The sequence below is a fragment of the Bidens hawaiensis genome, unplaced genomic scaffold (assembly GCF_021521415.1).
Source record: "Bidens hawaiensis isolate Kalapana, Puna unplaced genomic scaffold, B.hawaiensis_p1.1 tig00057745_1, whole genome shotgun sequence".
NCBI lineage: Eukaryota > Viridiplantae > Streptophyta > Magnoliopsida > Asterales > Asteraceae > Bidens > Bidens hawaiensis.
In genome coordinates this window covers 24,736-86,812 of record NW_027506397.1, presented here as the reverse complement: position 1 = coordinate 86,812, position 62,077 = coordinate 24,736, and the positions used below count along the sequence as shown (strand labels likewise).

The following is a 62,077-nucleotide window of genomic DNA, read 5'->3' as shown; positions in this document are numbered from 1 at the left end:
ATCCGAAGTTCAGATCCGAAACTTCGGATATCCGGTTTTGAACACCCCTAGTGGTCATCCAAAAATATTGATTCCAAGAGTGAATAAGTTGTGATATTTAAATCTAATAATTTGTTAGTCTTCTTACAGGAAGGGGGCTTCCTATAACTACCATTCACACGTGATAATCAACATGATAAGTTGCAAGTATAAAGACAGAATCTCGAGAGTCAGATCAAAATCTTTTTATCGTTTGAAGCAGTCTTATTATAGCTGGAGGTATGGAATATTTATTGGGCCACATGTAAGGAGAATGTTCGATATGTCTCTATTGCAGTCATCATAGTGGAGATTGTGGATGTCGTTTTGCGCAGAGCCCGTTGCTTGGTATAGTTGTCTCCTCTGCTCTGTTGTCGAAGACTCGTAGTGGTTCTACGTGTGCCTGTTGTACATGTGGCGCTACTCTCTTGTGCTTAACTCCGGAACTGATGGTGGTCCAAGTGTACCTCCATCTATATGGCTATTTCGTTATGTTCCTGAGCTCATTAAACGAAATAAATGAATCATTTCCTTTCTCTTTCTTTTCATTTCCTTTCATCTTTTACAATTCGCTTTCAAATTGGAAGGAAACATGCCCTAAAATTCACTCTTTAACCCCCCCCCCCCCCCCTCTCTTCCAATTCTCTCCATAAAAAAAGTAACACATTCAATCTTTTCCTTCCCCCATTTCTTTTCTTTCTCTTCATTAGTGGAACTCAGTGGAACTCAGGAACACAACGTTTGAATTTATCTGCCCTAGGTGTGTTCCTTATTTTGGTGTTTCCCCCATTCACAACTTTGGCTTATTTGAGTTCGCGTTGGATCCAAGACCGCATCTCTTCAATATCTATATCAAATTATCAACAAATAAGCCATCACTATGTATGACTCAAACCAACACAGTTATGACTTGTTCTATAAGGCTGTGCGTATTGGGCGGGGAAAAAGGGCGATTTCCGACGAGAAGGGGCTACAACACTGCCCCCAGGCGATTTTTGAGGCAGAAGGTGGGTGGGGGGGGGGGTTGTCGCCCGATTCCACTGACTTTATATTATTATTATAATACTATGTGAGTGTAATATATATATATAATATATATATATATATATATATATAAACGGAGACATAAAAATCCTACGTGTCGCGATGTGGTCGCTCCCCCTTTTTTTGGAGTCACCAGATTTGCTTGATTTTTAATGGAGGCTTCTCATGCATTTAACCCGAATTCATGGGTATGGATCTTACCAAACCCAGATATTCCTTAAACGGGTTATTAAATCTCATTAAATTAAAAATTATTCTCATCAAATTATTTATGTAAAAATCCTATAAAATAGGATATAATAAAAAATAATATCTTATTAATTTTAAAAAAGATATATATTATTTAAATTAAAAAACCAGTTTGATAGTAAAATAAATAAACGGGTTTTGGGTCTCATCAAACCATAAGTATATTATTAACTTTCATAAATATTATTTATAATTAAAAAACCAATTTCATAGTAAAAAAAAATAAACAGGTCTTGGTCTCATCAAAACCATATAGCTTTTAAACCGGGTTATAACATTTCATTTATTTGTGAAACAATTTATCCCAAACCATAAGTATATTATTAACTTTCATATAATAAAAAATATAAATAAAATAAATAAATACTAGAACAAACAATATAAAACAACCCCCGTAGTACGTGGGATAAAAACTAGAATATATATATATATAGGGCTACAACACCACTACACCTCTAACATAAAACCCACAATTTGCTGACTAGGCGTCACATGACGCAAAACGCCTCATTTTGTAGCTCCTCTATTAAGCATAGCCTAAGTGAAGAAACAAATATGTGACGCAATCTGATTTTGTACCAGTCCAAACCATAAACATCTTAAGTTACCAAGTAGGGATAATGTTTTGATATAATATCCACATTTTACTATGTTTGAACTTGATGAATGTTTATATGTAACATCTAATTTAACAAATAAAAATCACATAACATTTGTTTAATTGGTATTTGGTGGTATAATAGGTGCTCCAGACTTTTAAAAATTGAGAGTTTAAATTCCGCTATAAACTTCATGTGGATTTAAAACAAAATATTAGTTTTTTTAATTAATACATATAAAAGTTAAATACAAATAAACTATTATTTATTACTAGTTACTAGTAGGATGAGATCGGGATGGTACCCGGTACTGATCTTGAAAATTGAAAATACTTGGTACCAGTGGCGGATCCATGAATTTTTCTTACAGGGTCGGAAACTTTTAGATCGGTACTCAGTTATATAAAAAAATCGGTTAATTCGACTGTTCAGGTCAGGTCAAATCTGTATATAACTTTTTATTCGACCGGTTTGACCGTTCCGGCCGAATCAAATTGGGCCAGGTCATAAAAAAAAGTTAACCAAACAAAATATAAGATAACCAATATATTTAATGTTGTTCTCTATGGGTTTTCATTTTTTGAAATTTAACCATTACATAATCTACTTTAACACTGATATACAAGTATTTAATTCTCAATGTAACAAATACAACTATCGCTTAAATTTTCATCACCCATTACGCAAATCAGACTTCACGTACTTCATCACCGAAAAACATCTTTCAACACTTACGGTTGTGACCGATAACACGAGAGCTAACTTTAATAAACGATACACCGGTGCAAAGGAAGGGTGTTTCTTTGTTTGAAACGTCAATAGAACAAGACTTGGTAAACCATTCAAGTGTTTAAATCATTTATCTCTTTTCAAATTATCGATATATGTTGCAAGTTCAACTGAGAGTCTTCTTTGATCATTTTCATCAAAATCTGATGGGTACATCTCGATTAATCGTAATATTTTTGGAATAAAAAACACCAGAAAGTTATCACAAGGAGTTAAAAAACTCAAAGAAACAAGTAAGTCGGATTGAGTATTGGGCTAAAAATGGGGTAAGGTTTTAAATTGAGTTTTGGGATTGAGTGTTGGGTATTGGTCTTTTGGACTAATTGGTAATTTGGTATTAAACTCAAATTTAATAGGAAAACTTGTTTATATAACATTTATGTAATTATATATGTAAAAATTTTATTTTATTTACAATGGTCGATCTCAAAATTTCATGGGGAACAATTTTAAAATCTTACAGGGGTCGGTTTCAAAGCCTCACAGGGGTTGGAGTCAAAATTTTATAAGGGTCGACTGAGAATTTTCGATATATAAATACTAAAAAAAATTTTAGGGGTCGACGAACACCCTTCTCATAAGAGTAAGTCCGCCACTGCTTGGTACATGTACGAAATGTTCGGTTCGGTACCGGTACGGTATTGGTACGATACCGACATTTAGTGCAAAATTAGAGAAATACCAGTACCATTACCGAAAACTCAAAACTTGGTACCGAATTCGGTACGATTTGTACCGGTACCGAAAACGTTCATCATTAGTTTCATTAATGAACAAAACCACCCCCATAGTTCAACTAATTAACAAAACGCACATTCTCTTATTACCTGCAACTGGAAGGCTTGGGCATAAATAGCAGCAACTCTCTCACACTGCCACCAGCAAACCACCACCGCACTCTCTCTTCTCCGTCCGATCGCCGCCGTCACCTCTCACAACTTCGACTAGATTCTCGCTCATCGTCATTAAGGTTCGATTGTTTATTTACTCGCCCAAACCCTAGCTTTTGTTTTCACTCATCTAATTTCGCGCAAATTAATATTATTTTGTTTATCTGGAAGAATTGACTGTTTTTTAATGATTAAATTTGTTCGATGCACGTTCGACTTAGTTTTTGTAGATATAAAGTATGTTTAGGCTAATTAACTATAGTGTGTGGTGGATGCATTAGAAAGAAATGTAATTCACATGAATTAGGGCTTGGTATTGTTTGCACAGAGTAGGCATCTTCATGCATAGCAAGTTTTAACTTATGTCGATTTTAGGTCGGTTAATGTTATTAAAGACGGATAGAGGACTAGGGGCCAAGAATTTGGTGAAGTGTTATTGCATTTATAGTGATGTTTGCACTTAGTCAGTAGGAAAAATACATTGTTTTTTCCTCGACCAATGGACACGTAAGCAGTCATGAATGCAGAATGATTGGATGCTACTTTTATTTGTGGGAGAGATGGAGAATGTTGTGTACTAAGAAAAAATCTGAAAGCAAAACGGGAAAACAGTTAATAGCAATTTTTTGTCGTTAAAGTATTATAGTTATTCGTATCTTTTAGTCGGTTGATAAAAGCCAGTGTTATAACATGGAGCTTTATATAGAAAGGGGGATATTGTGTGAATCGTATCTTGCTGTTTGGGTTATATATAAATGTGACTTTTTTTACTATTGTTGGCTAATTTAGATAGGTTTTGATCTGTGTTGCTTGAAAGGAATGCAATGCTGCTCTAGACGCCAATAAGAAGACGTCAGTTATATTTTCTTAATTATTATAGTTTTTTCTACTTCTTTTATATTATTGAGCCGTATTCTTTTGTCTATTTTTTTTAGTTCTCTTCGTTTGTCACTGAAAGTCCACTGTATCAACCATTGGTTGCACCCCCTTCAGTGAATTCATAGTTATCGAAGGCGCTAGTCGCACTTAAGGCGCATAGGCCTCCCTTGGGGCCTAGGCGCAAAGCGCAAAAAGAGCGAGGGCCCAAGAAAAAAAAAAGCGCACCGTAATTTTTTTAGAATATATTATGTATAAGAAAAATAATAATATTCTTTAATTTAAATAAACAAAAGCTATTATATAATGTTTAATATCATCAAAATTTCTAAAATATTAGTGTATTAGTGTAGAAAGTAGTACTAAATTGACATATTTTATTATATAAACTTACATAAGTTTTCTACATATTAATATAGATTAAATGGCATATAATAAATTTGTGTTCAGATGTAATTTAGATAAATATAATTGTGAGAATTTGGTATATAATAATCTTTGGAAATTAAAAAGTTTATAATTTCTCACAAAATAAGTAATAGAGCAAATTCGGTTATAATTATTTTAAAAATCTTTAGATTTGATTAATAAACCTAGGTTAGGCCCAAGAAGATAGTAACACTTGCCCAGACTAATTAATAATAAGTCGCTCCAGTAAATAGCCTTCACTGCCCTTCGTTTTCATCTTTTGCAGTCTAGCAAACCCTAGAAAGTAATTGCCTGAATCTACGCCTGAAACACCGCCGGAGTTAAAAGCCCAACTATCTTGCCTCACTCAAAAAATGCGCCTAGGCGCAAGAGGCGGTCGCCTTTAATAACTATGAGTGAATTTATTTTGTTCTTGATATATTAGCGGTTGATATTTAATTAACTTTTTTGCCAATTGGGACTTTGCTGTTCTCTTGTGTTTATGCAGTTTATTCACTGCACCATTTGCTGATTATGCTAGTACCTTATCAATTTAAGCATTATGTTAGCCTATTCGAACTTTTTACTGATTATGTTAGCTTATTAGTTTATTCACTGCATGATTTTGAGATGCGCATCGTTATTGCTTCACTTGTGGTTTTTCTCTATCTTATCTTATTTTGTTGATACAATATTTATTGGTTTTGTATGTTATTTACCTTTATCACTGTTGTCTTTCAGGATTGTGCTGATATACTGTGAATGCCGAAGAAAGTATTCTGATACAACATGGGTTTTGACAATGAGTGTATATTAAACATTCAGTCTCTTGCGGGAGAGTACTTTTGTCCTGTTTGTAGAACTCTCGTCTATCCACATGAAGCAATCCAGACACAATGCACACATCTTTATTGCAAACCTTGTTTGTCATATGTTGTAAGCAGTACTCAGGCCTGCCCTTACGATGGCTACTTAGTAACTGAAGCTGGTTCGAAGGTAAATTTTTTTATATTTTTTTATCTTTTCTATTATCTCAATGTTTTACTTATTTTTAATTATAAATAATATGCTATTCCTTTGTTCAGCCACTTGTGGAATCAAACAAGGCTCTAGCAGACACCATTGGGAAAACAACTGTACATTGTCTTTATCATAGGAGTGGCTGCGTGTGGCAAGGTCCTTTATCTGAGTGCACATCTCACTGTACTGCTTGTTCCTTTGGTAATTCTCCAGTTGTATGCAACCGATGTGGGATTCAAATTGTGCATCGTCAAGTGCAGGAACATGCTCAGACCTGTAATGTCAATGTAATGAGATTTTGTTTTGGTCATTAGCAAAAGCTTTATTCTCATGTTTGTTGTGATTAATAATAATGTGCACAATCGACAGGGTACAAATACTCAACCACAAGGGTCTGAGGCTGGTGTGGCGTCTACTGATCAAAGCAAAGTTTCTAATCAAGCAGTGACACCACCATCAGGTTCCCAGCCACAGACATCTCATACTGCTGTGGGACCCTCTGCCCAGAATTTGAATCAGCCAGCAACTTCAAATCCTTTCCCTCAAGCCATGCCTGCACCTGAACAACAATATTACCAACAGTATCAACAATATTACCAACAGTATCCTGGATATGATCCTTACCAGCAGGCTTATCAACAATACTATCCGTATCAACAGCAGCCAATTCAGCAAGTCCAGCAGCCCCCTCTTCAGCCCCAGTCTCAGCCACAAGTTCAGCAGCAAGTGAAAGCCCCAATGCCACCGGTGCAGCCTCAGGTTCAAAACCAACCTCAGCCACACCCTCAAGCTCAGTCACAAGTTCCAGCTAATGGACCGCCTCAACCTCTAGATCCTCAGGCTGCGGTGGTAGGCTCGAGTCAAAACCTGGGTCAGGTGAGTTCACAGCCTCAAGGTCACTCAGGCGGTCAGCCTGTAGCTCATGGTCACATACCTGTGCAGCCATACTCACAAGTCCAGCCACATTTGGTTCAAAGTCATGCACAGCCACCTATGCAAGTACCTCAATATCAGCAACCTGTTCCTCAGATGCAACATCCTCAACCGCCTCAAGTGCAACCATATCCTCAAACTCAACCACAACCACAAGCTTATCCACAACCACCAACACAATTCCATCCCCAGCCTCAGCCTCAATTGCAGCCGATTAATCTTCAACATCCTCCGGCAGGTCATCCACCACAGCCACAACAGCAAATCCAGCATGCCCCACCTCAACAGCATCCTATGCAAGGGCAGCCGCCATCTGGCTCTTTGCTGCCACAGTTTCCACCACCACCACACTACCTCCTCATATGCGTCCTCCACAACCTCCTCATATGTTGCCACCTCAGCAGCGTCCTGTTTCACATCAGGTTCAGCAACCAATTCCTCCACAATATTCGCAGCAGCCTCAAGGGTTCCCAGGTCAAATGCCTGGTCAACTCCAAGGTCAGCCACGCCATGCTGCTCCTTTTGCACATCAGCAGGTACGCCCACAGGTGCCACCTCAGCAAATGCAACAACCTTCTCCAGGATTTGCTCAACCGCAACAAGGGAATGCATTACCACATAGCATGCCACCTTATGTGGGAGGACCTGCTATGTTGAATCAGGGAGGACAGCAACAGCAGTATTCCCAGTCTTCTGGTTCAGTAAGTGTTGCACCTCCAGCCAGACCGCCACAGTTTGGTTTGAGCCAGCCTTATGTAAACCAGAGTAATGTAAATCAGCAACACAATGAGTATGCGCCACTTTCGGGTGGTGATCAGACACTTGAAAGAAGGGTAGAGCAACAAGAAGTTAAATCACCTTCTCTGAAGAAGTCTGAGCCAGTGATTAATGATTTTGGAGCTAAGTTCAATGAAGTAAAACCTGAAGCTGGCATGAAAGAAGAATTTAAACGTGAAGATGGCAATAGGAAAGATGAAACATTGATCAAGGATGCCGCTGTTTCTGAGTTGCATCAGGCACAAGGGGTTCCAGGTGATTCTGCTTCTTCACTAAGAGTTAAAGAAGAGAACAAAGATGGTGCCACTACTGATTCTGCAAAACAAGGGGATATAAGTATTAACTTTCATGGTTCTTCTCAGGCCGGTAATGGACCATTTAATTCCCAAACAACACCTCATGGTCAGATTGGTGAACAATCTACACACCCTCCCGTGCCTTATGGGTTTCCTGGGCAGCAACAAAGACCTGTTGCACCTATGTCATTGCAGTCAACTTCTAATGCTGAACAGACAATGGGGCACTCCCCAAGCCATTTAAGACCTCCTGGTTATGGTTACTTGCCTCATGGCCCGTATCCAAGTGAGCAATTTCAACCACCTGGTCCAAATCAACCTCGACCCTTCCACCCTGAAGTTCTGTCAGGTGGACCTAGTAGTGCTAACCCCAGGGGTTATGAACCACATGGTAAGAATTCCAGGGTGTCTGAAGGTGATCCTTTGGGACCACCTCTGCCACATGGTCATCATGGTCCAATGGAATCTCAATTTGACAGTAGACGACAAGATTCCTATTTACATGGGAATCTAGATAGGGGACCTTATCGGCCACGTTATGGGGTTGAATCAAATTTAATGAGGATGAATGGGGCCACACCACCAGGTTTTGACTTGTTATCCGCCCCTGTTTTTGGTGATGAAAAGTTTAGAACCTCCAACAACCTTCATATGCCACCAACCCGCCATCCTGAGGAGAGTTTCAAACAGTTCCCTGAGGGATCTCCAAAATTTGGGAGTCACTTGTCAAGGCCATCAAGGTTTTATGAAAAAGATCCTCACGGTTATGGTTATGATGCTGGACCAAGGTTGCCACCATATCATCCCAATGACTCTGGTGGAAGACCACTTCCTGGAACTATACATGATAACAGAGGGAGGTTTGAACATAACCACCAAAACCCTGATTTTTTCGGACCAATGCGTGGTTTTGGTCAGCATCATATGGATCGTTTACCACCTAGTAGTCCAAGAAGTTTATATGATGGCAGAAATATGGACAGGCCACCATTTGGTGAAAGATTTCCAATGGGGCCACCTGGTCACATGCATAGAGGGGAGTTTGAGGGCCCACGAAAGCCCATGAATGGTGAACCTTTTGGCCCGCGGGAGCCTGGTTTTGGCTCATTCCATGATTATGGTCGTTCAGGGGAGCCTAATGGGCCTGGGGGTTTCTCTCATCAGCCGCCTTTTCGAGAACCGTTCGACCCTAAGTCAACTCGCCCACGTTTGGATGAACCATTTTTTAGAAATAGTTATTCTCGTCAAGGATTTCCAAGTGATGGTGGATTTTATTCAGTAAGTATCTTGTAAACCTTTTTGAATATCATATCATTGTTCCTACTTCCTACAAATGTAAATGTATTGAGTTTTGACTTGGTTAGGGTGGGCCTGACTCATTTGACCCATCGATGAAGAGAAAGACACTTAGCATGGGCTGGTGTCGCATTTGTAAAGTTGACTGTGAAAGTGTGGAAGGTCTGGAAATGCATGGTCAAACCCGTGAGCACCAGAGGATGTCTATGGATATGGTTATTAGCATTAAGAAGAAAAATGCCAAGAGACAGAGGTATGTCTTATTTTGATTCCTTTATTAATAATATGATTCTTTTTGTGGCTTAAACTTACAACCTTTTTCCTGTATGGTAGAACATCTATGGATCGTGAGGAGACGAGCAAATTCAGAAATCCAGAGATTAATGCTCATCCTGATATGTCTTAGGTGATGATGATAGAATTGAGAATTAATCAAAGTAGTACCATCTTTGGCGCTTTTACATACAGCAACAGTGGTGAGTCACTATCAGATGCTCTTTTGGATGGTTTATGCTTGTTTTGTGTTTCAGGTTGCTGCTTTGTTGTTCAAGATGGTTTTTGGGAACTGTAAGTTTCTTGGAATTTAGGTTGGCTTGTTTTACTATCTTGAAGTTTGTTAGCTTTATGTTGAACTGGTGCTCTAGATAATGAGTTTTTTAGTATGATCAAGAACTTCTATGTCTGAAGTTCTGGTTACTTTTTCTAAGTTTTCGGTTTATGTTTTTTAGTTATATATCTATCTTGAGGTATTCATTACCTGTATTGATTGCTGCATGATCCATGGTTTTGAGACACTGTTTCTAACTTTCAACTAACTCACATTATATATTTAGCACAACTTTAGCTAGTGGCATTCCATCATTAAGACATCTTTTGAGTTTTATAATGCCATGAAGCCATAGGTAGGATACTTATGCAAGGATGACTATAGAAGTATTGTACTTTGTTTTATTTTGAGCTGAAGCGGCTTTTAGTTTGGCTAGTTAGTTATTAATATTGTTTTTACAAAGAAAGTGGTGCTTTTTAGTAGCAGAATTTGCAAGAATACTCTCGCAGCAAATGAAATATGTTAATAAGGAAATGTTAACTTAATAATTGACGGACACATGTAAGTTTATTGCATAACTGTTGGTCTTAAAAAGATGCCCAAGGCGACAGTCAAAACACTTTAGGAGGGTGATGTGCAGCGATTCATGTTGCAGTGCTGAGGTGGCGGCTCTGTTTACAGTGGTTGTTATTCTTGAGTGAGAAGGTTTTAATGCAAGTGGAAGATAGGGAGACGTCTGCAGAACCATCCTCGATCACCAAATAAATCAAAACCATAATATGCTAACACTACTAATGTCTTTCTTTTATATGGTTATATAGGCTCTTGATTTGAAATTGTATGCCTATTTTCCGCTTTAGGATGCTGCTTTATGAGCTTGTACTATGAGTCGAATCAGTTGTTTAGTGAGTACCTTCAGAGACTACTTGTACCTTGTGCTTTAAAGTGTGTAGAAATTAGAAATGCCTTCTTTCTTGCATTTTTTTATAAAATTTGAGTTTCAAATCAATAGATATAAGAGAAGTGCGTATTCACGAGGATATAAGTATTCTGTACATAGAGATATCTGAGTTGTACATGGCATTGGCCTTCTTTTCGGTGTATATAGAGCTTTTTTTGTATGTATTTATTGAAGTATCTTATTTTTTGGTCTTTAAAAGCATATAGGCCTTGTGCGTTGTCTTTCGGGGCCTAATTACAGCTTTTAATACCAAGGCATATCTGGAAGACTACATGATCATTCCGAGATTGTTGCTTAGTGATCGGTTTTCTTTTTTACAGCCTGGTGATTCTTGAATCTTGATCATTGATTCTCGAGTTTTGATTTTGGATCTTTTTATCTTTATTGTTAGTCCCAAAAGCAGGATATATGACCAGAAGCACCAGTGTTACATATATGATTTAATTCTATATTCATGTAGTTATCTCATCAAGTGTATATTACTACCTGTGGGAGGAATCCATAAGATTTTTGGTTATACAGTTTTTTTAGGCTCAGCTGCCTAAATGTTGTGATAGAGATCAATTTGGTGAACCTGAGAAGGATCATAATTTCATCTAGGAATAAAAAATTAATACTAGAAAAGCACATGATCTTTATGCAAGTCTACCATTTTATTAATTTTTTATATGCGGGGCCTATTTTTGTTCAGTAGCTTCTTGATTTAGGTTTAGTCTCTGCACTTTTAATTTGTGGACCTTTACCTTTCGATTTTAAGTTTCGGGATTAGTAACAAAGAATTAACTGAGCACTATATAGTTTCATCTGGATACCTTTTAAGCTTTTAATGGTTATTCTGACTGACATGAATAGAAAAACACAAGAAGATTGAAAAACTAATTTACTAGGTAGCACGTAGAACTTGGAGCACACAAGCAACAAGACAAACAAAGTCATCTAAGTCCTGTAACTTGAAAAGTTAGGTGGCAATTCAACTTTTTATACCTGTGAACTCGTCACATCGGGTTATGGATTATGCTATATTCATAATTAATAAACATATGAAGTCGTAAAAAGTAAGTCAGTTGAACAGGTCAGACTTCTAAATTATTTTATTAGGCTGTGTTAGATGATTGATGATTCAGACTTGCTGCTGGGTAAGAGAGTTAAAAGATATTTTGGACAATAAGTGTTTTGAGACTATTATTAAGTTAATAGTATTAACTGAGTAACTGACTGATTACTAACTGACCTCTAGTTTAAAACATTTGGAGAATGCACTCCAAATTGTAGGCTATAAGAGTTGGACTCTACTATGGTGCTGTATATAATATACTCTCTTTATATCATTAGACATGTGGATTTATAAGTATCAAATTTTATGAATTATGATATTAGTATCTGTCCTCTAATTCATCAATGAGTGTCTGTGAAGCAGTAACCAACCAGAACTTTTCCACGGAGGGGTCAGTAGAATTCTTTTTCCTTTCGCTTCAACTATCTACTGACAATTTGACGTTTACACCCTTGTTGATAGAAAATTTGGCCGGTCAATTGGCCACCGGACCCTGAACTTGTAGTTCTACTCATGACGTGAAGCGTTTTCTACAGTTTATTAGACCAATCTTCTACACCTACTTATCCAGGTAACATTTTTACAAGGATTGTGGATTCAGAAGTATTTTCATATGAACTTTGTATTAATATCTCCTAGGAATTAGGTAATATTTTTGTTATTATTGTATGGAACCAGCCAGCTTTGGGAAGCTTCTAAATGACAAATTTATACCTGCAAATCGTCAACATTTTGCGCTTTATGGAGTTTGATTTTAGAAATATTTCGGTAGATCGTTGTGCGTTGAATAAGGTTATAAAAATATATTCTTCAATTTATTATGGAAATTTGGTATAAATATATTTATAATCTTTTATAATCAAGAATCCGATTATTTTGATTTAAAAAGAAACGCAATTGGCATTGTCTAGCTAAAATCATTGTTTGGGGTTCAATATCTAAAGAATTGGTTAAAACAAAAGTGAATTTTTAATTAGATACAAGTAGATTGATTAATATAATTAAAAAATCAAAACAAGTAACGCCTAGTAAGAAAGTAGAGTTCAACTTGCCTTACATCAGTACAAATAGACATGTAGGTGTTTAAAATAAAGTTTGGCCGTGGCGAAACTTGAACGAAAAACCTAGGGTGATCGGACTCAACACGTACAAAAATATTCATAAACGCTCAAAATTTCAGACAAAAATAAGTAATTTTACACTACGTTTGTTAGTTTTCGGATAAAAACACATAAATTTACACTACTGAGAGAAAAATGGGGGTGACCGGAGCCACCCGGCCACAATACAAGTTTCTCTCTTGCATGCATCATACTTAAATTTAATAACAATAAAAATAAATGCATTGAGCATTGACGACGAAACGACGTGACTTCAACATGATGATGTTTACATAAGAATGTTTTAGCTATCATACTTCGTTAATGCATTAACTTTAACATTGGCTTGTCAAATCGACATGTGATAACTCTTGAGTTCTAATTGTTAGTTTTGTTATAGACTGAACATAGACCTTTAGTTGTCCAAACAAAGTTTGCAATTGGGCGTGTATGATAGCCTTAAATATATACAATTTGTCTTGCATGTATATACCAAGGCAAAGACGTTGGGTATGAAACTCATAAGTCTTATGAGTGTTCATGGTTCATTTTGACGACTTAAACCACGGGCTAATTGTTGATATTACTGTTTCAACTCTTTAGTTAAAAGTAGGGCCGTCCAAATCGCTCGCCGCTCGCTCGGAAATTGCTCAGAAAATGCTCGCTCGTTTTCGCTCGATTGAAAACGAGCCGCTCTGCTCGGTTCAATTTGTAAACGAGCCAAGCAACGAGCAAAGGCCTGCTCAGTTCGGTTCGGTTCGGCTCGAATATTTTTAATTTATTTTATATATAAGTATATATGAAAAAATATATAAATATATAGACAAAACACATAAATATAAGCTTACAATTATTTTTAAACATTTAAATTGTACATATTCCGTCAACTTTATTGTTTTATTTGTTCGCTTCAAGTTTTTAGAATACTAGAAGTTTTTTACATTATCATTATATCTCACTTTAAACTTATTTGTAATAAAAATCTACAATATATTACACGTTTGTCTAAAAACTATTAATTTATTTATAAAATATATTATTTACAACCTTTAAATTTGTTTATTATTGAAAATTTTAAAGTGAAAAAGAAATAAATAATGCTCGAAATAGCTCGATGTTCGATCGAAAAATGCTCGATTCGATTTTGGCTCGTTTCGATTTTCGCTCGGTTCGAATTTCAGCCGTTCGGTTCGGTTCGGCTGGAAACGATCCAAGCAACGAGCAAGCCTTCGCTCGGTTCGGCTCGGCTCGTGAACAACCCTAGTTAAAAGCCAAGTAGTTGTGAAAAATCAAATTGAACCAGATGGAAAATTACACGAACAAGTTGCTAACACGGTTTGAGCTTACAAAAAAATAAATAAATAAAATGTTTTTTAAACTCATATACGGGACATGCCACCGACCCATGGATTGCGGCGTCGTATGTTGAAAAAACATTCTACATTACATTTGGTTTTTATTTCGTACCAAATTTATAACCTACTTTTCGTTGAAACAGTGGTGAAGCTTGGTTATAAAGTGTTAAAAGTAGTAGGTAGATAACTGTTTCACAGTATGATGTTTTGACCATTTATAGCAATCATGTTAAAGAAATCTAACGTAAGAATATAGGTTGAGTGACAAGTGGTGGGTATGCGGGCGATTCGGTTCCGGTTGACAATTTGGTTCGGGTCGGGTCAAACAATATGAAATCAATTCAATATATTTAATTTTTCTTCATTCATTCAAAGTTCGAACGTTTTGTTCTTACAATAATTTAAAAAAAAATAGATAATTTTTAGCCAATAAATACCTAAAATATTTATCATCTTTTTTTTTTGAAATAATGAATAGAATCTTGTTTTCCCATAATTTACCTAACTAAAAAGATTCTATAGGATTGAATTAAACCAAAATTTCACCAAATAATACCAATTATAAGCTTAAATGATCAATTTTCCCAATTCTCCAATTCGACAATTATAAACCCTAATTTGTAATTCTTGAACAATAATCAATATAGATGCAATCAATGTTTAACAACTCAACAAAGGTGAATAATAAACTAAAATTAACAATTGCCCTGCTGATTAGTGATTGCGTTGTGCGATTACTCGGTGTTGCGAAGTGCGTGAGGTCTCCAAGGCTGAAGGCGTTGTCTTGAGTGTGGTGGTTGGTGGTCTCTAAGGCAGTGGCCGGCAGCGACGAATGGTGATGTGCGCTTAGTGGTTGTCAGTGGTCTCCAGTGAGACAGTGCCTTTAAGTTTTGAATTGAATGAATGTTAGATGATTTTCAAACCCTAACTAGATGACAATACCCCTTCTTTTGTTTAAACAAGTTTATTATTACTGATACAAATAGTCCCCTTCAAGTTTGAGTTTTATAAAAACAAAGCTTTTAGTATTCGACTAGTAATTGTTTATAAAAATACAAGGTTAATAAAAAGAAAAATCGAACGTGGGGCCATTATAAAAAAATTTCAGTGGTGGCCGTTAGCTTTTTGAAAAAAATACAATTGGTGACCGCGCTCAATACCTATACAATTTTTTGGACAAAATCACGAAATTTACTCTATTAAACGTAAATACGACAGTGACCGGATCACCCCTGGTCCCATGAACCTTCCCTTGAAGTTTGGTTTATAACGTAGGCCGAGTATCTTTGCACGTCTGGGACACAAGAACAAAAATATCAAAATTTAATCGTGCCATTTTTTAGTTTTAGTATCCCTAAGACGTGTGGGTGCACAACCACCCAAAACCTATTTTATGAGTATGTAGGATATCATAATGTCATGTCCTAATTATCTCTAGTATATGAAAAGTTAAAATGAATTTTTAAATTTATCCTAGAAACTAATCTTTAAAGAAGAAACGTATAGTAGGTACAAAAAGTAGGAGAGTAATTATACAGATAACGATAGCGACGCTGCATTATAGAAACAACAAAAACAAAATATAAATACCAATATAATATTAAAGAAAAATGAATATTAGAGAAGGTTGTCATATCCAATACATACGAATTAGATGTGGCTCAATGGTAGAGTACTCAATTTACAAGTTTTAGGGGTTCAAACCCCACTATCATCAATTTATATGGGAGATATGAGGGATGACCCTGGCTTGCCAGGGTTCGAGTCCTGATCTCATCCGGTTTACCGGCTCCTCGCTGTCGTGCCATTTGGCGGGCGTGGGGTCGGGTTTTATCCGGTGAATCCCTCAATAGGTGGACCGCTATGGGCTCCGTCTGTTCGGACTAGTGGCCGGCTCATGCTACCTTTAACCAATGGGGGCCGCGTACGAGATACCCGGCGTTACTTAGTTGGTCGTTAAAAAAAAAATACATACATAAGAAATTAAGAAAAAGACATCTACATATACTAAATTTATTACAGAACGACGAATTTATTGTGTATTAGGTTATCACATTCTTATATTTGAAGAGCCCCGTTCTCTCACTCTGGTCAGACTTTGTCGTCTTAATCGTGCTCACGCTGGTTTCAGAGTTTAGTTTGGGCATTCTCTCGAGAAACCATACCACCAGCTGCTACTCGATAGTCGTGCCACCACAAAAGCAAAATTCTCTAGCGTAACACACGGTGTGACGGGAACTCGGATAGACTCGGGATTCAAACCGACAATCTCGCAAGGCCTAACTCAAATATTTCATTGCCAATATTCACAATGCGACACGTGAAAATCGAACCTGGGTCTTCATTGTAGAACCCAAGCCTCTTACCACCAGGCCACAAGTGAGGATCTATATATACTAAATAAATGTTACCAACATGGTGACGGTTTTTGACAAATACAAAATCCATAAACATCTAAGGTTTGAAGACGCGATTTTGGTTCATGTATAACTAAGGGTGGCAATCTTGACCCAAACTCTTTCAAATGGGTCGATTTGAGTTGTTTTAAAAATTAAATGAGTTGATTTGGGTAAAAGGTTTTAACTAAATGAGTTAATATGAGTCATTTTAAATTCTATCCTTTTATTTTTGGGTCAATGTGGGTTAGCGTCATAAGGAAATGTGTCAGGTTTCAGATCGGAACGGGTTTTCGTACAAGACATGTTTCGACACGAAACGGGTTTCAGATTGGAACGGGTTCGGTTAATGTTTCAAGTCAACACGAGTTTTCACCCGTGACGGGTTGGGTTTTGGTTTCTTTTTGGTCGATTCGGGACTCGCTTTTGTCCGTTTTTCGGTTTCGGTTAGATCGGTTAGATTCTCGGTTTCTTTATGGAACGAACGTAGGAAACATTTTAGTGTTTTTACTTTTTTTGTTTATGCTTTATATTTTGAGTTATAATTTATTATTTTTGAATATTTTTTAGCGTATTTGATCTTAATTGAAAACCCTAAAAATTCAAAAAAAATAATAATTTTTTTTAACTTAAAATATAAATAAAAAACAAAAAATTTAAAAAATCTAAAATGTTTCTGCCATTATTCCCGTTCATAACAAAATAAAAAATAAAAAAAACTCGAAACCCGGTTCGACCCTAACCTATCCCGACTAAAACCAAAACAACATTTTTTTAATTGACCCGTTCTGACCCAAACTCGTTTTGACCCATGACTCATTTAAACCCATGACTCGTTCGACCCAAACTCATTCTGACCCAAACTCGTTTTGACCCATGACTCGTTCGACCCAAAACTCATTCTGACCCAAACTCTTTTTGACCCATGACTTGTTCGATCCAACCCAACCCAACCCATTTGACACCTCTATATAACTGATAACAAAAGTCAAACAAAGTTCTTCGTTAAAAAAATGATAAATGGTTTTCTTGAGCCACATAAGAAATTTAATTTTCAATATGTCACTTCATTGTAAATCGTTTGGATGCTTCCATAACACAGGATGAACTTGAATATGTCAATAGTTCTTTACTTGTTTATTTTAGGGGCAATTTCTTAGAATAGTAACCAAGTTGCAAAGGTGTTCAAATTAGGTCACTCAACTTTAAAAATTGTTACAATTAGGTCACTTTACTTTCATATTTTATTAAATTAACGGTTTTAACATGTTTTTTTAACGTTTTTATTGTTTGTTTCACATAGGAAATCCTTTTATCTTTTTTTTGATGTTGACGTTGAGTGGCGACGTGATATCTATTTTTTATTTTTGAATTTTAATATAATTAACGTTTTTTATTTTTTTTAAAAATATAACTACATATATTGCAAATTCCGACCCCCACATCTTATCCTTCATTTCTTTCTTAACAAAAAAAAATCGGTGAGACTAGATTTGAAGATCTAGTAAACCGATTTAAGAAAAATGTACATGAGTGACTTAATTGAAACACAATTAGTATTATATGAGATATTCCCATTATTTTATATCCATTGAAAACTGCAAAGCATTCTAAACACTATTCACACACCCGTCCGATCAACGCAATCGAATCCAAACCAAATCCCATCCGACCATTCCTCCGTTTTAACAATTTGAATTTCAAAACTGCAAAGCTTTCAACTTTCTAGAGCCGTTTGAGCATATTAAATCACTTTCCAGAACCAAAAACACTAAACCCAAACCAAACTAATCTTACCACTTGTACATAAAGCAATAACATCTATACAAACACTGCTCTCAATCATTTCACCTCTTGCAAACATATCCTCCGTATATAAATACCATTTCACTCTCACTCATTACATTTGCATTCAAACCCTAATTAATATCATTCTCACTCACTCTCTTCCAAAATGCGTGAAATCCTTCACATTCAAGGCGGCCAATGCGGCAACCAGATCGGAGCCAAGTTCTGGGAGGTTGTATGCGCCGAGCACGGGATTGATGTCACCGGAAAGTACACCGGCGACTCTGAGCTTCAGCTCGAACGGATTAATGTTTACTATAATGAGGCGAGTGGCGGAAGGTATGTTCCACGCGCCGTGCTTATGGATCTGGAGCCTGGAACCATGGACAGTCTCAGATCTGGCGCGTACGGTCAGATATTCAGGCCGGATAACTTTGTGTTTGGACAGTCTGGTGCTGGGAATAATTGGGCTAAAGGACATTATACGGAAGGTGCTGAGTTGATTGACTCGGTTTTGGATGTTGTTAGGAAGGAGGCTGAGAACTGTGATTGCTTACAAGGTATATTATTATATATTATTATTATAGATCTGGTTAGTGTATATGTTAATTGTTTGATTTTGTGGTTTAATTTGGTGTTTTAGTTAGGGTTAAGTAGTGTTATAATGATTTGTGTAGCTTTTAAGTATGAATTTGTATGAGATTAATCTGTTGTATATGTTATATCTAGTTTTTATATCTTGTGAGTAGTGATATTGATAAACATGAAATGACGTCATTTGAGTTCTGTTACTCCTGTATGAAGTTATAGATCTGTGAGGAGTGTAAATTAGCCGCATAGGCTCGTTTGACTTACTCGAGTTCAGCTCGTTTCGAGCGCTTTTTCTAAAACTTGAGGGCGCCTTGTGAGTCTCGGTCTTGGCTAGTTTATTATTTATTATTAATTAATTTTTGTACGTTTTTAATTATTTATTTATTGTACGTTTTTAATTCATTGTATGTATTTTGAGAAAATCAATACGTTTTATATTTTATGTATAATTAATTAATTAATTATTTATTATTAATTAATTTATATATGTTTTCAGTTTTTGTTTATTTATCATTAATTAAACCCCGAAGCTCGGCTTGTTTTGAGCTTTTTATTGATCTGATTTCGAGTAGCAGTCCGGCTTGTTTGCATTCCTATTTGCGTGCGGTTCCTTGATTTTTTCTGAAAGCATGTGAAGCAATTGGATGTTATCATTTTAGGTTTTTGTTGTAAGAATTTGTGTTGAAGTGATACTGTTAAGATTTGAGAACTACTCTCTAGCTTGTAATGAACGATTAAATTAGTGATGCATTTCTTATTAGCTTTTTACAGTATACATAATCTCTTTTAGTTCTAATCATGAATCGTTGTCAGTTAAGTCTCTGCTGATTCTCAAGTATTCATATTTTTGTGTTGCAGGTTTTCAGGTGTGCCATTCTCTTGGTGGTGGAACCGGGTCTGGTATGGGAACACTTTTGATCTCAAAGATCCGAGAAGAGTATCCTGATAGAATGATGATGACATTCTCAGTATTCCCATCTCCCAAGGTTTCAGATACAGTCGTTGAGCCGTACAATGCCACATTATCTGTTCATCAGCTTGTTGAGAATGCAGATGAATGTATGGTTCTTGATAACGAAGCATTGTATGATATCTGCTTCCGAACCCTCAAATTAACCACCCCAAGCTGTAAGTATCTTGCAAAATCAACCTCCATTATCATTAATATTATTATTATTATTAGTATCTGGTTCTGATAATCGTTTATTTGTTACTACAGTCGGTGATTTGAACCATTTAATCTCTGCAACCATGTCGGGTGTCACATGCTGTTTAAGGTTTCCGGGTCAGCTTAACTCGGATTTAAGGAAGCTTGCGGTCAATCTAATTCCATTCCCGCGTCTCCACTTCTTCATGGTCGGTTTCGCCCCTCTCACTTCGCGCGGGTCCCAACAATACCGTGCGTTAACCGTCCCGGAACTCACCCAACAAATGTGGGATGCAAAGAACATGATGTGTGCAGCAGACCCGCGTCATGGTCGTTACTTAACCGCCTCCGCCATCTACCGGGGCAAAATGAGCACGAAAGAAGTCGACGAGCAAATGTTAAACGTGCAAAACAAGAACTCGTCTTACTTTGTCGAGTGGATCCCGAACAATGTGAAGTCAACCGTGTGTGATATCCCACCAACTGGTTTGAAAATGGCGTCTACTTTTATTGGAAACTCGACATCAATTCAAGAAATGTTTAGACGTGTTAGCGAGCAGTTTACCGCTATGTTTAGGCGTAAGGCCTTTTTGCATTGGTATACGGGTGAGGGTATGGACGAGATGGAGTTCACTGAGGCTGAAAGTAATATGAATGATTTGGTTTCCGAGTATCAACAGTATCAAGATGCAACTGCTGATGAAGAAGGCGAGTATGAGGAGGAGGAAGAGGAGTATGGTGATGAGGCTTGATGATTAGTGGGTATGTTTGTATGGTGGTTATCTTAACTACCATTTTGTTAAAGGTCTAGTTGAATGTTAGTTGTGGTGGTAGTTTAATGAAAGTATGTTTATTTCTACAAGACTTGTATGAATATGTGGTACTGTTTGTTTGAGTAATATTTGCTATATTATCTTGTAGTATTTTATGTTTTACTTGTTGATAATTGGGACCAATGTTTTTGGTTGGACCATTAGGTATGATAAAAGTCAAGAAAGTAGCATATATCTGTATTAAGGATAGTAATTAATCCTTATTAAGAAACCTTTGTAAACCTACAATACTTTCTGGCTAGTCTGGACCTTATCGGGGACGATTTCAACAACAGATATGAATGTGAACATGACGCTAATCGGATTGTGTGCAGTGTAATACGCTGTTGTACATAAGTAATATGGCTGTAGAGTGCGCATTTAATTACTAAATGCAAGATTCTTTTTCACATGACTATACATGTATCGCAAATTATAGGTTTATAACTTATAAGATAGTAGGACCATGAGTGATAGGGAGTGTAGCGAGACAAGAAGGCAACCGGTAGTGCTATGTCGTTTTATTATGGCCAGTGATACGAATTGTGGACCCGATATATAGATATTTTTATATATTTTTTCCTTTTTTAGATTTTATTTAGAGATGGTGTCTTTCTGTTTATGCATATAAATACACAAGACTCATACATACAATGTTATGTTTATGCATATAGTGGGTTGCATTATTTTCATCTTGTCTAGTATTCTCGTAGAACAATGTTATGTTTGAGTTTTGAGAGGTGTACCCTAATACAGACAAGTAACTGACACACACCATGTAGAGCGCGGGTTGCATATAACCAATTCATTGTTGACCAAAGAACTCAAAAGTACAGATGACAAAATGAGGCAAACTACTTATGAGTTATGACAACATTATCACGATATTTAGATGTGTCTCTTCTTACGTAAATCTCATATTGTTCTCATATTGTTCGTACATATGAGATGATACTTCAACAAAATGTATTAATGTACACCCATTCTAAAATATCATTAGCAGGTTAATAGTTGCAAATAAGAGAACTTAAAATTTAAACACACCATGGTGAAAAAAAAGCACGATGGGTGACCTTGTGGAAAGTTTTCACTCGAATAACAAAAAATGAGTACGCGAGCTTCTTGTGGGATAAAAAGACTATTGATTGATATAAGGTGGTGAATGTTAAAAATGGTATGAGGGTCACTCCTATCTTGTTCACGATGGTGGAACATACCTCCTTGATGATGATGATGAGTCTTAAGGGGGATGCGCATGACATTTTAGAAAAATCTTACATTGCGTTGTCACATACTCACGTGAGAGGCCGTACGACATTATAACACGTAACCTTAAATACCCTTAATTTCTTATGATGCATCGGTTGTGGATGAGTGAAGAATTTCACATTTGAATATGTTAAATGTATTTTATCTACTATTTACCTACATGTTTTTGACTTCAAGACTAAGACCATATAACGCATAATCCTCATTCACTTTGAAACTTTCATAATTATGCATCTCCATTATAAGTGTCATCCTTAGTCCTTTCCGGTCATTATAACTTCAAGATTTGTTTACTTGCCCTAAGTGGTGGCCGATGCTCACCTTGCCTCACGGCCAACCCTGGTTACATTACTGGTATTAAGTTAACGTTAACGGCCGGTTAAATAGCAAATTGCTATAAAACTAACTATAAACCAAACGGAAAACAATAGTAATAAAGGGTTAAATCCATGTTACAACATTGGACTGAACCATGAACACCTTATTTGCATATCACACCCTAGAATATTTTTAATAACCCTATAAGACTTTTCTCATTATGAGAAGAACATAACCAGAAGATGCTTTGACCTAATAATACCAATAAACAGTGACGAAACTTGAGCTAGATCATAGGGGTGATCTAAAGTATTAAGACGTGATAAGACTCAATAGCTATAAAAGTTTTCGGACAAAGTCACGAAAATGTACACTACTAAGTTAAAAAACGAGGGGGTTGAGGACACCTTGGGCACCAAGCAACCCACACTCCTACCAATGAATTGGATAAGACTATGCCATTATAAAGGGACGCAACTTCAAATTCACGGTCGTTAAAATAGGTGTAATTTTTTTTTGAATGATCAACAAATATAGAAGGTCTAAGTACATTGTACGGGGTGATCCAATGGCAAAAGGCCACCGCCAGCTAGCCCAATCCAGCCGTACGAGGCCCTTAAGCACTTCTGGAAAAAACCCACCCGCCCAAAGGTCCACTGGTGGTAAAACCCGGATGCCTTCAGGATCAAACTAGAGACCACAAGAATCCACTTTCAAATAGTGTTGTGAATGAGAATTGAACCTGAGTCTCTAGTAAGAGGAACTCATGCTTCCTACCCCCACACAACATTGGAAGATAAAAAAAAAAGAGTTAGATTTATTTTAAAAAAGTAAAATATATAAATTTCTACAAACGACAAGGGGTATAATATATAAATTGGATGTGGCTCAATTTAGAGCACTCACTTTACTAGTGAGTAATGCTTTAAAAACCGGTATTTTACTTGTACCGGATTGAGCTAAAAAATGGTACAACCAGTTGAACCGGGTTAACCGGAAGGTTTAACCGGTTGAATAGCTTACTTTATAATTTTCTATAAATGTAACTTAAATTCAAAAATAACCCAAAAGTAAATGATTTCATAACTAAAAATAATCCAAAATTTAATTCATATTAATAAAAATAATGCAAAAACACTCAATTTTAAAAAAATAGTCATAAAGTTTACACGTTTAAATGTTAATTGTTGGGTTAAAAGTAATTTTGAAAAAATATGGGCTGCAAATATAAAAAATCTATCGAACATAAAACCGGTTTGCCGGTAAAAACCGGTATTTTAGACAAAAACCGTCGGTACAATGTTCTAGCAAACCGGCCAAAACTACCGGACTGTAAATACCGGTTTGCTGTGCGAAATCCGGTTTAACCGGTTCAACTGGCCGGTTTGAACCGGTTTTTAAAACACTGCTAGTGAGAGGTAGGGAGTTCAAACCTCAATATCACCAATTATATGGGAGATATGAGGATGCCAGGGTTCGAGTCCTGATCTCACTCGGTTTTACCGGCTCCTCGTTGTAGTGCCATTTGGCGGGCGTGGGGGTCGGGTTTTATCCGGTGAATCCCTCAATAGATGGACCGTTAGGGGCTTCGTTCGTCCGGACTAGTGGCCAACTCGGGCTACTTTTAGCCAATGGGGGCCGCGTACAAATCACCTGGCGTAAGTTAGTCGTTAAAAAAAAACAAGGGGTATAATATAACTGTTTATACAATGAAACACTCGAACGCTTGAAATCTTGGAACCAGCGAGTCGGAAGTGGCCGCAAGCAAGCAACCAAATGGCGACGAGATCAATAGCTTGGATGGGTAACTCATGGAAGCAATTATCATTCAACGTAATAACCAGAAGAGCCTTAAGCACATCCTCTTCTTCACCTGCTTCAAACCCTAGCTCAACAGTGTCGTCTAAATCCAAGAGAAAGAAGAAGAAGAAGAAGAACCTGTTTGAGGTGGCTCAGTTTCTTCCAAACTGGGGCATTGGTTATCAAATGGCCAAAACTCACTGGTCAGGTGTCGCTTATCAGATCACCAAGATCAATCTCTACAAGGTCCGTTTTTTAATTCTCAATTGAAATCACAATCTCTACAAGGTCCGTTTTTTAATTCTCAATTGAAATCACATATTGTTCGTGTTTTGATTTTAGGTTATTAGCCTCAACTGAAACGGAAGCATCAGTTAATCTAGTGCATTAACCAATCGGTTTTTGGTTCGGAATATTCAGTTAGTTTGTTGGTTTTCTCTTAATAATTATAAAACCAAACTTAGGCTAAATTTTTTGCTTACAAACACATGAACCGGAGATATAAATATATGAAATGGAGGTATAAATACATGAAATGGAGGCATAAAAGCTAGAAATTGGGTGCAATTCTTCTAGATCATTGATAAACAATATTATTTTTTACATCAAAATTGAAGCGTGCGCTTGGGCTCGTTTAAGCTTGGTTCGATCGAGCTTTTTTTACGAGCCAGTCTCGAGTAGCTCGGCTCGTTTACACCCCTAGTTCCATTCAATTTGGTTAAATCTGGTTGAGTGTACAAAATAACCGATAGCCGATTTTTTGGTTGATTTGGTTTTCGGTTTGTTTCGTTGGTTTTTGATTAATGGTTTGGTTATTGCTCACTCCTACCAAACAAGGAGATAGACATCTATTTTTTTTTTGCAGAAATTATATATTTGCGTTTTTGAAAATCAAACATTTAACTGTTTTTACGCAGCTGAATTCGCTAATTATGTGTAAAATCGATGTTGAAGTGCTAATTGATTGTTAATTTGGTATGTCATGTGTTTTCAGGATGGCAAGCATGGGAAGGCTTGGGGGATTGTTCATAAAGATGGTGAGTTCTGATTATTTTAAAAGTAATTGTTACATGTTTTTAGTTTGCATTGGGGGTTTAGGGTTTTGGTGGATTGATTAATGTGAAAGATGAGAGGATCAGTAATTATGAAAAGGGTAATATGATTTTAGCATATAAGGGTGAGGAATATGTCTTAATTAATTATGTCGTTTTCGGTTTGACAACAAAGATGGTACACAATGATAAATTGCTACTTTTTAATCACTAGATATTCGAGATGTTTGGATATTTGATTCTTGTCTTGTTTGCATTTTTATCAGCATTTAGATCAGATTGGAATTGATAGGCTATGGAGGTTTGCATGTAGTGAATTTGTTCTTTTTCGTGGTCATTTAGAGCTTTAACTTGGCACTTGATGAAAGGAATTGTCAAATTATTTAAACAATAGATATATACTAAAATAGATTCTGTAGATATGCTGTCTTACCTTCTTTCTTTCATTTTAGCATAAATCTTGGTTTGCATTTGGATTTTGTTGCAAAATAGATATTATCGTTACTGTACTTTTAGGTTATTTGAATAACATACTCAAACAAAAGGGTTAGCACATGTTTAAACATCAGTTTGATCAACTTTATCGAATTCTTGTCAAGTTGATAAATGAAAACACAAGTCTTTTTTGGTGCTAAATCTTATTGTTCAAGTTTGTAATTGAAAACACTTGTACAATATTTTACATTGTTGACATCTTGAAGATTACTTTGACTTTGACCTCATAAGTCTTGTTTCGGAATACAAGTTTTAGTGTCTAATGTTGATGATTGTGTAGGTGTACCGGCTGCTGACGCTCCAAAGAAAATTAGCGGTGTTCACAAACGTTGTTGGAAGTAAATTCCTAACTCAAGCAAAACCGAACAAATCACATCTCAACCACAACCCGAACCAGAAGTTCAAGCCACATGATGCTCCCAGTTTAGGGTGATTATCAAGATAAGTTACTCATGGTTAGAATGTTAGATGCCATTGCAGTCTTTTTTTTGTTGAACATATCCCTATTTTCACTTGTGTAAGATTTGCTACTACTATGATGATGTGATCTCATAAAGAGTCCATTTACCGGACCATTGCTCGATATGGTGTATTAGTGTTGTAGGATTACACCATAACTTTCGTCATTTTCAAGGTTTTATGAACACATTCTGTTTAAAAAAAGATATTCTAGTACCAACAATCATTAATCAGAACCCAAAATCACTACTCATATGTAAGACATTTTTAAGTCGTTGATTTAACGTGTCTTGTCCTAAAGTCATAACTAGCTTACTTAGTGACAGGAGACTCACATTATCATCTCGTGCAACTTTTTACAACATTGTTTCTGAAGCCTCAAGACCGCATAGTTTTACAAACGATAGTTGCAACTTTGTCTCCGGAGATAATCGTTTCGAGTCATTTGTTATGAGTTAAAAAAGGTATTAACTAAAAAAACTTGTATTGATTGTTAAACTTTGAGCAAGCGAATCAAGAACACGAACACGAACACGAACACGAGATTTGATCAACACACGATCGACTCTTTTATTAAGAAAACGACTAACGTGAAAAACTTAATAATTATGATACAATGTATGGCTTATATAGAACCCATACATGACTAATCCTATACTAACTCAAATACGCAATTTGAATCCAAAACAAATAGAATAAATAAACTAAGACTAACTTATCTTATAATAATAAACTAATTATTATATTAAATATTCTCCAATATTTTAGGAGCCTTCAATCTGGTTTGGTATTGGACACGTTTAACACTCCCTCTCAACACCAAACTTCTTCTAATCGTGACACACACGAAGCACCTCGACTCGAAACAACTCGTGGCTCTACGCAACAGGTCACGCTTTCCGACATCGGCTCAAATGTTGAATTCCAACACTCCCTCTAGATTCATACTTGTTCCTAAGGTCTTTCAAAAACCCGCAACACTCGTTCTTTTTGGACTTGATTCTTGGACTCGTCACACGCCTTCACACGAAGTTGCGTCTCGATCGGCTACTCCTTAATCTACACAAGATCTAGGATATATTTAACTCAACTCCAAACAGCCTTATCACATGCCTTGATAATCTTCGGTGGTCTCCTACGAACCCACTGTCCGTACAAACAAAACTAATGAGTCCACTGTCTTCTATTTTGACAGGCCCAAAACCATAACTATTTGACCATTTTTAGCCACCGGTTCTAGCTCCGTAACTCATCCCTCGCTGTTGTCAATAACCTGAACCGTTGTTGTCATGTACGTTACAATTTAGTCCCAAATCCGGACTCAAACATCTGATGTTGTTGTCTCGTTTAGACAATCCGATAACGCTACCACTCGGGACCGTTGGGTCATCGATCCAACCCACTAAACTTCCCCGACACACGGATATTTTATCATCCCGACACACTGAGATTTAACCATACCGACACACGATCATGGCACAATATCATTGCTCGATACACGGAGATTTAACCATGCCGACACGCGGTGATGTTACATCATCAAGGTCCGACACACGAAGATCTAACCATCCCGACACTAGGTGATAGCATATCTTCATGGATACCTTCAACTCGCCAAAACTAAGTTGACACACAACCTCGTTGCACTCTGTTATAACGACGGACGTTACAATTTTCAAGCGGAGATCAATAACACAAAACACAAACACCGACTAACGGTTGTTGGAAAGCTTTTCACCTTTCTTCGACAACCCATGTTCACTAGTTGGAGCAATTCACCAAATCATTGAATCATCATTACTATTTATCACCAATTCACCATCTTATTTATGCATTCAATCGGAAAAGCACTGCGATCGATGCATGGACACACCTTCGTTTGATCGGAAACTTAAAGAGATTGAAACATGAAACACCTTTGTTCGAACGGAAACTTACCCACCTTGATCTGAACCCGGGACACACCTTTGTTCGATCGGGAACTTCGATTGGATTCTCTGTTTTAAACAAACTAAAACAGTCAGTCTGCGTTTCCTTCGACTTCGAATCAATCAGACCCTCTACATGGTAGTTTCCCATGCAAGACCATTATAATTTGCTTTCTAATTTCTAAAAAAAACACCATGCATCAACCCATGATGAAACCCTGCGGCCAAGGTTTTTTTTTTTTTTCTCAATTCCATGCAAATAAAATACATCAATTTATTGGTGGACTTGAATTATTTTCCACCAATCCCACTTGGAAACAGTTAGCCAACAAATTCCCCAAATTCAAGGAGCTTGTTTGTCTTCAAACTGATTGGAAATTCGACCACCAATTTCACTCCCCGCCTCCTTTATAGCCGTCAATCACCACTGCTTATCTCCTGTAAAACAACCACGGGCATACGGACATCTCTGTCGTCCCAAACGGAACTCTCGCACAACAACGGTTGAACGCAACACCGACCGCACCCCGTCTACTACTGTTAAGTCTTCTAGTTGCGACAGAAGCCAATCTTTCACGCGTGCCCTCCACCGACGGACACACCCGTCGGTGGAGGCTGCCCCGAATCTTCAAACCGCTTCCCGGTACGAGCCCTAAGCTCTGATACCACTTGTTAAACTTTTAGCGGGTGAATCAAGAACACAAGCACAAGATTTGATCAACACACGATCGACTCTTTTATTAAGAAAACGACTAACGTGAAAAATTTAATAATTCTGATACAATGTATGGCTTATATAGAACCCATACATGACTAATCCTATACTAACTCAAATACGCAATTTGGATCCAAAACAAATGGAATTAAATAAACTAAGACTAACTTATGTTATAATAATAAACTAATTATTATATTAAATATTCTCCAATATTTTAGGAGCCTTCAATCTGGTTTGGTGTTGGACACGTTTAACATTGATTACTCGTATAACTTTCATAGAGTTTACTTTTTGACAAACGAGGGTAGTTGGGAACAAGGCCGGAAACTTTGTGTAATAACTTGTTGACACTTGTGTAACGAGAGCACATTTAATTTAATTTTATAGGGAAAAGTTAACGTATAAATGAAATTAACGTGCTAATTGTGAGAAACAGGTAGTGTAATTATATATACAAGTAGAGAATTATGTAATTTTTTTTGAACGACCAACAAATTCATTCATAATGAAGAAAAAAACAAGAAAGTTACAAGCAAGATGCTAGCAACAAAAAACAACCCGAAACACAATCACTCAAATCCACAAATTTAATTAAAGCTACACCACTTATCCCATGTTAGACCCGGCCATTTAGATCTACTTTGCACCCATAAAAAAGCTTAAAACTTTTATCTCACCAATCGTACTATGTAAATGTACAGGTTTTCTTTCAAACACTAACGAATTCCTCGCCTTCTAAATACACCACATTGCAGTAAGGAAATCGCGTGGAACACCTTTGCTTTTCGTGTAGGCAAACAAGAAAACCTATATAGCTCCAACAAGTCTCGGATTGAGAAAGCAAAAATAGGAGGTACCTTGCACCACCCAGCTATGATACACCAAATCGACTGAGCAAAAGAGCACGACGCCAACAAGTGTTCAGCCGACTCAATCTCTTCCTCACATATTGGACAAACAACTGATGCCAATATCAAGTTTCATTTCGCCAAGGAAAATAACGTCGGTATCCTTTCAATTTCCGCTCTCCAAACGAAAACCCCCACTTTTCTTGGTACATAATTACACCAATCAAATAAAAAACCAGCATCTACCTCCAAGTTTGTTGCAAATTCCTGTATTACACTTTTCACTGAAAATTCCATCCCAAAATCCAGACCCCACTTTAGTTGATCATCTTCATCACACAGGTAAACTTGCTGACAAGCCAACAATAAATCCTTTAATTCCTTTACCTCATCCAGAGTGTATGGTGGTCTAGACCACCCCCATATCCCACACACTTCACCGCCATACATTTGCAAACGATCAGCAACAAGGCACCATTTATTCATTTCCAAGGAAAATAGTAATGGGAACCGTGCACAAAAGGGTGTTCCTCCACACCATTGATCAATCCAAAATCCAAAAGAAAGTATTATTCCCATTTTTAACCTCAAGTTGGATCACATTATTTAGGTCCACCCCAAGTACCCTCACCTCACCTACAATTCTTACTGTACTCTTCCAAGGACCTGGGATCGAAACCTTTACCGGCATGGTCATCCATAAACGATCTGAATGGTGAATTGACCAAACTACCTTCCTCCAAAGTCCGTCTTTCTCTTTTCTGAATCGCCACCACCACGTCGCAAGCATAGCCAAGTTTGTTTCACGTAACGAGCCTATCCCGAGGTCGCCTTTTTTAACCGGTGTTATTACTTTATCCCAAGATACCCAATTAATCTTTGCATCCTCTTCCGACCCGCCCCAAAAGAAAAAACTACATCGAAGAGTAATTATGTAATTTCTCTATGATGCAATTACATAATTATTCTACTTGATTCTCACAATAAACACGCTAATTTCATTTGTATTTGATCCAAACTATATATATGTATGTATGTATGTATGTATGTATGTATGTATGTATATATATATATATAGCCATCTCTGGCGATTAATCAACAATGCGAAGTGCTTTTCTTGCGTCTTCTTGATAAACCATCGTTTATATAGAGATGTAGGAGGTTTTTTTGGGGAGTAAGAAGCCCCTTTGACATCTCTTCATCTGCAAATAATTCTCGATGTGAAAACACAGAGACAAAGGGCTGAGCTTTGAATAGGAAAAATAGTGGATCTGCAGGGTTCAAAATGAATTGGCTTATTCGAAAAAGGCCTTGTTCTTTGGAAGATCTATCTCGTGTCTGGTACTCCACGGTTCCACTCTGCAAGAACTCCGAATCATTCTCTTGAAGCTCATTCTGCAAGAACTCCGAATCATTCACTTAAAGCTCATCCTCTTCATCATAACGCTTGCCCCGAAATGACCTAGACCAATAGGGAAATCCCAATTCGTTGGGCCTTTTGATACAATCAAATAGAAAGCCCCAAGGGCACCATATTCTAGGAGCCCAAACTATGTGATTAAGGTCGAGGGCTCCTTCTCCTTCCCACTCTTCAAACTCTGATTCGTCTTTTTCATAGAGAAATCTCTTATCAAGGATAGAACAATGTAAGGCCCCGAACCCGGTAGCCCTACTTTAGCGTCGGATTTACTCATAAACACAGTTCTTACAAATCAAAGTTAATTAAAACTTTCACGGAAACGTTTACTTGAAGCATTCGTTACAAAACATTCAATCTCTTCTTTGATACCATAAAACAAATCATTATATTCAAAACATCTTTTCTTCGATGTTCAGATGCCAGCCGTTCAATCCATGCCATGTGTCATCCTCATGCCTTCTCGATAAACATATATACCTGCGTGCATACTAAAAGTCAGCTACGCTGAGTGAGTTCTAGTTAATCGGACGCCATACAATACATACACATACATACATATCCGAAGATACATATCCATACTTAATCCGTTACCCTACTACCATACATACATACATATCTACAATCACTAACCTCAGTCTACCGAGAGTACGTTCATAGTCCGCCGTCTATACCTGTACTCAAGATCGTAAACACGTAAAAGGTCCGCAGTCCTTACCTATGTTCACCAGTTATGGTACGTGCAAGGTCCGCAGTCCTTCCCTGTACCATCCTATATTGACAACACGTACAAGGTCCTCAGTCCTTCCCTATGTTGCAACCTAAACCATAACACGTACGAAGTCCGCAGTCCTCCCCTATGCTAACACAACACAAATATAGCACGTATAAGGTCCACAGTCCTTTCCTGTGCTGATGCCTATCTACATTACGTATAAGGTCCGCAGTCCTTATCTACGTTGGCGTCTATCTCCTATAACACGTATAAGGCCCACCGTCCCTATCTACGTTTACATCTATCATCTACATCACGTATAAGGCCCGCAGTCCTTAACTACGCCATCGCCTGCCAAGTCTATGTCCAACAGAAGTTAGAGGGATTCGCCATCCTAACTTACTATGTCGAACGTAGGACTCACATACCATTAGTGTACCTGTACACACATACTTCACATATACAATAATTACATTATAGCATAAGAACACTTTAGGCGTTCTTTACATCATTCATTTAACAACCATACCCCTTGTCGATACGTGCAATATCCGAAGATCGTTCACGCCCCGACAAGTGTTCATTCGTAATGTTCATACATCTTCGATATATAATATTCGTACCTTTATTTTTAACCTGACAGTACGCGCAATATCCGAAGATCGTTCGCGTACTGACAAGCAATCATTCATATCTATCACATACATCACATATGGCATACACTTATCTCTTAGGATAAATGTATTAACAACACATCAAGTATGCACACAGCCCCGAAAACATAACAAGGAATAGGGCTAGAAACTCACCTGAACTTGGTTACTTCTTCCGCTAACGGTTACTCCTTCTTGAGCTGTGCGCGTCTAACTGTTTAATAATTACAGTATTAAGTACCGCTCTAGTCATCTCATTGCTACTTAATTAGTCTTACACGTCTAAGCTGTTTTACTTCATTAAATCATTACCTGGTTAGTTAGTCGTTACTCGTTAATTCTTTAAGGGCATCTTTCATAAATTATCAAGGTCCAAGGGCTACTATGTAATTATCTCATTCCTTTCTAAGTCCAGGGACCATTCTGTCTTTATATTAAACTCCTAGTTCTTTACTTTGCCCTTAACGAATTGGGTAAAGAATCATCATCTGATTCGCTAAGTTCCCATAACGAACTAGCTAACGAATCACCCTCTGATTCACAAAGCTCCCATAACGAACTAGCTAACGAATCACCCTCTGATTCGCTAAGCTCCCATACCGAACTAGCTAACGAATCACCCTCTACTTCTCTAAGTTTCCTTAGCGAACTATCTAACGAATCACCCTCTAGTTCTCTAAGTTTCCTTAGCGAACTAGCTAAAGAATCACCCTCTAGTTCTCTAAGTTTCCTTAGCGAACTAGCTAACGAATCACCCTCTTGTTCTCTAAGTTTCCTTAGTGAACTAGCTAAAGAATCACCCTCTAGTTCTCTAAGTTTCCTAAGCGAACTAGCTAACGAATCACCCTCTAGTTCTCTAAGTTTCCTTAGCGAACTAGGGTTAGGTCAGGGAACATTCCCTGACACCTTTATCTTTTCCGGCGCCGTCATCGCCGGAAAACCGCGTTTTCGCCGGAAAAACGAGATCTCACTCGTTCTTCCACCGTTTTCATCGTTTTTCATCCCGTTTGATCCAGATTTGAGCTAGGGTGATCCCTAAACTCATCTTAGGTCCGGTTTATACCCGATTCCACCCGGATCTTGTGATTTAAACGGTTTAACGGTGTCGGCTCGTCGTTACGCGACTATAACTAACGTTTTAGGCTCGTACAATATTAAACTATCATTACCTCGGGTCGGAAATCGACTATCCTTCTTCTTCCTCTTGATTTCGGCTAGAGAGAGAGAGAGAGTAGGATGAGAGAGAGCTAAGTGTGTGTTTTGGTGGTGTATGGAATATGTGTGAAGTGAATGGAAAATGGGGATTAAGGTTTATATAATTATGGATCATGGGCTTAAGCCCATGGTCTCTTCCTTCCTTCCCAAGTCCATAACCCATATCCATTACCCAACACTAGCCCAGCCCATACTAGCTTCTACTCTATTAATTATTTCCCGACTAACCCGAGTAAACTTTCCCACTGATATTAATTAATTTAATTATAATATTCTTAGAAATTTCAGGACGTTACAAGTCTTCCCTCCTTAAAGAGGTTTCGTCCCCGAAACATAGCTTATTCCTTGTGAAAGGAACACTTCTTATATTCGCACACTTTATTGATTCGCCCCCGCTTTATGGGTTATCCTTCTTACTCCCGACTTGCAGTCATCGAGCGGTGATCATGTGTTTTAGCTGTTAAGGTAGCTTGTCCATGAGACCCTCGATGTACCAAGACTCATCTCATCCTTCCAAGGGCTTCGTTTAGTAATTTTAACACTATTGTCTAAAACGACATTTTAGCATAACATAATAATCATTCATAACCAAACTCAATATATTACACGTCACTGATAAACATAAGTTTTAAACCTTAACACAAAACAAGTTCTTAAGCAAATGTAATTTAAACAAATAAAACCATTGCATGAGCAATTATTCCTTCATCAAGTGTTCCTCTCTGCAGTTTCCCCAAGTCTTTATCCTTTCACACCTCCCGCCCTTGCTTCCTTGCAATCCCTAGCCATGTGGTCAGCTTTTCCGCATTTGAAGCACTTTGGACGATCAGGGCATTCTTGAGAGTAATGCCCACTCTTTCCACACAGATAGCACCTGTCTGTCCCAGTCTTGCATTCTCCCTGGTGCACTTGCCCACACATCTTACATGCATCCTTGTTCCCAACCTTGGCCTTCCTCTCATCAGTTGTTGTCACCATCTCGCCAGACCGCTTAGCAGAGGTAGCCCATTTCTTCTCCTTCTTTTCCTCCACCACCACATCGTCCTCAGTTAGGTCAGCATAAACCACTTCTGCAAGCTCAACAGCAGAGTCAAAAGTAGCAGGTTTATTTGCCCTGACTAACATGCGGACCTTTTGTGGCAATCCCCTCACATAACATTTGATTTTCTTGACCTCAGTGTCAACCATATCAGGCACCAACATAGATAGTCGGTTTAATTCAGTAGTATACTCACGATGCGTCATCATACCGGCCTTTAAATTCAGGAACTTCATCTCCGTTCTTTCAACCTCAGCATCTGCACAAAACTTCTTCATCACCAACTCTTTCAGATCGTCCCATCTCAACGCCTTGATCTCATCCCTAGTCTTTTTCTGCTCCACACTTTCCCACCAATGCATAGCTTCTTCTTCAAATGACTGAGTAGCATAACCCATAGCTTGGTCGGGACGGCATTCGCTAATGCGGATAATCTTGTCCATAGTGGTTATCCATTGGAGAGTAGCGATTGCGTCTCCCAAACCAGTCAGCTTCGGCGGTTCGCATCCTTTGAAGGACTTGTAGTTACACCCACCTCGACCTCTCTTTCCATCACCAACCTTGACAGATCCAGCTTCACTCGAGTCACCCTTCCCTCCCTCACCATCTTTCCTACCATTCTCTCCTGATCCTTCAGCAGTTCTTCCAGCAGATCCTTCGGGATTCCCAGTCTTCATGGCAGTTGCCACAGCTTGGGCAATGGCAGTTAGAACAGCAGGGTCAAGTTGATGTCCTTCGTTGTTGCTCGGGTTTCCTCCAGTTGCGCCTCCTTCGTCTCCGGTGTTGGAAGCTTCTTCTACCGAGGGTTGCCGGACAAGACGAGGCCTGCCACGACGTCCAGTGCGACCTCCAGTTCCAACAATTTCTCCAGCTCCAGCCATTAGTATTCTAAAATGGAAAACACAAACGTCATCACTCTAGGAATTATTTAGCACATGATTTGTAAGGTAAGTAGCTAATGACATTGATCAAGTGTAATTAACTATTTGCATTACTCCTCAGGTTCTACATACTTCCCTTTACGATTTCACTTGTGCTAGTTTCTACTTTTAAACATTTAATCCATCAAAAAATCAATCAATTAATCCTATCCCTAACATTATCGTTCATTAACTTTATACCTTACCATTACTGAGCTTGCTTGAGTGACACATGGCTATCTTGAACTGGCATCTTCTTTCTTTCTCATTTTAAATCCCATTCTCTGTTCGAGTCTAAGCATATAGGATGCTTAAATCTCTCGAACTTATGCTCTGATACCAACTTGTAAGGCCCCGAACCCGGTAGCCCTACTTTAGCGTCGGATTTACTCATAAACACAGTTCTTACAAATCAGAGTTAATTAAAACTTTCACGGAAACGTTTACTTGAAGCATTCGTTACAAAACATTCAATCTCTTCTTTGATACCATAAAACAAATCATTATATTTAAAACATCTTTTCTTCGATCTTCAGATGCCAGCCGTTCAATCCATGCCATGTGTCATCCTCATGCCTTCTCGATAAACATATATACCTGCGTGCATACTAAAAGTCAGCTACGCTGAGTGAGTTCTAGTTAATCGGACGCCATACAATACATACACATACATACATATCCGAAGATACATATCCATACTTAATCCGTTACCCTACTACCATACATACATACATATCTACAATCACTAACCTCAGTCTACCGAGAGTACGTTCATAGTCCGCCGTCTATACCTGTACTCAAGATCGTAAACACGTAAAAGGTCCGCAATCATTACCTATGTTCACCAGTTATGGTACATGCAAGGTCCGCAGTCCTTCCCTGTACCATCCTATATTGATAACACGTACAAGGTCCTCAGTCCTTCCCTATGTTGCAACCTAAACCATAACACGTACGAAGTCCGCAGTCCTCCCCTATGCTAACACAACACAAATATAGCACGTATAAGGTCCACAGTCCTTTCCTGTGCTGATGCCTATCTACATTACGTATAAGGTCCGCAGTCCTTATCTACGTTGGCGTCTATCTCCTATAACACGTATAAGGCCCACCGTCCCTATCTACGTTTACATCTATCATCTACATCACGTATAAGGCCCGCAGTCCTTAACTACGCCATCGCCTGCCAAGTCTATGTCCAACAGAAGTTAGAGGGATAGATGTAAACGTAGATAGGGACGGTGGGCCTTATACGTGTTATAGGAGATAGACGCCAACGTAGATAAGGACTGCGGACCTTATACGTAATGTAGATAGGCATCAGCATAGGAAAGGACTGTGGACCTTATACGTGCTATATTTGTGTTGTGTTAGCATAGGGGAGGACTGCGGACTTCGTACGTGTTATGGTTTAGGTTGCAACATAGGGAAGGACTGAGGACCTTGTACGTGTTGTCAATATAGGATGGTACAGGGAAGGACTGCGGACCTTGCACGTACCATAACTGGTGAACATAGGTAAGGTCCGCAGTCCTTCCCTGTACCATCCTATATTGACAACACGTACAAGGTCCTCAGTCCTTCCCTATGTTGCAACCTAAACCATAACACGTACGAAGTCCGCAGTCCTCCTCTATGCTAACACAACACAAATATAGCACGTATAAGGTCCACAGTCCTTTCCTGTGCTGATGCCTATCTACATTACGTATAAGGTCCGCAGTCCTTATCTACGTTGGCGTCTATCTCCTATAACACGTATAAGGCCCCCGAAAACATAACAACGAATCACCCTCTGATTCACAAAGCTCCCATAACGAACTAGCTAACGAATCACCCTCTGATTCGCTAAGCTCCCATACCGAACTAGCTAACGAATCACCCTCTACTTCTCTAAGTTTCCTTAGCGAACTATCTAACGAATCACCCTCTAGTTCTCTAAGTTTCCTTAGCGAACTAGCTAAAGAATCACCCTCTAGTTCTCTAAGTTTCCTTAGCGAACTAGCTAACGAATCACCCTCTAGTTCTCTAAGTTTCCTTAGCGAACTAGGGTTAGGTCAGGGAACATTCCCAGACACCTTTATCTTTTCCGGCGCCGTCATCGCCGGAAAACCGCGTTTTCGCCGGAAAAAACGAGATCTCACTCGTTCTTCCACCGTTTTCATCGTTTTTCATCCCGTTTGATCCAGATTTGAGCTAGGGTGATCCCTAAACTCATCTTAGGTCCGGTTTATGCCCGATTCCACCCGGATCTTGTGATTTAAACGGTTTAACGGTGTCGGCTCGTCGTTACGCGACTATAACTAACGTTTTAGGCTCGTACAATATTAAACTATCATTACCTCGGGTCGGAAATCGACTATCCTTCTTCTTCCTCTTGATTTCGGCTAGAGAGAGAGAGAGAGTAGGATGAGAGAGAGCTATGTGTGTGTTTTGGTGGTGTATGGAATATGTGTGAAGTGAATGGAAAATGGGGATTAAGGTTTATATAATTATGGATCATGGGCTTAAGCCCATGGTCTCTTCCTTCCTTCCCAAGTCCATAACCCATATCCATTACCCAACACTAGCCCAGCCCATACTAGCTTCTACTCTATTAATTATTTCCCGACTAACCCGAGTAAACTTTCCCACTGATATTAATTAATTTAATTATAATATTCTTAGAAATTTCAGGACGTTACAAACAAGATCCTTTTTGCATCATATCTAAGGGATTCTTTGGTTCGGGTTGAAGAAGCAATGTCACTCGATTCTTATCAAACTGACTGCATGTCCGTGAGGATCCCACCATAGCGCCTTCCACTTCTAATAGGCCACGAACTAGCTAGACCAGAATCATTCTCAACGAGTCCATTAGGAGTGATCCCATTTTTTTCATCGGGCCGGGTAGAGACCAAAGATCTTGAGTGATCGATCCGGCAGAACAACTCAAAAGATAAAGAAGTATCATTAATTTCTTCATGCTCGTTCCAAGTTCAAAGTACCAATTGTACAAATAAGAATCCACTTCGTTAAATGATTTATTTTTCATATAGATAGATATAGGATATATGGAGAAATTACTTAAAAGTACATTTTGTGCTACAGCCCTTCCTATCTGATAGAAAAGGACCGATCTTACTTGGGATCGCAAATCCAAATTTGTCTATGAAGAGCGGATCTAATTGTATTAGTATCTATAATTGATTTCTTCTGTGTAATACTAATCGATAGGCATTGGTAAGTGCTACAAGATCTTGTGCATTGAAACCTATGATTATGGACCCAAATCGATTAGTTGAGAAATCTTGTGATTCTTACGACATTTTATTTCTTTTGGTTTCGTTTTGTTCGTTAACTTCTTGTTTATTGTTTTCCATGACGTTGATTGTGTTTTTTTAAATCCAAAATGGAATAAATAAGTCTCATTAAATTTTAAGATAGTTAAGTGGAAAAGAATTAGTATATAGCAAATAAAAGTGGAGGTAATTACATTTAACTTGAAAACTTCGTGAAAAACAATTTTATACACTAATTTTTTGAACTTTTATTGATTTATTTTTTTATATATTATTAATTATGGTCAAAACAAAAATAAAAGTAAATTAAAAAAATATGTAGGTCATGGAAGTACATAACGTCATAACATATATGCATCTCATACGAGGTAAATATAAGTATATATGTGGAAAGTTAACATACAAATTAAATTAACGTGTTAATTGTGCTAATTAAGTAGAGGAATTATATATATAAGTAGTGTAATTAAGTAATTACATCATAGTGTAATTTCATTATGTTGTAACTACAATACACTATAATTACACTATGTTGTATATATAATTACACAACATGTTTCTCACAACGTTAATTTAATATGTATTCGATCCAAACCCAAGCAGATACAATATACATATATGTACTTTTGCAAACTACATATATATTTTTATTTCTTTTTGGTTCTGATAAAGTTTAATAACATATAAAAACTAAAAATTTAAAAAATTAGTGTTTAAAAGTTGCTTTCATGAGTTTTCAAGTATCTCGCTTAACAAGGAGCATGGCGCTTTTACAATACAAACAGTTCGACAAAAATACATGCAACGACTCGCCAACAAGAACTTAAAAAATAATACAAAGAGAGTAATTTAATTGGGGTAAAAAACCAAGAAACAAATATAGGTTGCTTTCCTTTCAAGAATCGAATAAAAGAATGCTTTGGATTCGAGAAAGGAATTTGGGTTTCTTGATGATAGCAAATTCCTTTAATTAAAAGTGTATATTCTTATTCATCATAATCAAGCCTATTTATTAATCTGTTCCCTTCTCATCTTCCTTGCCTAAAAACTAAACATCAATCACACCTTTAATTATTATACAACTAGTTTTGCACCCGCCGCAAAGCATTGGTATGCACTCGTTGTTTTGAGCTAAGTTAGTTATAATATTGACACTAATCTATAAAAAAAATAATCAGGTCGTCAAATGCAGAAAACAGTAGTGACTCTTTCAGCTTCGTTATGGTACTAAAAAATTAAATTAGTAAACGCCCAGAAGTTCATTACGCATCGGAACTAAAATAAAAGAAACTCATATTGCTTATGAGAAAAATGTAACATACTTAAAATGACGGTTATTCGGTCAGTAACACCCGAGTATTACAGTGGCGCGTCGATGCCAATTCGATCGGTTTGGTTATGTTTGTTATGGTATATGATACAAAAAAGTAACATAACTAAAATGATGTTTATTCGGTCAGTAAAACCTGGGCAAGTTAGCGCGAAATTGATCAGTTTTGGTTACATTCATTACGGTCAATGATAAAAAACATATTTAAAATGACGTTTATTTAGTCAGTAAAACTCATGTGTTGCAGCAGCGAGTCGACGTGAATTCGTTTAATTTCGATTATATTCGTTACAGTAACAGTACTAAACAAATTACATGTTTAAAGCTTAAAATAACAATTAAACAATAAAAAAATAAAATTGCAAAAAAGATAAAAACCATTAAAATAAAAACCAAGAAAACATGTAAGTGGTAGTGGGTGATAAGACAACAAAATTGGTACAAGTACAGCATGATAAGCATGAAGAACAATTAGGGAAGCACAATTCTCCCAATTTTATTATTATATAAATTTGTGTATCCAATTTTCTGTTTAGAGAAGAAAGCTTTATCTACACCACACTAGTACACCACACTAGTATGTCTCTCCTTTCTTCCATTTTAGAGAATTATGTCCACAATCTACCTTTTACCTATACTATTAAAAGAAGACAATTTTACCCTTACTTTTAAAATGTTTTTGACTTACCAACTCAACTAGGATAATATTAGCCTTTTTTTAATTGGTATAGATTCACACCATTCCATTTTGACTTCTTTAAAATACAATACAAGTTATTCTTAATAAATTAGGTATTTTAAAAAATTATTTATATCTTATGAATCCATAAGATATGTTATTATGTATTATTAAATTTAACTTTTTTGTTTTATCTTTTTAACCACTCGTGTATCACATGGGCTTTATCTTAGTTTGTATTAAATAAAAGCCCGAATTAGAAAATTGTCACATGATGGTTTCAAACTCTATGACCAAAGGGTGACGGGGGCACAAACCTAACAATTTCAAAGTATTTTAAGACCCGACCATTAATACACTATCATCTCAATTTTATCTGGACTACTCTAAAGGGTTGCATCACCAATTTCAATCATATATATACACACACACACTAGTTTGATCCACCCGTGTTACGGGGGTTTATTTAAGTTTTTGTTTTTAATCATTTTACTATTTTATGATGATTTATTTTATTTTTTAACGTAGTTTTTTTTTAATTTAATACACATATATTAGTTTGTTATTATAATTTTTAGCGTTTGGGTTTTTTCAATTGAGATGTTTAGGTTTTTTAGATTTTTAAAGAACAAACATAAACGAATATGAGCATGTTGATTTTTTTAAATGAACAAACATAAACACAAATATTTTTCTAATGAAAAAGGAGACGCTGATGTAGTTGACGACGGTGAGTAGTATTGAAAGTTAACTGACGATGTAAATGATAGACCAACAACGGAGAACATGTAAAGAAGATAAATTAAATTAGGGTTTGATTATAAAAGTGTTCACCTATAACCCATTAGAGGGTTATTAGGTTTGGTAAGGCCCATAACAAGTGGAAATTATTCTTTAATGATTAAGGGGTTTTTTTCACAAATAAATGAAATGTTATAACCTGTTTAAGGGTTACTCGGATTTGGTGAGACTCATGACCCGTGAAAATTATTGTTTGATTTTGAAAGAGTTTTACATATAGATGAGATGTAATAACCCATTTAAAGACTATCTGGATTTGGTGAGACCCATACCCGCAAATTCGGATCAAATGCATGAGAAACCTCTATTTAGAAATCAAGCAATCTGGTGGCTATAGAGGATAGGGGAACAACCTGAGGGCGACACGTAGGATTTCATGGTAAGCAATTATATAGATAGTTAGATATATATATATGTGTGTGTGTGTGTGTGTGTATGGACGCACGATCAAATACATTTTATTTTTAACATGAAAACAGTGAAAACCAATTTGCAGTTATTATAATGTTTATTTTTATAGGTATTTGCTGTTATTTTTGTTTTGTATTTGCTAATTTTCGATTATGAGATGTTATATATATATAGGATTGAGATCGTGTGAGAACCATTTGGAAATTGAGAAATTTGAGAACCATTTTAGACAAAAAAAAACCTTACAAAATAAAAAAAATTATAAAACCAAAACAAACGAGAAAACAAAAAAAGGAAAAAAATCAAAACGTTTATCTAGCATTCCAGTTTCATAAAAAAAATATATTCTCGGTTTTTCTAAATTATACATATATGTATAATACTAATAGTTAAACACATATATACATATATGTATATATACATGCTATTTTTATACATATATGTACAATTAAGATACATGATAATGTACACATGTGTACATTATGTAATTGAAGATTAAAACGATAATATACATACATGTATAATTTAGCAAAACCGATATTTTTTTTATATGAAATCAAGATGCTAAATTAATGTTTTGGTTATTTTACTATTTTAAAATTTTCGTTTTTTTGTTTTATAATTTTTTAATATTTATTTGAAGGGAGTTTTTTTAGTGGTTCAAAATTGTTCTCAATACTTAATGTGCGAAAAGCTATATATAAATATTAATAATTAATTCACACAATTCAACACTAAGTCTTAAAATAAAACGGATAACCTAACTAAGCTTCACACAAACGACAATTGTACCGGTCGCTTAGCAGCACAGTCTAATGGAAGTCCGAGTATCAAACACGAAGACACGTGAGGTGGCTCAAATACTAAACCCTAACCAAGTCCTGCCTAAATAATATATTTCTTTATCTTTTTTATTTAAAACTAACTTAACTAATTTAACTTAACTAATAGTGAAACTTAATGGAACTAACAATAATAAGAAAACGAGCCACCTAGGTAAGATGACTTAACAGTCGTAAGATGACGCGGTTGCTAACATGTGGTTGAAAAAAGGGTTCTAAAGATGGGCTAACATAGGTAAGGTCAAGGCAACTAGGTCCCTACGATCAGTTTTACCAGAAAACCCTAACAACGTCTAGATAGCTTTTAATTCATAGTTGTTAATCTGCGTACCCTAATAACTCATCACTTGGTCCATGCCTAAGTTACAGATCTCACTAAGGCTCGAACTATTACAAACCTAGGAGAAGAGGGGTAATTCAATACTAAGGACAAAATAACTCAATTTACAAACTTAACCTAGCCAACAACGGGAAAACCTCACGTGGTCTCACAACGACTAACCCGGTCAACTAACTAGCAAGATAAGCCGACGGTAGATTCTCTAATCCAAACATTTAACTTTTCATTACAGAGTCTGTTTATTGACATAATAATCTGAGCACACATACCATTCCCTTTAATATTCCGAGGCGTACCACCTTGATTAACTTCCGCACCATAAGCACCTTTAATAATCGTTACCCACAACGAATTAGGGCTATTCACGAATCTCCATTTATAAGACAAAGCTAGGGATGTTAAACGTGTCGGGTTGGTACACTGATGAGTTTGGGGTTGGCAACCCATTTAAATTTCAATTGATCAATTTGATAAACTAACATGTGAACAACTCGTGACGGAGAAAGATGGTGTTCACGACGATAACGTCGATGGTCGCGACAGTGAATACAATCGTTGGACGATAACGAATTGATGAACGGTGATAGTGAAGGCGGATGGAATCGATGGGAGCAGTGGATCATAGTTGATGAAATTTACAATATTGCCATCGCGTGATTTTGAAATCAACAGTGTAGGAACTCGCGTACGTAATGTATGATTAGGGATTATTGTATTGGATCTTTTATCTATATATATATATCATAAAAAGAAGAAAATATAGAAAGAAAGAAAAGATTAGCTTTGGTTTTCTCAACAACTTCATTCCAGTTCCTTAAGCTGCCAACATTTTCCGATGACCTAAATATATGAAAGAAAATTTATTCAATTTATAACCAGGGACGGTCCTACAGTAATGTTGAGTGACATTGGGAGTTTAGGTCCCAAACAAAATAAGGTCTCCGTTTAAAAAGTTTATATACTTGTATCATGAGGCTTGAGGAGTGGCGAACAACCTTAGAGACAAAAGGTTTAAAGATGTGACACCCGGTAAATTCCCAATCCCTTAAACTAAGTAATCAACCTAATAATTAGGTGATTGTAAATATTATGCGCGCCATATAGAATCAGCGCGTGCATTTGTTATGTACGCCCTGCGCGAGCGCGCCATGTTAGTCAGCGCGTGCATTTGTTATGTGCGCCCTGCGCAAGCGCGCCATGTTAAGAACCAGCGTGAGCATATGTTATATGCGCCATGCGCGAATGTTGTGGCTTTATGTTTTCATGTAACTTAACGTTATGTTGTCTATGGGTTGACCATCCCGCATGATGCTAAGGCGGGTGCATCCTAAATCGTTTATGCGCGTGCGGAAGGGAACTAACCTCCCCGCATGGCGGGAACATTGAGAGCTAGTTTGTCTGAAGCTCCAAGATGGAATTGACTTCAACATGACTGATCACTATGTTGAAATACCAAGACCACCTGGAGAATCTACAAATGAAACTCAATATCCCCAACTGCGAGAAGGTTACGCACCTACCCGCAGCAAAGAAATGTCCTACACGCAGAAAGCTACGCGCACAAAGTGATGCGCACAGAACACTTAGTCTATTCTCCAGGAGATTTCTCCCGCCCAAAAGGAAACAGTAGCGTGTTTCAGAGATTTTCCACTTTTTACTGAACACTGACAAAAGTACCTGATAAAGCACACTGTAACATGAAAGGTCAACTGTCAGCCACCCTATTCTCACCAATCCCAGACCTGCATGCCCTGTCCAAATCAAATCAAGATCTTTTATCCACTTCTCCACTTTTAAATAAACAATAAACAATAATAATTTCCATACTTTATCATCATTACACCTAGATATGAAAAGATTTCAATCCCCTAAAGCAAGGGATTGTGTTCCCTTAGTTTGCCTATAAATATGTAACCTAAATTATCACTCAAAACACACTCCAAAGAACTGCAAACTTGCACTAAATCCTCTCCCAAGCATCCGTTATTTTCGATTCAGTTACTAGGTAAGCCGAGGTTATAAACTTGAGATCTACTTTACAAACCTTATATTCTCCTATTTCTTGATCTTAATATATATACTTCTTGTTATTTAATCGTATCCTAGACCTTCGATTCCGAGGCCAACACCAAGAAAACCCGAATCTCGATTAATCCCTTAACAAGAACCACAGGTGAGTCTCACAGCCCCTATTTTCACTGTTTTCACTATTTTTAAACTGTTTTCGGGGCGAGGGACACGTACTTAAATAATGTTTTATCATGGTATACTTACAAGCTATGCAAGCGATTATGTGTTTAAGTTATGTTTCATGATGAGTAATGCAAACGGTTATCTAAGGTTTTCGATGTATGTGCGCTAGAACTCGAGTAAGTGATCACTTTACCATTGGAACTCTAAGGGTAGGGACTGCTGGTTTGATCCACCCACTCGTAGGGGTCGCACCTCTTTGCATGGACGAGTGCCTAGTATGGTCATGGGGCAGTACTATGGGTTTGAGCCCGCTCGTAGGGGTCGCGCCTCTTTGCATGGACGAGCGCCTTGTTTTCCGGCACAACGTCCGCGCGTAACCCGCGGGACGGAATTATTATTTTAGCTCGTAGTGGCAGCGCCACTTTGCATGGACGAGCACATGTTCCTGAAACGTTCGCGCGTAACCCGCGGGACGGAATTACTTATTTTAGCTCGTAGTGGCAGCGCCACTTTGCATAGACGAGCACAGTTCCCAGAAATGTTCGCGCGTAACCCGCGGAACGATTTTATCAGAATATGTTGATAGAACAATGTTTTGCCAAGCATGTGTTTTAATAATGCTATCAGAATTATGTTTCAGAATGATTTGTATCAAGATTATGATGCAATACGATTTATCAAGTTACTAAAACTTGTGAACTCACTCAGTTTATACTGATTCAAATGTTTTTACGTGTCTTTCAGGAGATAACTAGGTAGCGCATGGAGTCACACTTAGAGCACCTCACGCTGAACATCTAAACTAGCTTTTTGGAAGATTTTAGTTCTATCCCTTCGATGCGCGTGGTTGTTCCCGCCGCGCATGGGGATATGGCGTGGAAATCTTCAACAATTTTTATACTTGAATGTTTTTATGTAATTTTTTAAACAATGTAATGTATTTGTATTAAACTTTTCATGCGCAATGAAAATCTTTGAATGTTTGCAATGGCCCGTGCTTAGGTATCAATTCCCACTCGCGCGCGCCCGGCTGTTTCCGCCGCTCAGGGCCGGGTGTGACAAAAGATTAGCCGATCTAAGACGGAGTACCTCCACTGTGATTTTGGTGGGATAAACGAAAATGAAGACGCACATATCACAATTGAAGGGCAGGTGGTCCCGCAGGTAACGAAGTTCAAGTATTTAGGATCATTTGTACAGAGCAATGGGGAATTAGACAGTGATGTCACCCACCGAGTTCAGGTAGGATGGTGTAGATGGAAAGCAGCCACAGGTATATTGTGCGACATGAGTTTCCCGACTAAACTAAAGGGAAAATTCTATAGGGTGGCAGTTAGACCTGCAATGCTATATGGAACAGAGTGTTGGGCCATCAAGAAGGCACAAGTGCGGAAGATGGAGGTAGCAGAAATAAGAATGCTACGCTGGATGTGTGGGCACATAAGGCTAGACCGAATAAGAAACGTTGTGTTTCGCGAGAGATTAGGGGTGGCGAACATAGCAGACAAGATAAGAGAGTGGAGATTGAGATGGTTTGGACATGTAAAGAGAAGACAGACGACAAATCCTGTTAGATCCGTAGAAAACATTACTATAGAGGGGAGGAAGGGTAGAGGACGACCGAAATTGACTTGGGATGAGAGGATTAGGCATGATTTGATAGACCTAAACCTCTCCGAGGACATGGTTGAGGATAGGAATTCGTGGAGAAGTAGAATTAAAGTTAAGGATTTCTAGAGAGAATTGAATACCTTAGGGCTTAGACTTAACTTATTTAGGTCGCATACCATAATGGTATTTCCCTTACATATATTATTATTATTATAATTATTATTAGCTTTTATATAGCTGTTTAACTGTGATCTTATTATTAATATTATTATAATTAGTAGTAGTTTGTATATAACTGTTAAACTTTGATTTCCTTTATTTTGCTTCATACACATGTACTTAGAGCCGAGGGTCTCTCTGGAAGCCACCTCTTCATTCCTTTGGATGGAGGTACGGTGTGCCTACATCCCACCCTCCTCAGACCCTACTTATAGCTTTGCTGTCGGTGGGATTTTACTGGGCATGATTGATTGATTGATTGATATATTAAAATCATTAAATTGAAAAAAACTGACTACTAGGTGTTGCCCCAGTGGCTTACAAGCCTTCCACTATTATACAAAAAGCTTTCAAACCCAGGTTCAATTCTCTACTAGTAGATGCAAGTTTTTATTAAGTTGTTCACTTTGTTACTAATTTTTCTCTAGGCAATGTTTATACAACTTTTTTCCATTGTTGAGAAATATAAATGAAAGTTTGATGCTTTAAATAGTTGTATCATATAAATCAAACTTCCTTTTCAAAATAAAATTTGAAGTTTTTTTAAATGAACTTTATCATCATATGAGGTTACATGATTTTCGTAAAAATAATTTAATGTGCAATGATTGTGTATTTCTCATAAATTTTATCATCATACGTGGTTACATGCATGATTTTCGTAACACTTATATTTTATTATTGAATGCAGTTACAATGGAGCAGCTCGAGCACTTTAGTCACGCGCATATGCTAAGTCTTGTCCAATTTCAAATTCACAACAACAACGAAATCTCCGAAAAAGAGGATGAAGATGAAGATGAAGATGGAGATGATATTGTGGTAGAAGAGGGCCACATTGGCAAATGCGGTATGTGCGACGAAGGCATTTACTCATTTCATCTATGTTACTACTGTTGCAAAGGTTGCGACTTCTTTCTCCACAAATTCTGCGCGCTATTGCCCGAGACCCAACAAAACCACCCTTTACATCCAGGCCACAATCTTATGTTGTCGAATATTGATAGTGGTATTCATGGGTCGAAGTGTGTTATATGTCAACTTCAAGGACAAGGATTTTACAGCTACCGTTGTTTCATCTGCAAAATCGATAGAGACATAATTTGCTCTACAATGTCTGTACAAAAGATGGACCACCCAAGTCACCCTCACCAACTACAACGTTGTTTTGGTCGAATGATATCTTATTGTAATGCTTGTGGTGATGAACATAGTGGGACCTTCTACCATTGTACCACTTGCTCTTGGTTCAAGATCCATTTAAATTGCGCTTTGCTTCCGGTCAAGCTACTTATCCTGCCATCTATGAATGAGAGTTTTAGTCATTCTCATTCACTAACCCTTGCATATTCATTTCCTTTTATTGAAAAGGCGGCTAAATTCTTTCCCAAATGTAGAGTTTGTGAGAAAGGATTCGATCCTCACATGTGGTATAATAGTTCTTACTTATGGCATTACAAATGCGATAAATGCCGATATTACGTCCATGTTGACTGTGTAACTTCAAGGAAAGAGCCGTTTATGTCTTCTATATTGATGTCCGCAGGTGAGCAATATATTAGTTATGTTTTCTAATACTTGATATTATTCTTGTCAATTTAAGTTTAACTTATAAGTACATCATTCATTAATCAGGCTTTGGTAAAACTTACAAAAATTTCAAAGACGACGATCATCCAAATCTAATTCTCTGTCCATTTCCCGATGAAAGTGTCAACCTTCTTGTGAACCGTTTTATTGACAAAGATAAGCCAAGTTTTAAAAGGGAGATTGGTGGTGAAATGTTTTGTCACCCACACCCGTTGATTCTTGTTGACACGCTCCTTAATGAGTCAGTTTCTCCCCATGATCCCATGAAAAGAGTGGAACTAGTGTGTGACGGATGTGTGAGACCAATCATGAACGTACCCTTTTACAAGTGTTCTCAACATCATTGTGATTTTGTTCTTCATGAGTGGTGCACTAGGCTACCCTCTGAAATACAAGACCATCACGACCATCCAGAGCATACGCTTGTTTTCATTCCAAAGATACCTGGAAAGTTGTTGGGCGTGTTTCGGTGTAAGATATGTGTGAAGCCTTGCAATAGTTTCGCGTATGGATGCAAGCGATGCGAATATTATGTGGACATTAATTGTGGCTTCATACCTGATGTAATCACACATGAAGCTCATTATAACCACCTCCTCTTTAGATATAAAGCTTCGGTCCAAAATTCATGTAGAGCATGTAAGGCGCCAATGAGAAATATATTGGGGTTCCATTGCCCTACTTGTGATTTCTACCTGCATACATGGTGTGCTTTGTCATTACCTAGAACGATTAGGCACAAGTATGATAAACATCCGCTTAGCCTTAGATACTATCCAGTTGAAAACCATAGTAGCGAATACTATTGTGATATTTGTGAGTTTGAATTTAACCCGGGAAAGTGGTTTTATCACTGCAGCATGTGTTCCTCGTCTATGCACAGTGCTTGTGTCCCCCTAAAACTTCAATGTGAGAAATATACCTTTCCGAAGTATTTCCATTCTATCTTCTGGTATATCAATGTCAAGTTTGGAGCAACACTAGAGACCAAATATCACTCACACCCTGTCACCTTTGTACAAGGGATTAAGGATGATGGTGAATGCGTTGTGTGTGGTCAAGACATGTGGTATAAAATGATCTTTAAGTGCTTCACGTGTTAGCTTGCACTTCATCACGAGTGTGCTACATGATGCTTGTTTCCATGACTGTTTTAACCATTAAATTAGTTATAGAGAATGAATTTGATGAATATGGTTTAGTTATGTCATGGGGCGTTACTATATGACTCGTACTAGTTTTTGGCCCCCGTGTTACGGGAGGTTATTTAGGTCTTTGTTTTTAATCGTTTTCCTATTTTATTTTTTGTAATGATGTGTTTTATTTTCTAACAAAGTTTTGTTTTGATTTAATACTTATATATCTGTTTGTTACGTTCATTATATTTTTAACATTTAGTTAATTACATGTATAACAACTTAAAGATACCAATTTTGAAACTTTTTATAGCGATCCACTTAATCAAAACCCATTTCAAACCAAACCAAATTGACGTTTTCTAATAATATGTTCGCCCGACTAAGTGTGCCATTTTAACTTGTCACCCAAACCCGCACACTTTGCCCAACTTAAATAAATCAACATCAAAAACAACTTTATCAAGACAGCATAGTCATAGAGTTATGCTATTGTGGTGGCGCAATGGCTGTCAAGTGGCAGTTGACGGTATGGTTTCCCGGGGAACGCCCAAGCCAAACTCTGAAGCCAGCGTGGGCCATGTTAAGACAAGATAGTTTGACCATAGTGGGGACATCGAGGCTCTCCAAATTTGAAGAATGTGATAGCCTAAATATAAAAAAGTCGTTCTTTAAAATAAAATATACTTTAGGAAAATATTACGAGAATGTTACACAATAAACTATTGTGGAATTCTCACCACCATTTGCACACCCAAATATTGATTTTTACTTTGCTCTCTTATAATACCCCACAAGCGAAACAATGGTAGACCGAGATGAAGCATAGATTGAAAGTAATTATCTCTGATGCACGGAAACGGCTCTAACCCGCCATACCCCGTCCCAGAAACTCGCCGGGGACGGAAACGGCTACGGGGACGCCATGAGAACGTTTCTTGACCGTTTCCAAAAGTTTGGGGATGTTCATTGACCGTTTCGAAAAGTCAAAGGGCGTTTCCATACGTTTCCAGAATTTTGGACGGTTTTTAAAGGTTTCCAGTAGTCAAAGGGTGTTTCCAGACCGTATCCGATGAATTCCGACGCCACCTACAGTATTCCGGCGAAGAATTCCGGCGTCGAAAAACGGATGAAGAAGATGGAAGAAGAAGAAGAAGAAGAAGGGCGGCTGGATTTTTTAAAGTGTTTTAGGTTATAATATAAGTTTAGGTTTAAACAATAAACCCCTTGATCTTTCAAGTGTTTGCATCTAGTCCATAAACTTTGTTAACATTTACAAAAGTAGTATTAAATTAGGTTATGCATTTTAACATTTAACCCTCACTATCTGGACTAACTTACATTTGGTCCTCAACTTGTAATTTTATACATAAAATGTTTAAATGACATTATATATAAATAAAAATTGTATATTTATTTATTTGTTATTAATAATTAATTACCTATGTAATATATATATTTATTTTTTATATGTATTTATTGTCGTACCTGTGCCGTACCCGTTTTTTGATTATTTGAGTTTTGTCGTTTCCCGTTCCCATACCTGTGCCCGTTTCCCGTTCCCATTCCCGTGCAACATAGGTAATTATGCACCATCTCTCTACTCTATTATAACCACTGGCGGATCTTTTAATGGGCCAAAGCGGGCCGCGACCCCACCACGTTTTTCAATAAGTAGTGTGTATTTTTCCGAAAAAATAAAAAAAAAGTATACATATGTATTGATTCCGGCTCAACCAAGTTATTTGAGTCCGGGCTAGCCTTGAATCTTTTTATAAAAATAAAGCTTGTTTAAAGCCGAAGAACCAAAAATTATTTACGAAATAAACTTAAAGATAAAAAGAAAGGCTAAGAAATAGAGCTTCATAAGCCCAAGCCCAAATAAATTTTAAACCAATAAAACCAAACATTAAACCCAAAATCCAACCCTACAACATGGTTTCGAACACAACAACAAACAGAGTTTCCATTATGCGTTGGCCGTTATGTGACTTACTGACTTGTGAGGTTGACACAGAAGTCAAAACAGAAGCTGAGAAGCAAGCAAGTGAATTGGTGAAATAGTTTGGTGTGAAATTGATTAATCAATTGATTGGGCGTTGCCGCTGTGTGCTGAGACATGAGGTTTGGAACTTACTCGTGTAGGTGTGAAATTGATTACTCAAAACAATCAACAGAAGCGACTGGAGACTAGGTTTGGCAATTCGCATTTCTCCATTTTGTATATTTTTTTCAATATGGGTAGGTTAGGGCTTGAAATTATTGTTTGACCCGACCCGACCCGGATTGCCGACCAGAAACTTAGAAGTAGGAAAAGAAATTTTGAGTCTCGTTACTTTCGGCCCATCCATACTATATGTTCAAGATCCGCCACTGATTATAACAAAACTCTTAACAAACCTATATAGTCCACAGCTAGCATCCAAGTGCATAAGTAGCCAATCAGCCCAATAATACAATAGTCCACAGTAACTCAGCAACATATAAAAAATGCGATATCAAAAGAACGTTAGTAAGTACTTATACAAAGAAATGTTGACATTGAATTGAAAATAAACACATATTTCAACTACTAGAAAACTTCATCAGTTATTCTCTTCTCTACCAAACTTGGGCTAAAACTTTTGTTTAGAAATACATGAATAGGAGGTATAAGTACAAGAAATGGAGGTATAAATACATGAAATGAAGGTATGAATACTAGAAATATATAAAAATATGAATGGTTCGCTTCAGTTTAGTTAAATTCGGTTAACCGACAAACTGATAACCAACTTTTTGTTTAATTCGGTTTTTGGTTTGGTTTCACTGGTTTCTCGTTTGATTTCGGTTATCGGTTCGGTTATTGCTCACCCCTAGGAGCTAGGCGTCTAATCTCGCAGAAAAATTACATAGATTACATTTGAAAATCAAACATTTGACTGTTTCTACACAGCTGAGTTTGCTAATTATGTGTAAAATCGATGTTGAAATGGTAAGTGATTGTTAATTTGGTGTGTGTTTTCAAGATGGCAAACATGGGAAGGCTTGGGGGATTGCTCATAAAAATGCTGAGTTCTGAACTTCTGATTTCTTTTAAAGTAACTTTTATATATATTTAGTTTGCATTAGGGATTTGGATATGAAAGAGGAGAGGATAAAAAATAATGAAAAAGGTAATGTGATTTTAGCATATGAGGGTGAGGAATATATCTTAATTGATTATTTCGTTTTCGGTTTGACAACAAAGAAGGTACACAATGATAAAATGCTACTTTTAATTACTGGATATTCAAAATCAAGAGTTTTATTTTTTAGGAGATGTTTGTATATTCGATTAATTCTTGTATTGTTCATGGTTGATGCTTGCAGTTTTATCCGCTTTTAGATCAGATTGGAATTGATAGGCTATGGAAGTTTGGATGTTGTGAATTTGTTCTTTTTCGTGATCTTTTAGAGCTTTAACTTGGTACTTAACTTGATGAAAGGAATTATCAAACTATTCATACATGAGATATCTCTACTAAAATGGATTCTGTAGATATTTTGTCTTGCCTTCTGTCTTTCTTTTTAGTATAATTGTTGGATATCTTCATGATCTTAACTGGTGTTGGTGATTTATGACTTTTATGCTAAAGTAGTTTGTTTTAAATTTGGATAAATTAGCGTACATGATAGAGTACACGAGTATAAGGATGTCGTGATAAATTGTATTGTCCAAGTCAGTAACTGAAAACACCTGTGCAATTTGTTACAATGTTGGCATTTTGAAGATTAGTATATTAGTTTGACTTTGACCTTATAATTCTTGTTTCGGAATACTAGTTTTAACAAGTGTCTAATGTTGATGATTGTGTAGGTGTACCGGCAGCTGATGCTCCAAAGAAAATTAGCGGTGTTCCCAAACGTTGTTGGAAGTACATTCCTAACTCAAGCAAAACCGAACAAGTCACATCTCAACCACAACCCGAACCAGAAGTTCAAGCCACATGATGCTCCCAATTTAGGGTGATTATCATAAGATAAGTTACTCATGGTTAGAATGTTAGATGCCATTGCAGTCTTTTTTTTGTTGAACATATTCCTATTTTCACTTGTTTAAGATTTGCTACTACTATGATGATGTGATCTCATAAAGGGTCCATTTACTGGACCATTGCTCGATATGGTGTATTAGTGTTGGTATGATTACCACCATAACTTTCGGCGTTTTTAAGGTTTCATGAACACATTCTGTTAAAAAAATGATATTCTAGTACCAACAATCATTAATCAGAACCCAAAACCACTACTCATATGTAAGACATCTTTAACTCGTTGATTTAACGTGTCTGGTCCTAAAGTCATAACTAGCTTACTTGGTGACCCGAGACTCACATTATCATCTCGTGCAACTTTTTACAACATTGTTTATGAAGCCTCAAGAGTCAAGACTACATAGTTTTACAATCGATAGTTGCAACTTTGTCTCTGGAGATAATCGTTTCGAGTTATTTGTTATCAACAATAGTTTATATTGAGCCAAAAAAAGGTATTAACTAAAAAAAGTTGTCTTGATTACTCGTATAACTTTTATAGATTATAGAGTTCAATTTATGAACAGACGATAACGAAGGTAGTTGGGAACAAGGACGGAAAATACTTGTTGACACTTGTGTAACAAGAACACGTTTAATTTTATAATTCTTCCATTTATTATTATTTTATTATTCAAAGAAAACAGAATTAGATTCTTGTATTATATATTTATTAATGTGATGAAAGACAGAACAACCATCTAAGGGGCAATTTCATAGAATAGTAACAAAGTTTTAAAAGTGTTCCAATTACGTCATTCAACTTTAAAAAGTGTTTCAATTTGGTCACTCAACTTTCATATTTTATTAAATTAAAGGTTTTAACATGTTTTTTTAACGTTTTTATTTTTTGTTTCACATAAGAAATCTTTTTATCTTTTTGTCGATGTTAACTTGAGTGGCGACGTGAATTTTATTTTTTATTTTTGAATTTTAATATAATTAACGTTTTTTAATTTTTAAAAAATATAACTACATATATTGCAAATTCCGACCCCCACGTCTTATCCTCCATTTCTTTCTTGACAAATAAAAAAATCGGTGAGACTCGATTTGAAGATTTAGTGACCCGATTTGAGAAAAATATGAATGAGTGACCTAATTGGAACACTTTTAAAAGTTGGTTACTATTCTGTGAGATATTCCCTAACAAAATGAAAAATACAGCCATTTATTTACAACTTAAACAAAATTACAGATAATATTACACTAGGATAAAGTTATTATAAAGGTTAAAGAAAATAAATATTTCAATTATGCAATTGCAATCACTTAGGAGCACTAAACATAAACTTGGAAATAAAATTTGAACGACAATTTATTGTTATCACTTAGAAAATATGTAAATATTTCAAATTTTATTAGTTGGCTGCCTTCACTAAAAATAATCAACAATAAATGATTTAGGTGGGATGAATTTTAACAATAACCAGTAAGAAAAAGCCAAACAATAATCATTTTTTTTCATTACATAATCGACTAGTTTGCAACAAACTTGATCGGTTACTACCCATATTAAGTTTTATTAAATCAAAAAAGACGGGCTCCGCAAGGAGCCGGAGCCCCAAAAAATATACAACCAACTATCCACTTAAGATTTTTTTTAAAATTGAAAGTACACCGTTGTCGTCATTATAAGCTTATAGTGACGATCTATTCTCTACCCATCAATACCCAATTGCCTTATTTCTCCAATAGTGCTACCCCTATTAAATACTTTATAATGACAAGAAATAAAAAAGAAATACATGCATTTACATGTAGCAAAAGAAATATAAGATACAAGTCAAAGCATCTTGATTTTTATTTTATTTTTTACCACAAATGAGGTCAAGAAGGCTACACTGTCTTTTTGCTATGTATGTGAATGATGTATATGTATATATAGCCATCCACACATCAACCCTTTTAAACACAAAAATCACATACACATATATTATTTTCTTATAAGAAAACAAATGGCATTCATTCTCTTCATTTTACTCACATTCCTTCTCCATGGAGTTCAAGGTATAACAACTTTCAACTTCATTATTTTTTATAATCATTCTCAAAAGCTTTCTTATTCATTTTCATGTAGGTGAAATAATTTGTGAGGAATTGCCCATTGGCGTGCACTTTCTCCATCGCGTCTTCAGGAAAACGATGCTTGTTAGAGAATAATATTAACGATAAAGGGAACACGGAATATCAATGCAAGACCTCAGAGATTGTCATCAATAACATGAAAGAATGGATCGAGAGTGATGAGTGCTTGAATGCGTGCGGGGTCCACAGGAATACAGTCGGAATCTCGTCCGACTTCCTCCTCGAGCCACATTTCTTAGCCAAACTTTGCTCCCATTCTTGCTATAATAACTGCCCCAACATTGTTGATCTATATCATAACCTAGCTATAGGAGAAGGTAACTTAAGTTAATATTTATGGTTGCATATATATATATATAGCTCAATCTTTTTATCAATATTAATATTGTTTATTTGTGACCAATTAATGTCTTAGGTGTATTTCTTGCAAACCTTTGTGAAGTTCATAGCAAGATGCCACGCCGTGTAATGGCTCACCTTTTAAGTTCTGGAGCAGCCCCGGGTCCGGTTTATGCTGTGTATGGTCCGATTCCTATGGCGGATACTCCTACTTCCATATGAATGTATGAGTTGTTGATTCACATCATGAATATATCCTTTGTAATTACGAGAAATATTGTATTTTGTACGAATACAAACCTTTATATTATTTAAAAGAGTATATGTGTATAGAGTAATTATTATTATTATTATTATTATTATTATTATTATTATTATTATTATTATTATTATACATGGGAAATCTTGTGATTCTTACTTTCTATAGGCTTGGTTTTGTTCTTAACTAGTTGTTGTTAACGACGTTAATTGATTGAGTTGTGTTTTTGTCTCAAATGGACTACTAAATGAGTCGAGTTCATGAAGTCAAGTAACAATTTGTGAAGAGCCTGTAACATAATAAAAGTTTTTGGCATCTCGTGTTTTATATATACTCTAGGGTATTTAGTGATCAAATAAAATCATAAGCTGAAACTCACTCCGAGAACTAGATGATGAATTCTTTTTAACTGATCGAACTTGACCCCAGCATCAACTTTTGAAATCCGATGAACTCGACAGTCACCGATTCCAATATCCCCCCCCCCCCTCCCGAAAGCTCCGTTGTGTACACTCACCGCCTCAACGTCCGGACCAACAACGCTCAGGTTTGAACAACGCCCGGATTGAGTCACCGCGCCACCCTATTGGTCGACCTCAATTTATATATATTTTTCACTTTGATTCCGATATCGTGGCGAATGTAACCGAACAATTTTTTGGCCCGGTACCATAACGAGCATGACGTAAACAACCCAAATTCCTGTTGCTCGCCGGCTCAACGACCGTGACCGCTCGGGTTTTACATACACCCAATTTTACCGACCGATTCCACCCCATTGGTCCAACTCAATTTTTATTTTATTTTTTGTTTTAGTTTTCATACTGTAATGAACGCAATAAAAGCCATACATACATGACTGGAAACTGGCTGAATTCCCGTAGACTCATTGCCTCAACGTACAAGACATACAACGCCTAGTACATTATTACCAACGTTGTTTATACCGTAACGAACTTAACTAACACTGACCACATTCACGTCAACTCACTGTCGTAACGCTCGAGTTTTCCCAACGTCCGGCACCAATAGCCGGGATTTGGCGCTACTTTTGTTTGTTTTTTTTTCAATATGCTAATTTAACGAACTTTTTTTTGGCTTAGTCTCAATGCTGTAACGAACGCAACAAAATATCCACCGAATTTGTGTTGACTCTCCGCTACTACGCTTGGGTGTTACCGAGCGATTTCCCCGCGCAACGCACGGATAATTTACTATTTTAAAATATAGTCAACCTATATCTCTAATCGTTTATATATATTTTTAAGGTAAGGTGTTTTGTTTTTTATTTAAGGAAAAAAAAAGAAAAACTTAACTGGAAATTTAAATTTCACACTATAAAAATCAAACTGTTGATCAGTTCTTCATGTAAGTAATATAAAACATGATAAATATTAAACCTATGAACCTGTTACAGCATGAAGAGTAGTAACCGCAGCAGGGTATGATGTAGTCGACATGCTTGTCATCTTGATCGAGTTCCCCTTTAGGATGTATAGTTAAGGATGGTTAGGGTTCTTGAGAGGAACCCGGTTTAGAAGAGATAGGAGACGCATGATTTACTTATGTGTGTGAGATTTTTTTATGATGTTAATTTATATATACACCCAAGGGCAAACCCTTTATTAGCTATTAAAAGTAATATGGCTCATCAACAATTACCAAGCTAATATATAATAAGGTATAATTAATTATTTTGATATGTTATTATATAAATGATAATGATGGCCATATAATAAATATATAAATATATTTATTCTTACATTCTCCCACTTGGCCGAGTAATCATTTATTATGAGTATTAGATAAGTCTGATCAGGAGTTAACACTCATTTTAGTTTTAAACTCAAACTGGAGCAGAGAAATACAGTCATTGAATTGAACATCAGCTCAAGACCCTCATTAATCATACTGCAGTCCTTATTTAAAACCTAGGTAATTATGATCAAAATTTTCAAGTAAGCCATTCAGAACGTTTGATTGTATATTTAATTCGTCTATATGTCATTATGCATGCAGAACATATTAAGAGACGTACAAAATCAAAACTGATGAGGAAATTTAATAGTTAATCATTCATAGTACGATATGCAGTTGTACGTGGTCATTAATAAACCCCTCATGATTATAAGTGCTTTCATAATACTTATGGGTAATAGACCTTTAGTTATAGGATCCTTAAGCATATCATGAATGTATTCGATATGAAAATTTAGATTCCTTAATTCGTTCATAAACGAATAATTAATTTCATATCAAAATTTAATGCAACAACTATCAAACTGTTACTGTTTGAGAAAACATGGTAGCTGACGTTATCACAATTAGTCTTCAATATATAAGTTATTTGGAGTTTAATAAAACTTATGAGTCCACTAATAAATATTCAACAACATTTATTGACAACAACGTTGTAATTAATCAACATATTATGTTGTTATGACTTAGGTTGTTGTTATCAGTTCATTATGACTCCTCCACGAGATAGATTTATCTACTGACATAAGAATATATCCCGAAAATTACATTTTCTTATCTCTGAATATGACAAAGTTTAGAGTAATATACCGGTTTGAATTCTCACTTCTTCTTTTAAATTATAGTCTTTCTTTTCTTTTAAAGATATTTTAATACTCTTTTAGATGATTCACATTAATCTAGGCATATCTAGTGTGTTACAATTTTGAGTAATATCTGAACGAGTATAGACTTGAACTTACATAAGGCTTCTACTTAATGAAGCATAAGGTAATAATCTCAATAATCCTATTATCCTCTAAATAGAGCAATATTGTTTGTTACATGTGTAAGGACCCATTTAAGATAAAACTTATAGAACAAAACTAATGTCCTTTTGGGTCTATCTCAGAATGTTATGATATCTATTATGTAAGGGATATATTTGAGATATTTTATATCAAAGTGTGTGAACAATGCTTTGACTTATATAACATATACTTGTCAGAAGAATGTCATCTATATAAGAACAAGTTTGTTTTAGTTGCTCCCACTCATCTTGAGGTAGATACATTAATCCATTTGGCTTTTGATGAAAATAATTGTATAAATATTTCATCAAATTTTGATGTTTGCATTAACCCATATATGGATTTTATTGACCTATAGACTAAATGTTCATTAACCTTCAGTTTATAACATTTAGGTTGTTTTATGAGCATGTAGATATGTAAGTCAATTATAAGGGAAAGTTGTTTTAATGTTCTTCTAACGTAGCTCTTTAAATATTATAAGCTACTTGAACAGTGACAATCCTCAAAGAAATGTTTTATAATATAGGTTATAAGATTCTTTGATGATTTATTCCCTTTTGAATCTAACCTTTAATAATCAATTATGCTTCTTAGTGTCTTAATGTTTGTGTTAGGATTTAGTTTAGTTATGAACACCTTTAGGTGATTCAACCAAATCGCAAAACGTTAGCGACTTATGGAGTCAATTATGATTGATGATAATGGTTTAATTATAAGGGGTATGATCATTAAACTTTCCAACATCCAATTCAACTTTAGTTAGGAGGTTACATAAGCATCAAATTTAGTAGGTTTTAAAACCTAGATGGCCTCCTAAGTTGATTATTGGATAATTTTAAAAGTCTCAGTTTTATGGATTAGCTCTTAGTTAGGTTGCTATCATTTTCAGGATTCTAAGTGTGTAAGATTTGGTGCAGTATGGTGTACAAGAGGTATAATTGGAGTAAAATTTAATATCTCTCTTCCCCCCGTCTCTTGTACTTCTAACAAGTCATTATAAAGACTTTTACTGCTCCCACTGACCTTAGAAACCTTTAGGAAATTAGCATACTTAGGGTCAGTATTTAAAGACCAATAGATTCTAACAGAGAAACAAGTTAATAATATAAGTTGTTGCAGTTTCTCTTAGTGAGGATTAATTTAGTAAGAAATCTGAATTTGTCCACGTTTAAGCAACAATGAAACTTTTGTAAGAGTAGTAGTAAATTCTAAAGAGATAAGTTTTGATGGAATAGTGTTATGATGGAGCAGTGTCTTGTACAAGAGGTGTATTTGATATAATATCAAGTTTTCACTCCCCCGCCTCTTGCAAATCTCGTAAGTTATGATTGAGACACTTAAGGCTCCTACTGATCTTTAATATCTCTAGGAAAAATACAAGAGAAGTTTCTATGATGTACATGACGTGGGAATCTGTCATATATATGTTAGACTTGATTTGATTCCATTAACTTCCAGATGTCATAATAAACTTAAAGGACATATTTAGAAGAAATCGTATTAAGTATATATGAACGGATCTCTTTAAGACCGCGGACCATAGAATACTGATTAGATACAAGTAAATAGCATTTTAAATGATAAAAGAATTATGTCTGAATATTCCATTTGAATAAGTTTCACGAATGTCAGTGAAATATAACTTATGGTGGGCCCATAGTTATTCCTTAAGCCAAGTAATGTTTAGGGCATTTAACACATGATTTAAAATCACTAAGAATGAGATTATATGAAAAATCACCCTCATCAACCATGTCATGATTTCTCATGAAATTTGGTTTTAATAGATGAATATTATAGGTCTCATTTGTCTTTCGTTAACTTTTTATTTGCATTATAACAAAAGTTGTGAAAGTATACATTATCATCTAGTTCTATTTTATAAATGTTTCAATCCAGATATTGATAACAAATAATATAAGAGTTTAAGGTAAGAGTGACTTTATGTTGGCTATGCAAACCTTATAACTGTCATAATGTAACTTAAGTATTGATACTAAATTCTGATTAATCTTCAGAATATTTAAGGTATCATAAAGTGTAATTAAAAGACAGTTTATCATGGTTCTAATAAACTTAACATTTAAATTTGTCACTAACACTCATGTTAGTTATTTGTTGATTTCGGGTAAACATATAGAACTAGACTCAACAAATCATGTGTTAATGGGAATATTAGGATTAGCAGACTTATATATCATTATTATACAACTATCAATTTTAGCCAGTTGTTATTTTGAATTATGGATAGTCTTGTAATGTCTATGCCTAATCTAATAACATATTTTTGCAATGGGGCTTCTCCTTAAGAAACCTAAAGCTGGAAGTAATACTTGTATT

General features: G+C 36.5%; 5 protein-coding genes across 6 annotated transcripts; all 5 read left to right on the top strand.

Moving 5' to 3' along the window:
• The first annotated feature begins 5,662 nt into the window (after positions 1 to 5,662).
• On the top strand, positions 5,663 to 6,291 carry LOC143617749 (uncharacterized). Its single transcript, XM_077090212.1, has 3 exons — positions 5,663 to 5,869; positions 5,959 to 6,169; positions 6,263 to 6,291. The coding sequence occupies exons 1-3, from the start codon at positions 5,663 to 5,665 to the stop codon at positions 6,289 to 6,291; spliced, it is 447 nt and encodes a 148-aa protein (XP_076946327.1).
• A 752-nt stretch (positions 6,292 to 7,043) lies between these two features.
• On the top strand, positions 7,044 to 11,739 carry LOC143617752 (uncharacterized). Its single transcript, XM_077090215.1, has 3 exons — positions 7,044 to 9,177; positions 9,264 to 9,448; positions 9,529 to 11,739. The coding sequence occupies exons 1-3, from the start codon at positions 7,189 to 7,191 to the stop codon at positions 9,599 to 9,601; spliced, it is 2,247 nt and encodes a 748-aa protein (XP_076946330.1). The 5' UTR covers positions 7,044 to 7,188; the 3' UTR covers positions 9,602 to 11,739.
• A 6,799-nt stretch (positions 11,740 to 18,538) lies between these two features.
• On the top strand, positions 18,539 to 20,997 carry LOC143617754 (tubulin beta-2 chain-like). Its single transcript, XM_077090218.1, has 3 exons — positions 18,539 to 18,956; positions 19,846 to 20,115; positions 20,207 to 20,997. Exons 1-3 carry the CDS (start codon positions 18,563 to 18,565, stop codon positions 20,884 to 20,886), a joined length of 1,344 nt encoding a protein of 447 aa, XP_076946333.1. The 5' UTR covers positions 18,539 to 18,562; the 3' UTR covers positions 20,887 to 20,997.
• Positions 20,998 to 24,282: 3,285 nt separating this feature from the next.
• On the top strand, positions 24,283 to 54,390 carry LOC143617753 (uncharacterized). 2 transcript variants are annotated; one of them, XM_077090216.1, is made up of 3 exons: positions 24,283 to 24,579; positions 25,328 to 25,370; positions 54,064 to 54,390. In XM_077090216.1, the coding sequence occupies exons 1-3, from the start codon at positions 24,310 to 24,312 to the stop codon at positions 54,195 to 54,197; spliced, it is 447 nt and encodes a 148-aa protein (XP_076946331.1). In that variant the 5' UTR covers positions 24,283 to 24,309; the 3' UTR covers positions 54,198 to 54,390. The 2 variants fall into 2 exon arrangements, with proteins under 2 accessions (XP_076946331.1, XP_076946332.1); XM_077090217.1 differs by lacking the exon at positions 54,064 to 54,390 and adding an exon at positions 26,161 to 26,475.
• A 2,114-nt stretch (positions 54,391 to 56,504) lies between these two features.
• LOC143617748 (uncharacterized) lies at positions 56,505 to 56,929 on the top strand. Its single transcript, XM_077090211.1, has 2 exons — positions 56,505 to 56,685; positions 56,784 to 56,929. The coding sequence occupies exons 1-2, from the start codon at positions 56,505 to 56,507 to the stop codon at positions 56,927 to 56,929; spliced, it is 327 nt and encodes a 108-aa protein (XP_076946326.1).
• The last annotated feature ends 5,148 nt before the right edge of the window (positions 56,930 to 62,077 follow it).

Excerpts from the sequence above, each read along its gene's own strand:
- LOC143617754 (XM_077090218.1), top strand. The coding sequence starts at position 18,563 with ATGCGTGAAATCCTTCACATTCAAGGCGGCCAATGCGGCAACCAGATC. Across the intron at positions 18,957-19,845 it reads GAACTGTGATTGCTTACAAG|GTTTTCAGGTGTGCCATTCT; the intron begins GTATATTATTAT and ends TTTGTGTTGCAG. Across the intron at positions 20,116-20,206 it reads CAAATTAACCACCCCAAGCT|TCGGTGATTTGAACCATTTA; the intron begins GTAAGTATCTTG and ends TTGTTACTACAG.
- LOC143617753 (XM_077090216.1), top strand. The coding sequence starts at position 24,310 with ATGGCGACGAGATCAATAGCTTGGATGGGTAACTCATGGAAGCAATTA. Across the intron at positions 24,580-25,327 it reads CCAAGATCAATCTCTACAAG|GATGGCAAGCATGGGAAGGC; the intron begins GTCCGTTTTTTA and ends ATGTGTTTTCAG. Across the intron at positions 25,371-54,063 it reads GGGGATTGTTCATAAAGATG|GTGTACCGGCAGCTGATGCT; the intron begins GTGAGTTCTGAT and ends ATGATTGTGTAG.
- LOC143617749 (XM_077090212.1), top strand. The coding sequence starts at position 5,663 with ATGGGTTTTGACAATGAGTGTATATTAAACATTCAGTCTCTTGCGGGA. Across the intron at positions 5,870-5,958 it reads TAACTGAAGCTGGTTCGAAG|CCACTTGTGGAATCAAACAA; the intron begins GTAAATTTTTTT and ends TCCTTTGTTCAG. Across the intron at positions 6,170-6,262 it reads GCAGGAACATGCTCAGACCT|GGTACAAATACTCAACCACA; the intron begins GTAATGTCAATG and ends CACAATCGACAG.
- LOC143617748 (XM_077090211.1), top strand. The coding sequence starts at position 56,505 with ATGAAAGAATGGATCGAGAGTGATGAGTGCTTGAATGCGTGCGGGGTC. Across the intron at positions 56,686-56,783 it reads TAACCTAGCTATAGGAGAAG|GTGTATTTCTTGCAAACCTT; the intron begins GTAACTTAAGTT and ends TTAATGTCTTAG.
- LOC143617752 (XM_077090215.1), top strand. The coding sequence starts at position 7,189 with ATGCGTCCTCCACAACCTCCTCATATGTTGCCACCTCAGCAGCGTCCT. Across the intron at positions 9,178-9,263 it reads GTGATGGTGGATTTTATTCA|GGTGGGCCTGACTCATTTGA; the intron begins GTAAGTATCTTG and ends TGACTTGGTTAG. Across the intron at positions 9,449-9,528 it reads AAAAATGCCAAGAGACAGAG|AACATCTATGGATCGTGAGG; the intron begins GTATGTCTTATT and ends CCTGTATGGTAG.